At 47.8% G+C, this 70,723-nt stretch overlaps 1 protein-coding gene across 1 annotated transcript; it reads left to right on the plus strand.

Annotated features, from left to right (window-relative positions):
- The first annotated feature begins 2,407 nt into the window (after positions 1-2,407).
- Positions 2,408-50,353, plus strand: NOTCH1 (notch receptor 1). The gene is made up of 34 exons (XM_066580247.1): positions 2,408-2,642; positions 9,780-9,852; positions 29,503-29,768; positions 30,380-30,712; positions 33,899-34,021; positions 34,111-34,344; positions 34,464-34,619; positions 34,702-34,887; positions 35,000-35,113; positions 36,210-36,323; positions 37,365-37,598; positions 37,813-37,923; positions 38,398-38,590; positions 38,702-38,847; positions 38,931-39,044; positions 40,236-40,355; positions 40,813-40,965; positions 41,076-41,304; positions 41,426-41,627; positions 41,719-41,872; positions 41,975-42,159; positions 42,251-42,383; positions 42,507-42,764; positions 42,845-42,957; positions 43,361-43,929; positions 44,622-45,041; positions 45,131-45,279; positions 45,821-46,040; positions 46,244-46,334; positions 46,471-46,636; positions 46,723-47,021; positions 47,225-47,372; positions 47,462-47,559; positions 47,688-50,353. Exons 1-34 carry the CDS (start codon positions 2,582-2,584, stop codon positions 49,098-49,100), a joined length of 7,578 nt encoding a protein of 2,525 aa, XP_066436344.1. The 5' UTR covers positions 2,408-2,581; the 3' UTR covers positions 49,101-50,353.
- The last annotated feature ends 20,370 nt before the right edge of the window (positions 50,354-70,723 follow it).

Here is a 70,723-nt window from a genome sequence, read left to right on the forward strand (position 1 = left end):
CCGAGAAAGTCACGCAAGTTCTGTGCGTTTGTGCGCCCCCAGATCTCCTTCACTTCATTAACCTTATGTTGCCAATGGGTTCATTTACATTGTAGCGATGGTGCCAGACGGAAACACTGAAGCAGGTCCTGTTTCGTGTGATTTACGCACAAGAATAGGACTTGCAGTGTGCGGTGTCTCACATAGACGGGGCGTCCGTGTACCAAGCGATAAAAGTTGCGCCCAAAATCCTCAATTCACTGTCCCCTGTGTGAATCCGTGCGCAGACCGTACGTACACGGCCAATTTTCCCATTCAAATTTTGTGCCTTGTGACACGCACAAAAGTCGCAGATAAACCGAACGCATTGTTTTTGATGGGTCTTTTTACATGTGCGCTGCTTCTCACAGCGCTGCTGCGAGGTGGAAAGAAGTGCAACATGTCCCATTTTTCTTTGAGATTGTGGAAAATTCGACCGATATTTGCTATGGGGGAGTTAAAAATATCACTTTATGTAAATGCGATTCTTTAGGTTTTCCTATCTTTGAGTGATTATTGCTGTTCCTTTGGGCCATTTTCTTGCAAACTGCATCGCTCTTAAAATATAAATTGCATCTTTACAAGTGGACAACACTCCGGGTTTCTTGGACAAATGCCTTGTTTGCCCGCTGGCTGCAGAGCCAGTTCTAGGTCTGTTCACTGGCGGTTCTTCTTCATCCCGGCCCTTCTACATGATGCGCTCCCGCTCTTCACATCTGCAGATCTCCAGTTCTGCATTTTGAGTTTCCGAGATCATCTAGAATTTTGGGTAATTCGTTAGTAAATGAGGCTTGTGGGCTTTTTGGGGGGTTGTTACCAGATAAAGGAAAGCCTTGGAACAAACAGTCTATGGGAGCAGGACAAGCTTAGCAAGGGGTTTCATTTACTGACAGCAAGCAATGATCTTGAAAATTGTGAGAAATTGAATCAAAGTCTATGTGAAGGTTGCAGAACTCGTCCTGAATGACGATGATCTGACGGCGGCTCCTACCATCACTGTTGCTTTTCTTATTGAGCAGCAGCCGGCGGTTCTGGTGGCGGCCCCTGATCATCGTGTCCAGATGACTCCCAGTGAAGCTGAGGGGGAGGAGATGCAGTGCAGTATTTGACAGATGGTTGTATCTGGTCCCCGTTCACTACGTGTCGTCCTTAACAAATAGGCCGAAGTGTGGCGGCCTCCGCGTAATCCAAGCTGTGTCCAATAGAGCATCAGGTGCTGTGGGGTTGGGGGTCTGAGCTGTGACTGGGGGGCTCTGTGCTTCAGAAGATGAATAAGGTGGAAAATTGTACCTATTACGGCAAAAATCTGCATTATTAGCGGGATTGTCGGCGATTCCCAACCGCGTATCCTATAGGGCAGATGTGGAGGTCTGCATTGCGGACCCCCGCTAGTAGCCAGCATTACGTAATGCTGCAGGGGGGGTGGAAGTAGTAAGAGCCTGGTGATGGCAGCTCGGCATCCCCGGAACAGGACATAGCGCCATTTCTTCACTGCCGGACAACTACTTTAGTCCTGGGTTTCGCCGTAGCGCACAAGTTGTCGGTCGCACTGGATGTACAGCTCCACGGTGACTTTGCTCGCAGTATTGCACTGTGATGTTGCATCTAATGATTGCCACTGGAGTCACGGTGCGAACGTAACATGGCGATCACAAGAATGGCGCAGGCCGCATGCAAGTGTCCCATCCCAGTCTGCAGTGCAAGTCGCATGCAAAACAGACTTTTAATTTTACCTGTTTCCCCAGACCGCTGTCACGCCTGCAAAGATGCAAGTTTTCTGCGAGCGCCATGCGGTTTTCACATGTTTTAAAAATTGCATGTTATTCCAGGACTTGTAAAAAAAATGGCAGCACACGGCGTGCGAGCCCGGTGCGATCTTTGCCTTGAAACCCCATTCATGTCCATCGCGCCATTCTGACCTGCGACTATCACATGTGCGCGGAAAGAAATCCAAAACGTCCTAGCTTGGTGCGTCTTAACCAGCTTGTGTGAGTGAACCCATAGGACTGCGCGTTATGGGAGGACTACAAGTACCAGCAGTATCTGCACGCCATGTGATGGAGGACTACAAGTACCAGCAGTATCTGCACACCATGTGATGGAGGACTACAAGTACCAGCAGTATCTGCACGCCATGTGATGGAGGACTGACAATGTTATGGGAGTACTAAAAGTGACAGCATGCCTTGCCATTATGTAGCTGCACACTGCTGGGAGTTCTGGTCCCCTGACAGTGCTTCCTGTCAGCAGTCCCCAAAGCCCTTACCCCAGCCCCTCCCCCTCCCTGCGCTGCGCCCTCCACACTCCCATTCACATGCTAATGAGCAGCATCAGCCGGATCCCTCCGCGGCACAAGTCACAACTTTTGAAGTTTGGAGACAAGTAGTCCGTCCTGTGCCGGCGGAAGCACACTGCAGAGCAGCACCGCGCTCCGCCGCCCGAACAGGCATTTCCCTGCAGAGACTGGAGGAGTCTGGGGGCTCCGGGGAGACGGCCGACGGACACCGCGTGTGGAGCCGCGCACCCGACACCGATGTGCGATCTGTAGCCGCAACCAGGAGGAATGGAGCGGAGCCTAGCCGCCGCCGTACTGCTGCTGCTGGCCATCACCGCCGCCGTGCAAGGTACAGGCTGAGCCCAAGAGCTGGCGATCCACTCACTGACACATTGTAACGGCCGGGAAGAGCTGCGTGTGCAGTGTAACATGTCTTGTGTGTGGACTGAGCCCAAGAGCTGGCGATCTACTCACTGATACATTGTAACGGCCGGGAGGAGCTGTGTGTGCGGTGTAACATGTCTTGTGTGTGGTGGACTGAGCCCAAGAGCTGGCGATCCATTCACTGATACATTGTAACGGCCGGGAGGAGCTGTGTGTGCAGTGTAACATGTCTTGTGTGTGGACTGAGCCCAAGAGCTGGCGATCCACTCACTGACACATTGTAACGGCCGGGAAGAGCTGTGTGTGCGGTGTAACATGTCTTGTGTGTGGTGGACTGAGCCCAAGAGCTGGCGATCCATTCACTGATACATTGTAACGGCCGGGAGGAGCTGTGTGTGCAGTGTAACATGTCTTGTGTGTGGACTGAGCCCAAGAGCTGGCGATCCACTCACTGACACATTGTAACGGCCGGGAAGAGCTGTGTGTGCAGTGTAACATGTCTTGTGTGTGGTGGACTGAACCCAAGAGCTGGCGATCTACTCACTGACACATTGTAACGGCCGGGAGGCCCTGTGTGTGTAGTGTAACATGTCTTGTGTGTGGACTGAGCCCAAGAGCTGGCGATCCACTCACTGATACATTGTAACGGCCGGGAGGAGCTGTGTGTGCAGTGTAACATGTCTTGTGTGTGGACTGAGCCCAAGAGCTGGCGATCTACTCACTGACACATTGTAACGGCCGGGAGGCCCTGTGTGTGTAGTGTAACATGTCTTGTGTGTGGACTGAGCCCAAGAGCTGGCGATCCGCTCACTGATACATTGTAACGGCCGGGTAGAGCTGTGTGTGCAGTGTAACATGTCTTGTGTGTGGACTGAACCCAAGAGCTGGCGATCTACTCACTGACACATTGTAACGGCCGGGAGGCCCTGTGTGTGTAGTGTAACATGTCTTGTGTGTGGACTGAGCCCAAGAGCTGGCGATCCGCTCACTGATACATTGTAACGGCCGGGTAGAGCTGTGTGTGCAGTGTAACATGTCTTGTGTGTGGACTGAGCCCAAGAGCTGGCGATCCATTCACTGATACATTGTAACGGCCGGGAAGAGCTGTGTGTGCAGTGTAACATGTCTTGTGTGTGGATTGAGCCCAAGAGCTGGCGATCCACTTCCTGCAGGCTATTTATGTTCTGTGTGTAGACTGATACATTGTAACGTGTCCTGCGTCTGGACTGATAGAATGTAACCTCCAATGTATAAGCTGAGCCCAAGAGCTGGCACTCCACTGTACCATGTCCTATATAGACTGATCCCACTTGTTCAGGAGCTGTACATGTATGCACTGAGCCCAAGAGCTTGCAGTCTACTCACTGCCGTGTAACATGTCGTGTGTACACAGTGATACAACGTAACGGCCCGGAGCTGTATATAAAGTGTAACGCATTCTGTAGACTAATCTTATGGCTGGGCTATATTGTCTCCTGTGTGTAGACTGAGCCTAAGAGCTGACGCTCCACTCACTGCTGTCTATACACACAGGACGCACCGCACCAGAGGACCCAAGCGCGTCGCGTTCTGCGTGTGGGTCCGCTAGCACGGCGCGTTCTGCGTGTGGGTCCGCTGGTACAGGGGGATGTATAGCTTTAGCTGCCAGTCATGGTGCCACTGATTGCTCATCATCAGGCTTCTGTCCCGCAGAGCTGACACTCTAGCTGGTCTGGATGACACTTTCTATCTTTAGAGGGGGTACTTGTTCAGGGGGAACTGGTTCTCAGGATCCCTGCTGTGTGATGCTGGTTATAAGGTTGTGTAGATGAGTGCCTCCTTGTCAGCGGGGGGCGCTGCTGATGCCCCGCTTGTTTACCCCGGACCTGTACATTATTGGGGTCTGTGATTGGACTTCTACTGCACACTACACCTCCCAGTAGGGTTCCAGGAGCCGGCTGGGCCTTGGGGTTCCTGGAGCCGGCTGGGCCTTGGGGTTCCAGGAGACGGCTGGGCCTTGGGGGTTCCAGGAGACGGCTGGGCCTTGGGGGTTCCAGGAGCCGGCTGGGCCTTTGGGGTTCCAGGAGCCGGCTGGGCCTTGGGGGTTCCAGGAGCCGGCTGGGCCTTGGGGGTTCCAGGAGCCGGCTGGGCCTTGGGGTTCCAGGAGCCGGCTGGGCCTTGGGGTTCCTGGAGCCGGCTGGGCCTTGGGGTTTCTGGAGCCGGCTGGGCCTTGGGGTTCCTGGAGCCGGCTGGGCCTTGGGGTTCCTGGAGCCGGCTGGGCCTTGGGGTTCCAGGAGCCGGCTGGGCCTTGGGGTTCCTGGAGCCTCGGCTTCTCCTCGTTATCTCTTTTCTCTTCAATGTTTTGGTAACAACAAAATAGACAAAAAGTATCAGAATCCGGAGACTTGTGGCAAATGTAGCGCCTCTGCCTGGGGCCGTGCTCCATAATATAATGTATATCCCTGATGGGGTCCGATGTCACTGTACAAGTGAACCAGAGCTGAGCTGCAATACCAGATACATCCTACGAACAAGAGTGGCGCTGTGTTTGGAAGAAAGCAGCCATGTTTTTCTAACCCTAGACAACCCCTTTAATAGCTGCCCGGCTCCTGGAGTCCTGGGACTGTCGCCTGCTATCAGTCCTGTAAAGCAATGAGCTGCAGTTACTGGCTGACTTGTCCCATGAGCTTGCAATTCATTGTTAGTGGTTTCACTGTCTCCCCAGACTGAGACACAGGAAACCCTCGAGATGGAGCACAGTCATTCTTCTGCTTTCTGTTGAGCGGCGGAAGCCGGCTCCCGCACGCAGAGGTGTCCGTTCTACCATCTCTTCTACATGATGGGAGACAGGTGGAAGCTGCCACCACTGTGGATGAGCCTTAACTGCCGTCAGTGGGTTGGGACAGAAAGGGTTAAATCGTAAAAAGGAAGAGAACTCAATTTTGGTAATTTATTACTAGAGTTCTGGAACTTTCTGAGACGCGGCGCCCCCGGTGGGCAGATGATGATGAAGCAGACAAGACTTCTTTACTAGTAAAGTTTAGAGCTTTCTTGATTGGGCAGATGGGTTTCTAGTGATTCTGCCCAGCACTGAGGGGGTTAACCTGTAGGGATTAGTGGTTGATGTCACAGAGGTATGGCGGGGCCGGTAGTGACAGGCGCTGTTCTGGGGCGACACTGGAGGGTATATTATGTCTAACGCTGGCTGGAAGGCTTGTATTTGAGGATCCTCTCACGCCCCATCAGGGTGGAGTAGGACATCTGTGTGCCTCTCCACGCGCTTCATAGAAGCAGTTGTCCTCCTCTGCCCAGAAGCTGGAGGCGCAGACTTTCCCCGTCTGGTTTCGGGGTTCAGATCATTCATTTCCTATAGCGGAATGACTGTCAGCAGCCTCGTCTGACTGTAAGCGGGGCTGTCATCCTTTCCGCTCTGACCTAGTTGTATCCAAGCCGGGGAAGGCTGATGTAACGGACGATCACCCGCCACTTGTTTTCATTGTGCCCCTCATACGTGTTGAACTGGGGCGCTCAGCAAGTCAGGTGAGCCTGCTGGGCTTTGTAGTGTCCCGGCAGCTATGGCCTCCCCACAGGTGGAGCGCTGCTCCTGCTCTGAGGAGTTAATCGGCCCTCTCTTTGATGCCCCCTCTCCGGGCGGGCAGACACAGGCTGCAGTGTGCTCTCATGGCGGGGGGCTGCAGGTATTAAGTGACAGGGGGAGCGGGACATGGATTCCTGCCCTGTGCTGAACAATATGCCGAGAGGTGTGTGCAGCTCCCCACAATGGCCGGCTCTGATTTCCCCCTTTGTTGGGGATGAAGAATAGACCCTGCTCTGCAGCTGTTGTGTTTTCCCAGGAGCAGGCTGGAGGGGCAGGGAGGGGGTGTCATTTATGTCGCACGTCCCCTCCCCCCCACTGGCCACTTCAGGACAGTTACGGGTGTGAGGCAGAGGAATGGCCCTTTAGATGCACCACTGCCCACTCTTCACACTCCTAAACTTGACTTTGTTTGGGGAGAAGAGGTATATTTGGAGTTTATTGGGGGTGCGGGGAAGTTTCAGTAGGATTGGTAAGGTGTTAAGGGGCATGAGTGCAGTGAGGGCAAGAGCGTTGTGGGGCATTGGGAGGGCAGGAGCGGAGCGTTGTGGGGCATTGGGAGGGCAGGAGCGGAGCGTTGTGGGGCATTGGGTGGGCAGGAGCGGAGCGTTGTGGGGCATTGGGTGGGCAGGAGCGGAGCGTTGTGGGGCATTGGGTGGGCAGGAGCGGAGCGTTGTGGGGCATTGGGGGGGCAGGAGCGGAGCGTTGTGGGGCATTGGGGGGGCAGGAGCGGAGCGTTGTGGGGGAGAAACTCCATGTGAAACAAACTCGTCCCCTAAGCCTGGGTTCCCACACAGCGGAATCCCGGCGGAAATCTCGCAGTTTGGCCACAGCGAAAAACCGCAAGATTTCCGCCGAGAGAAGCGCTGCTTTAAAACCCGCGGCACTTAGCTGCAGGTTTTGAAGCGGCCTGGCCGCTGTGGAGGTAGGAAAAGAATGAGCATGCTGCGGCAGAAATCTCGTCCACATGGTTTGCTAATCCCGGGATTAGCGGCCACAGGTGGATTTGCCGCAGCGAAATTCCGTGCGGCAAATCTGCCCTGTGTGAACCCAGCCTAAGGGCTCACACACACTTGCGTTTTTTTAACGCGAATGTCAATGGGGCTTTCTAATGTTAACGCATCGCACAACATTAGAAAGTCCCGTTGACATTCGCGTTAAAAAACCGCAAGTGGGTAAAGAGCCCTTATGATTCCACAACAATGAATGCATAAGAATCTCCTGTTCTGAGTGTAAAAGAGCTTATGACAACTAAACCAGGCTCCAACGATAAATCCCTGGTCACTACAACTCCCAGCATGTCCTATCCTGACGGCTCTGCTGATTCCGTGTTATAATTCAGACTCCAGTGTGGAAAATAACAGAAACATGTCGGCTGCCTGCAGGGAGGACACACAGGTGACCAGAGGCCTGCAGTGTAATGCCCGCCGTGTGGGGTGCCCAGCGGTGCGGTGTAGTGCCTGCCGTGTATGGTGCCCAGCGGTGCGGTGTAGTGCCTGCCATGTATGGTGCCCAGCGGTGCAGTGTAGTGCCCGTCGTGTATGGTGCCCAGGGGTGCAGTGTAGTGCCTGCCATGTATGGTGCCCAGCGGTGCGGTGTAGTGCCTGCCATGTATGGTGCCCAGCGGTGCGGTGTAGTGCCTGCCGTGTATGGTGCCCAGCGGTGCGGTGTAGTGCCTGCCATGTATGGTGCCCAGCGGTGCAGTGTAGTGCCCGTCGTGTATGGTGCCCAGGGGTGCAGTGTAGTGCCTGCCATGTATGGTGCCCAGCGGTGCGGTGTAGTGCCTGCCATGTATGGTGCCCAGCGGTGCGGTGTAGTGCCTGCCGTGTATGGTGCCCAGCGGTGCGGTGTAGTGCCTGCCGTGTATGGTGCCCAGCGGTGCGGTGTAGTGCCCGCCGTGTATGGTGCCCAGCGGTGCGGTGTAGTGCCCGTTGTGTATGGTGCCCAGCGGTGCGGTGTAGTGCCCGCCGTGTATGGTGCCCAGCGGTGCGGTGTAGTGCCCGCCGTGTATGGTGCCCAGCGGTGCGGTGTAGTGCCCGCCGTGTATGGTGCCCAGCGGTGCGGTGTAGTGCCTGCCGTGTATGGTGCCCAGCGGTGCGGTGTAGTGCCTGCCGTGTATGGTGCCCAGCGGTGCGGTGTAGTGCCCGTCGTGTATGGTGCCCAGCGGTGCGGTGTAGTGCCCGCCGTGTATGGTGCCCAGCGGTGCGGTGTAGTGCCTGCCGTGTATGGTGCCCAGCGGTGCGGTGTAGTGCCTGCCGTGTATGGTGCCCAGCGGTGCGGTGTAGTGCCTGCCGTGTATGGTGCCCAGCGGTGCGGTGTAGTGCCTGCCGTGTATGGTGCCCAGCGGTGCGGTGTAGTGCCTGCCGTGTATGGTGCCCAGCGGTGCGGTGTAGTGCCTGCCGTGTATGGTGCCCAGCGGTGCGGTGTAGTGCCTGCCGTGTATGGTGCCCAGCGGTGCGGTGTAGTGCCTGCCGTGTATGGTGCCCAGCGGTGCGGTGTAGTGCCTGCCGTGTATGGTGCCCAGCGGTGCGGTGTAGTGCCTGCCGTGTATGGTGCCCAGCGGTGCGGTGTAGTGCCTGCCGTGTATGGTGCCCAGCGGTGCGGTGTAGTGCCCGCCGTGTATGGTGCCCAGCGGTGCGGTGTAGTGCCCGCCGTGTATGGTGCCCAGCGGTGCGGTGTAGTGCCCGCCGTGTATGGTGCCCAGCGGTGCGGTGTAGTGCCCGCCGTGTATGGTGCCCAGCGGTGCGGTGTAGTGCCCGCCGTGTATGGTGCCCAGCGGTGCGGTGTAGTGCCCGCCGTGTATGGTGCCCAGCGGTGCGGTGTAGTGCCCGCCGTGTATGGTGCCCAGCGGTGCGGTGTAGTGCCCGCCGTGTATGGTGCCCAGCGGTGCGGTGTAGTGCCCGCCGTGTATGGTGCCCAGCGGTGCGGTGTAGTGCCCGCCGTGTATGGTGCCCAGCGGTGCGGTGTAGTGCCCGCCGTGTATGGTGCCCAGCGGTGCGGTGTAGTCCCCGCCGTGTGGGGGTTCCCCACGGTGCGGTGTAGTCCCCGCCGTGTGGGGGTTCCCCACGGTGCGGTGTAGTCCCCGCCGTGTGGGGGTTCCCCACGGTGCGGTGTAGTCCCCGCCGTGTGGGGGTTCCCCACGGTGCGGTGTAGTCCCCGCCGTGTGGGGGTTCCCCACGGTGCGGTGTAGTCCCCGCCGTGTTAGGGTTCCCCACGGTGCGGTAAAGTGCCCAGTGGTGCGGTGTATCACTCAGTTACGGTAGATCTCCTTCCTCCCCTTCAGCTTGGTGTTGGCGTCCCGGACACATGGTGATGATGGTGATGCAGCTGTTCGGGCGTGGATCTGTGTCTGGGGGGCTCCAGTGGCCAGGGGTGTGGCAGCTGCCTTGTATTGACAACTTTCCTAATTACTGCTGTAACAGATGGGTGTCGTTTCTGTGTATCTGTATCCATCCACCTAAGTGTTGTTACACTGGTGAGAACTTCTGTCTTGTTGTTCATCCTCCTGACCCTTCTCACTTCTTGCAGGTTTACGGTGCACTCAGCCAGGAGAGACGTGCCTGAATAACGGAAGATGCGAAGCAAGCGGGACGGAGTGCAGGTAAGTGGTGGCCCACCATGGGTTACTGTTATCCCTCCCCGATGCCATAAATACCACTGCTATACTGTTCATGGTATAATTGAGTGTCTTCTAATCTTCCCTGTTATCAGCCATTTCTGGTTCGGCAGAGGTTGATTGTAATCACTTGTTCTACATATAGCTTTTCTTGGACCAGAAATGGCTGATCACAGGGAGGAAAAGATTGTATTCACCTGTCCTACAATCTACTGCTCCCTGTTATCAGCCATTTCTAGTTGGACAGAGGCTGACTGTAGGATTCTCTAATCGATGTGCGACAGTGCAGAAATCCCCTGATTTATATTGCCTATCTCCAACACGGGTACAACCTTTGGGGGCATTCACCTCTGTACATGTGACTATGGGGGTCCTGCTACCTGGGGGCTATAAATGTCTCATATTTGGTTGCTCAGGTAGTCGTGAACAGCGTTGAGGCTTTAGAAGCGTCCCGGCAATGTCAGCACTCACCCCCAGGATGATCCTGCTGAACAATAGCGAGTCACTGAGGCCTATTGACAGGCGGTGGTACAAAGCACGGCCCCTCTGTTGCGAGCCCCTAATGAATACAGACCACTTTTTTCCTCCTCCCCTCCCCGGCACTGAAGCCGCACGGACGCTTGACGCTGTAAATCTTGTTTTCTTTTCATTGTAAGAAGCGACAGCTGGGGTCCGCTCGAAATTTGGTCTCCATTATTCCGAGATGCAGATTATCATTGTGTGACTAATCACGCGCTGTCCCACAATGCATCGCTGCCACTTTTTTATTCTTGGGGGCTGCTATTATTCCCCACCCCAAGGACAAAGAATGAAAGGGGGGAAAATGATGAAACTTTAGAGGAAACTTGATGAGAAACTTGTGTCCAAGGAAATCTATTCTGGAATATTCTACCTGCGGCTTCGCGGGCCACAATCCGCTATCAGAGCAAGACGCATCCGTACAAACAAAAGCAGGACTTGTGTAATATCTCCTCATTGAGTTTTCTAATCTAAATTAATTGGATGGAGATTCTGTTTCTTCCCGTCAGTGTGACGCTCGCGAATCGCTGTAGTGCGGCGTTTGATTGCAAAATAGTCTCCAGGAGTTTCCCGGCAGCTGTACCCAAATGAGCAGGGTCCGCACTGCCCCCATCCGGGCTTTTTTTTTTGTGTGCTTCTGTGTGTAATTTGTCGCTAGGAGCCAGATAAAGCGAAGCTGGGGTGGCAAGCCGCGAAAACAGCGCTCTTAAATGAGCGTGGTGCCCGTAATCTGCAGGCAGATGGTTGCCCGCTCCCAGGGGCCCTCTGAATAACACAACTGTTCTGATGGATGCCTTCCAGTGACTCCTCCCGGTGTATCCGGCTGTGTAATGCTAAGTAGCTCAGTCATTTTAAGCCCGATCATCTCCTTAAATAAATTTCCCAAAGGGACGTCTTTAAAGAAAAGTGCAATTATCGCCCGATGTTCTTGCATCCCCTTCCCCTCCACAGCAACCCGGAACATTAATTGCACCAATTAAGCCACTGGTTATATCGGCGTTCGGAGTCTAATAAGTGGGATGTGAGTTGTTTAATGGGAAGTTTCTGGTATTCGCTGCCCCTCCCTCACTCCCTCCTGATTTTTAGAGCCTCTGTCATCTCAGCGCCAGGTCCAGATAAGCGTCAGGACTGATAGCGTGGCATCTGAGCCAAGCTAGGACACAATATGGCGCACTGGCTGGCAGCCACGTCTCCGTTTCACCTGTCACTTATCAGTTCTGCCCACAAAGGTTCCTTTATATTTCCCCCAAATCCAATTAGAAAGTCAAGTGAAATAAAAACCTTATTGGGAAAGAAAGGAGATTCCGTTTTTTCTGGGGCTGAGATGTAAAGAGAGCGAGACTCCTGAGTTTACAAAGTCTGGAACTCTCAGCCAGATGCCGGATTATATCAGAGCGCTCCAAGTGCCCAGGGGCTTCTTGGCATGAGTTCTTTAATTAAACTTCTCTCCGTAGTAAATATCCCGGCGTCACGTCTGTTTTCTGTTCCTTGAAAAGCTGGGTGATGGACATCTTGGAGGCTCCTCGTGGGGTTGACGCAGCTTTCCCAGGCTTCTGAATGGTTGGCGTACCAAGTTCTAATGTGATGCATCCTCACGCTCTCACATAAGGGTTCATTTATAGGGGTGAGTGCAATAACAGCCCGAGAAACCCAGATAAAGCACTTTGAAAACTGCAATTTTTCTATGCATGTGCGATTACATACTATTCACACGCATGAAAATCGCATGTTTCAGTAGGAAGATCTAAAAATCGCATCGTACTCACATGAAGCTCACTTGTGCATGCGAGGAAATAATGGGCGGGTTTTCTGCCAAAATAGGACAGCTTGCAAATTTTTCTATTTTGTGGCATCGCTGCGAGATAATGCAAATAATGGGTTGTATTTTCGGGCGAGTTTTCTGCGTCTCGTAACACAAACGCAAGTACTAAAATTGCGCGTATAAATGCACCCTAAGGTTGTAGTAAACTGGGCGACGCCTCCTGCGTGAGCTGTGATGATGGCCGCACTGCTGGCCACCCAGCTTTTCTTCAGAGTTTTTACCATCTTGACCAGGAGAAGATGAGAAGTATGAACAGGTCCCCCCCCCCCCCCCCCTGTATAATGACCTGTGAGAGGGGTCTCTGCCTGTCCATCTGCCAGCGCTGCAGCCAACAGATGTTTGCACAGACGGCCTCGGATCTTGCCCCTCTCTATGGTTTTACTGCTGTGGTATAATACCGCAGTAGAGCAGCACATGCCGCGCCACAGGCTGCTATAGCATGTGAATGCCGCTTACCCTTTATAACGAGCTATTTGCTTTGTTCACAATTTCCTATCAGACGGGCAACAAATTCCACTCAGGTTATTTTAGGTCTACAAAACTCGCACTTCCTCCTGCCTTTTCTTGCTGTGCACACGATGTGCCCGGGTACAAAAGGGTGGATGGGAAGGAAATGGCACTTTGTGTAGGTTGTGTGTGCTTGAGTATATAGGGGAGGTAGCTGCATGTGCCCAGATGCTTGCCATGCCTGACTTACCCTGGCTGCCATTTCTGGAGTTTAATGGTGCATCTCCTGCCCTCGGGTTCTCATGCCAGCGTGTTAATATTTCCCTCCTCGTGAGGGTAACGTCCCTACAGAGGTGGGAGATTCACAGCTCACTGCTTGTTAATAACTTTTTCAATGAGTTCAACTTGCAAATAACCCCAAGGCGGCGCAGCAGTTATAAGGAGAGTGGCGGAGGTCACCCTGCAAGGCGGCGCAGCAGTTATAAGGAGAGTGGCGGAGGTCACCCTGCAAGGCGGCGCAGCAGTTATAAGGAGAGCAGCAGAGGTCACCCTGCAAGGCGGCGCAGCAGTTATAAGGAAAGCGGCGGTCACTCTGCAAGGCGGCGCAGCAGTTATAAGGAGAGCGGCGCAGCAGTTATAAGGAAAGCGGCGGAGGTCACCCTGCAAGGCGGCGCAGCAGTTATAAGGAGAGCGGCGGCGGTCACCTGCAAGGTGGTTAATCTGCTGCCACATACATCTAAAGTGTTGAGATTAATGGTGCAGGGCGCTTATATAGTGCTGCCGACACTGCTGTAAATTAGCAGTTTATAGGAGGGTGGCTAATAATATTTGTGTGCCTGTGGATGATGGGGATTCTGGTTAACAATGTGCAAATTATAATACAGGGACCAGGCATTTTGTAGGTTGCGGACACACAAACCTGCAATAGCTTTAAATCATTCTCCTGGGGGCTGTTTTGAATATTCAGTGAGGTAACCCTATTTTCAGTCATCTATTTTTGTCTGGTCACCGCTATTACTTTCCATTCCGTTAGGGTCTCAGAAAAACTATCTTTATGTGGCGTCTGTCTTCATTATGTGCCCCACCTAGCACATAACTCGCGCCTTCTCTAGGACATGCCCCCACGTAGGACATAACTCGCGCCCTTTCTAGGACATGCCCCCACCTAGGAAATAACTCATGCCTTCTCTAGGACATGTCCCCACCTAGGACATAACTCGCGCCCTCTCTAGGACATGCCCCCACGTAGGACAAAACTCGCGCCCTCTCTAGGACATGCCCCCACGTAGGACAAAACTCGCGCCCTCTCTAGGACATGCCCCCACGTAGGACAAAACTCGCGCCCTCTCTAGGACATGCCCCCACGTAGGACAAAACTCGCGCCCTCTCTAGGACATGCCCCCACGTAGGACAAAACTCGCGCCCTCTCTAGGACATGCCCCCACGTAGGACAAAACTCGCGCCCTCTCTAGGACATGCCCCCACGTAGGACAAAACTCGCGCCCTCTCTAGGACATGCCCCCACGTAGGACAAAACTCGCGCCCTCTCTAGGACATGCCCCCACGTAGGACAAAACTCGCGCCCTCTCTAGGACATGCCCCCACGTAGGACAAAACTCGCGCCCTCTCTAGGACATGCCCCCACGTAGGACAAAACTCGCGCCCTCTCTAGGACATGCCCCCACGTAGGACAAAACTCGCGCCCTCTCTAGGACATGCCCCCACGTAGGACAAAACTCGCGCCCTCTCTAGGACATGCCCCCACGTAGGACAAAACTCGCGCCCTCTCTAGGACATGCCCCCACGTAGGACAAAACTCGCGCCCTCTCTAGGACATGCCCCCACGTAGGACAAAACTCGCGCCCTCTCTAGGACATGCCCCCACGTAGGACAAAACTCGCGCCCTCTCTAGGACATGCCCCCACGTAGGACAAAACTCGCGCCCTCTCTAGGACATGCCCCCACGTAGGACAAAACTCGCGCCCTCTCTAGGACATGCCCCCACGTAGGACAAAACTCGCGCCCTCTCTAGGACATGCCCCCACGTAGGACAAAACTCGCGCCCTCTCTAGGACATGCCCCCACGTAGGACAAAACTCGCGCCCTCTCTAGGACATGCCCCCACGTAGGACAAAACTCGCGCCCTCTCTAGGACATGCCCCCACGTAGGACAAAACTCGCGCCCTCTCTAGGACATGCCCCCACGTAGGACAAAACTCGCGCCCTCTCTAGGACATGCCCCCACGTAGGACAAAACTCGCGCCCTCTCTAGGACATGCCCCCACGTAGGACAAAACTCGCGCCCTCTCTAGGACATGCCCCCACGTAGGACAAAACTCGCGCCCTCTCTAGGACATGCCCCCACGTAGGACAAAACTCGCGCCCTCTCTAGGACATGCCCCCACGTAGGACAAAACTCGCGCCCTCTCTAGGACATGCCCCCACGTAGGACAAAACTCGCGCCCTCTCTAGGACATGCCCCCACGTAGGACAAAACTCGCGCCCTCTCTAGGACATGCCCCCACGTAGGACAAAACTCGCGCCCTCTCTAGGACATGCCCCCACGTAGGACAAAACTCGCGCCCTCTCTAGGACATGCCCCCACGTAGGACAAAACTCGCGCCCTCTCTAGGACATGCCCCCACGTAGGACAAAACTCGCGCCCTCTCTAGGACATGCCCCCACGTAGGACAAAACTCGCGCCCTCTCTAGGACATGCCCCCACGTAGGACAAAACTCGCGCCCTCTCTAGGACATGCCCCCACGTAGGACAAAACTCGCGCCCTCTCTAGGACATGCCCCCACGTAGGACAAAACTCGCGCCCTCTCTAGGACATGCCCCCACGTAGGACAAAACTCGCGCCCTCTCTAGGACATGCCCCCACGTAGGACAAAACTCGCGCCCTCTCTAGGACATGCCCCCACGTAGGACAAAACTCGCGCCCTCTCTAGGACATGCCCCCACGTAGGACAAAACTCGCGCCCTCTCTAGGACATGCCCCCACGTAGGACAAAACTCGCGCCCTCTCTAGGACATGCCCCCACGTAGGACAAAACTCGCGCCCTCTCTAGGACATGCCCCCACGTAGGACAAAACTCGCGCCCTCTCTAGGACATGCCCCCACCTAGGACATAACTCGCGCCCTCTCTAGGACATGCCCCCACCTAGGACATAACTCGCGCCATCCCTAGGACATGCCCCCACCTAGGACATAACTCGCGCCATCCCTAGGACATGCCCCCACCTAGGACATAACTCGCGCCCTCTCTAGGACATGCCCCCACCTAGGACCTAACTCTATTATTGCATGCCTATTTTGCTCAATATATATGTGATTGGCGACATGGGAGCCTATGGTTGACTGGTACAGCATATTCCGCGCACGGAACACGCTGTAACAATACAGCTGTGTTAAGGAGCCCTTAGACTCTTTATTTTGTGTGTGGGCACAGGTTGGAGAAAAGAATCAACATTTTTGATCACTGTGACTTGATCATGACTGATATTCGGTGCCGGTTGAATGTTGTTGGAGGCAGCCCAGCATCGGTGTGCACCATTGAACCTGGGCGCACCATACGACCAGTAATGGGAGGGAGGGAGTTTTGAGCTCTACTGTCAGGAACAACTTCCATATACCCATCAGCCTGCATTGCTGCCGTGTCCATAATCCCAAACACCCATATTTCGCGATTTGAGGATCAACCGCCATGGTACTTTTATTTTATCATTAAAAAAAAGACTTTTCGGCCCGAATATAATGACCGGCGCCACCGAGAAAAACGGGATTAGTATGAAAATAGACACTACATATACCTCACAATACAAGTTGTAAGCAATAACTGGTGCGTCGGCTATCCCAGTCGGTTGTGCAGCTTTCAGAGGTTTCGGCACTCCGGAGGGACGTCATGTGGAGACACTTTTTTTCAGAGAGATGCGCAACTTTTCAAATGCAGAACCTTCTGATGGATCCTCATGATGGCGCACCGTTCTTCTGAGGACACTTCTAGGAGTATCAGAACATCGGCGACAAGTGATCCAACGCAGAAGTTGATGGCAGTTTCTGTAATGCAGATTGTTTGCAAGTAAATAACGCTGTTTCATGAACTCGATGACGCCGCTGTTATTCGTACGAGCTAGAATAGGCTGGAGAGTCAATCTATATTAATTTGGGTTATAGTAAGCTTGTCCTTTTGTTGTTCTTAGCAGCCAATCAGAGCTCCGCTTTCATTTTACTAGGGCTCATTAATATATGAAAGCAAAGCTCTGATTGGCTGCTACGGGCAATAAAAGACATTCTTAGGGCGAATATCCACGGGTGTTTTTTTAACGCGTATTACACACGGGGAATGGAGGCAATGAAAGTCAATGGACTTTCATTCTTCCATGCGCCCAGCGTGTGGACATTGCGTGTCTATACAAGCATGCAAAAAATCCCAGCATGCTCTATTTTACCGCCTAATATGCGAGTACAGCCCCCATTGAACTCTATGGATGTGTTTGCATACGCAGAGCTTAGGCAACCCATTACATAAGCCTTGTGTGCAAAACACTAATTCATCACTCTATATGCGTATTTCCCAGCCTGCATTTGTTTTACACACGTATTGAAACGCCATACCCGCGCAAAAACCCCCCCAAAAAACATACGCATTTAGAAGCAGGAAAATGCGCAAGTAATATGCAGGTTTTGATACGCAACGTTTTATGCTTAGGCCCGTAGACAGGAGCTCTTACTATAAGACAGCTTGATAAATCTACCTAAATGTCGCTGAGGAAGCAGGGGGACATAATCGCTTATTCAATTACGGGGACATAATCTTGATCTGGTAAACTCACCCCCTTTGCCTATTCTTGGCCACTCGGAAGATGTTGACACTGCTCAGGGTCTTGCTAGGAATCGGGGGTCAGCCATGAACCCCATCACTGGGGTCACAGATCCTGAGGAACGTCACCAAGGGGGATGCCGGATGCCCTTCCTGCAGGTCTCCTGGCTTATGAAGAACTTCTTGTATGCAGTGTACTAACTTTTCCACATACCTACATGGCTGATTTCTGGATTAATGGATTGATTCGGACCCATTTCCTGGATTACTAGAGACAATTTGCCTTTCCGGGCTCTAGGAAAGCTGGATAGGTTATAATGACCACATGGACTGTGACTCAAGAGTCTGAATGTAAGCTATGAGTCTCTTCAGCGGGAGTTTCTCTACTTAGAGTATTATAAGCCCAGCGGTAAACAGTCTGATCTATGTTGTCGCTGTGGCGTCTCGTCTTTCATGGTTGAGGTGGATGCTGGGAGTTGTGGTGTAGACTTTTTATTGGACACATTGGTTGTACGAGCCGTCCAGCCATCCAGCGAGGTCTGCGGGGAGCGTTACGAGGTCTCCTGTGGGGACAGTTTGCTGGGGTTCCAGTTTCCCCTGCAGTGTGTTGTGGGTTATTAGCTGTGCTGCGCGGTCTCTTGGGCCGGTTATTACTACTTTGCAGGGTTAATAATCCGATCGTTTTACCTAAATTTGCAGCGACGTCTGTTTAGCAACGGGCCGCAGATTCCTGGAACAGATGTAGAAAAACCACATGAAAGTCCCATCCAGGTGGAGATCCATCTGCTGCGAGGGGGGCAGGACAGGGGCGGCTCAGCGGGTTAAACTGATCATTTGTGGTTTTTGGGGGCAGATGCTCCGAGAACTGTTCCATACTTCAGGCAGGGAATTGGTGGCATGTGCCAGGGCCGTACGTAGTATAGCGACCCCCTCGTATGGGGCATGGACTGGTCTGGTTGTAGAGCTCTACCTCACCGCTAGCAGATTAAAGAATTGAGACAAACCTCCTCCCCAACCCCGGTGGATCGGGACATAACCCAATATTGAGTTTTGCGCAGTCCGTTCATCTCATCGAAGCTTGTCAGGAAACTTATTTGATGATGTGGATTGTTAAAAAGCAATCCTTTCTGTAGATGTTTTTGGCTATTTTTTATCCTTTTTCTCGTTTTACCCCTTTGTACAATGGTGTTTTGCTGGCTGGTTGGTGTGGCGCGTTGTGAGGCGACGAGTTTCTCATCAAAACAATAGATTTCAACCAGAGAGGCTTATTTGATGAAATTTAAGAGTTGAATGATTATGGGCAACTAATGGCAGATAACCATCATCCAGACCAAAGCCAATGTATGAAAAGTTAAAGCGACCCTCCGGGCCTGGAGAAACAGAAATGGTCGCCGCAGCTTCCATTACTGCATTAGTTTCCACCATTAGTCTAAGCACTCATTTACACGGGTGTATTGTAACTGCGGGGGTTGGGAAGGCTATTGTTTCTCCTTAGGGAGAGCACCTAGAAGGTGTGAGGAGACTTAGAAGGCCATGCATGTTACTATGGGAAATATGCAAATAGGAAGATTACAGCGCCACCTATTGGAAGGCAGCATTTTTGCAAGTCAATGATAGGCCTTGTTACAATGACTAGGAATTATGAGCCAAAAACATTATCTTCTCCCAAAGCAAAAAATAACCATACACAGACGGGACTATTTTGGGGTGTCTGCCCCTCATCAGTGTGCAGCAGGTTTCTAGCTTGACTAGTAAGAGGCCTATAGACGTGGGTTAGGAAGGGTATCGTTTCTCCTTAGGGAGAGCACCTGGAAGGGGTGAGGAGACTTCTAAAGGCATCCATGCTCCTCTGGGAAATTTTCAAATGGCCCACGTCTCTAGGCCTCTCGCTAGCCAAGCCAGAAACCTGCTGCACACTGATGATGGGCAATCACCCCGAAACGGCTACCTGTGTATGGTTTGCTATTCCTTCTGGAAGTCGTGTTAAAAGTTCTGACCTTGACTTGCAGGAATGCTGCCTTCCAATAGGTGGCGCTGTAGAGGCATTGTTTCATCTCACCATTTGTCACTGCGTGTTTTGTGCATAATATGCAGTACACTGGAAACACGCATGTAACGTGTATTCGCTGCACGTGTTAAATCCCCATAGCCTATATAAATAAGTGCATATTACTCGCCAAAATATGACGTGATCCGTTTCTTGTCAAATGTTTAATATGCCATGAAAAAACCACAGGTGTGAGCGGTCCAAAAGAAATCAATGGGCTTTTAGAACTGCGTATTACATAGTGGCAATACCCCATGTACGTGAGCCCTAAGGCACTCCACCTGCTGTGATTAACCTGTGCTGCTCACATGATCAGTGCCGGCCAGTCAGGGCAGCACGTGGGGTCTTAGACTACCCACGCATAATATGCACAGTGTGCGTCAAGTAGGCGGAGAAGCTGTTCAGCCATCTTTGTTTCTCAAGGCCTGGAGGGTCACTAAGTAATATAAAATTCTCAGTAGTAAGTACTTCAGTGTATATGGTACAGTCGTTGAAAGAATGTTCCTCCTTTCGCCCAGTATCGGTAAACGTGTGCGGCCATTTGGAACAACCGTAATGGCCGAAATGGGCTAAAATGCGTATGGCTGCTCAATGAAACGGTCATTTAGTGATTGATCTACCTAATGTGTTTCTCTAAAATGGTTTTTCCATTAAAGGGGTTGTCTGGTTACCGGAAAACATTCCTTTAATAGAGCTGCCTGTAATAAAAAAAAAAAAAAAAGTAGTTACCTAGCCACCGCCACCAGTATCCAGCGCTGCAGCCCCGCTGTGGTCCCAGTGTTTGTTGTGACAGCTGACGTAACCAGAAGTCAGGTGACCAATGCAGCCAATCAGAGGCAACAGCATCACTACTCGCTTCCTAAGTGCCATGATGCCAGGAGTTCGGGAAAGTGATGTTGCAGCCTCTTAAGAGTAGCCACCGCTACTCTAACATTTGTCGCGAGGCGCCGGTCTGAGGATCGACGGAGATTGTAGAGATCAGGCATTTATCCGCTCTCCTGTGGATACTAAATGTCTTTACTGGGAAAACTCCTTTAGTCTGAGGCGATCGCATGGATATTGCATTTGGTCGATGGAGTAACAGACGTCTGCTGGAAAAGAAACCTTCCTGACGGCTGACAGTCGTCCATCCAAAAGTGGAGCGCGCGGTCTCCAGTAAGAGGCGCGCGGTCTCCAGTAAGAGGCGCGCGGTCTCCAGTAAGAGGCGCGCGGTCTCCAGTAAGAGGCGCGCGGTCTCCAGTAAGAGGCGCGCGGTCTCCAGTAAGAGGCGCGCGGTCTCCAGTAAGAGGCGCGCGGTCTCCAGTAAGAGGCGCGCGGTCTCCAGTAAGAGGCGCGCGGTCTCCAGTAAGAGGCGCGCGGTCTCCAGTAAGAGGCGCGCGGTCTCCAGTAAGAGGCGCGCGGTCTCCAGTAAGAGGCGCGCGGTCTCCAGTAAGAGGCGCGCGGTCTCCAGTAAGAGGCGCGCGGTCTCCAGTAAGAGGCGCGCGGTCTGCAGTAAGAGGCGCGCGGTCTGCAGTAAGAGGCGCGCGGTCTGCAGTAAGAGGCGCGCGGTCTGCAGTAAGAGGCGCGCGGTCTGCAGTAAGAGGCGCGCGGTCTGCAGTAAGAGGCGCGCGGTCTGCAGTAAGAGGCGCGCGGTCTGCAGTAAGAGGCGCGCGGTCTGCAGTAAGAGGCGCGCGGTCTGCAGTAAGAGGCGCGCGGTCTGCAGTAAGAGGCGCGCGGTCTGCAGTAAGAGGCGCGCGGTCTGCAGTAAGAGGCGCGCGGCCTGCAGTAAGAGGCGCGCGGCCTGCAGTAAGAGGCGCGCGGCCTGCAGTAAGAGGCGCGCGGCCTGCAGTAAGAGGCGCGCGGCCTGCAGTAAGAGGCGCGCGGCCTGCAGTAAGAGGCGCGCGGCCTGCAGTAAGAGGCGCGCGGCCTGCAGTAAGAGGCGCGCGGCCTGCAGTAAGAGGCGCGCGGTCTGCAGTAAGAGGCGCGCGCTTACTCCGTGACTTTCCCGGCACCTGGAAACATTTAGAGCTTCTCCAAGCACTCAGAAACTTGGTGATTACTCTGAGGCAGGGGCGGGGGATGGAGCTAATTAAAGTCATGACCCCTTTACATTTTAAGACTTCTTTCCCACGGTTACATTTATTTCTAGAAGAAGTCGAGAGGATGCAGAAGAGAAAAAAAAACTAAGTCTGGATCTGCCACGTAAGACCGCCAAGTGAAATGTGGATGACATGGCGCTGTGTCTGGTAACTGGCGCTGCCATCTCCGGGCACTGGAGAATTAACTCTTATCTAAAGGTAGTTGCTGCAACAATTTCTTAGATGGTAACAATCAATATGGCTGCCAGATATTTCCCAGCATTCCCTGACTCCTGAGTAATTGGATGTATTACCTGACTTTGCACTCTAGGAAAGCTGGGTGACAACCTACATGCAGCCATACTGACTGTTTCCCCAGTTTTTACAACTGGACAGAAGATGACGTCTGATACCGGGTAGCCGTGTAAGTGGTGATTTCTGTTCTACGTCAGTTTCCCACGCTGCTCTGCGGCCCGGTCTGGGGTATTTTACCCCTTGTTCTTGTTTTGTGCTTTGCCTCTGGCTCCATTGTTGCCATCGTCTTTCTTGGAAGGAGGTGGCAGATGGCTGCGCACACAATGGCTGCAATCCCTGAACTCCGAAAAAAGGCTGGGTTCAAAGGTCACGGGGAAACATCTGCCATCTTGAGAGTTTTGGCAGCAATGCAATCAGCACGAGGCACAAATACCAAGTTTTATTGAACTTCGCAAGTGCAGTAAATGTGCGGCAGGTGGTGGTAATGTAGATGAATGGAGCCCTACGAGAGGAGCGAGACGCTTCGGTCACTTCTCTGCTGCCGTTTTCTTAATTTTTTCATGGTTCCTTGCAATACAAGAAATCTAACTTTTTGGTTTCCTCATTTGCTGGGATTTTATTAAAGCTTGCAGGATGCGCGGCGCTGCGCTGCTTCCGGTCACCTCACATCCGGCAGAGCTGCCTGTCCCCACCGTCCTCCAGAGCTTACAATCTATTTGCCGCCGGCTATAAGTTTGTTGCTATGGGTTAAGGCTCCTTTACACGGCACGACTGTCGGGCGGACAGCCGACCCAGCGACTATCGCACGTGTGCTTTTGTGGAGTGCGCCAGAGATCGGTTGATGAGGCAACTATTGTAGTCGTACTAAAACCGAGAAGAATCTTGAAGAATGTCGGTCTTACACAAACGTGAGATTCTTGAACGTGGACTATAAAACAATGATTATAGTATTGGTAAATAGACTGAACCTGGTTATTCCCGACATATTATTCACCCGGACCAGTCAGGATTCATACCTGGAAAGCCAACATCGGATAATGGCAGACGGGTGCGGGTGGTAACACAGGTTAGATGCAACAGCAGAATTGGGCCCTGGCATCTTTAGATATCGCAGATTGGCCTCAGCTACTAGATCTACTGTTTTGGCAGTTTTTTCCATTAATTGAATTTCCACCATTTATAGGATGCCTAATGCTAGAATTCTCCTGAACGGGGCTACTCGCCCTCCCATAATCCTAGTGGAGTAACACGGCAAGGGTGCCCGATGCCACCTCTCCTGTTCACCAGTAATTGAACCCCTAACATTGCTTATTGGACAAGATCTAGGCTTTCAGTGACCAACAACTGGCCTCGGGAGGCTGTAGAGGCCTATATGCTGACGATATGGTAGGGGAGAGTGAGGGGGGGAGAGTGAGAGATGCTCGCTTGAGTAACTCACCTTACCGAGCGTGCTCGCTCATCTTTAATGTTAACCCCTTGGTGACTAAGCCGGTTTGCGCCTTAGTGACAGACAAATTTGGGGAATCTGACATGTGTCACTTTAATATAGAATAACTCCGTAAAGGTTTTGCATTTCCAAGTGATTCTGACATTGTTTTTTCACCACGTATTGTACTTCATTTAGGTGGTGAAAATAGACCGATAGAATTTGTGTTTACTTATTAAAAGTGTCAAAATTGGGAACATGCTCCTTTATGTTTGGGCCCCGTTGTGCATACGGACATAAGATTAGGGCCACAATGGGTATGTTTCTAAAAAGGGGTATCCATTTTGGAGTAAAAGTCTTCATTAATGTTTGTGTTGTACAAAAAAAAACTTTTACCCCAAAATGGATCCCCCCCGTTTGTTCTGTGTTCAGAAACACACCCATTGTGGCCCTAATCTTACGTCCGTATGCACAACGGGGCCCAAACAGAAAGGAGCATTGAAGCTCAACTGTGTTTAACTTTTACGTGATGTAAAAGTTAAAAACAATTGAACTTCAATGATAATGGATAACAACGATCACGTGACTGGGGACCGCTCACCGCGGCCCTTGGTCACTCCTCCGGGCTCTCGGCTACCTTTAGTAGTCAAGGAGATTTTAAATTTCCCGGGCACTTGCATCCGCCATTTTGCCAATGGGCGCATGCGCCGAAGTTGGGGAAAGGTTCTTGGATATCACCGGAGGCCTTAGGTAAGTAATTTCACCTCCGCTCATTGATCGGCTCTGTGACGGTAGGTGAAATTTTAACTTTTATTATACTTTTATGTGATCGCCGTTATCCATTGGATAGCGGCGATCACGTGACCAGGGACCGCGGCACCCCATGAAATCTCCAGGCTCTCTGCTACATTTGGTAGCCAGGAGCAGGGAGAATTTTAATTACCCGGGCAATCCACGGCCTTTGCGCATGCGTCCGCCATTTTGGCAATGGGCGCGTGTGCAGAAGACAAAGTAAGGTCCATGGATAAATCCAGGGGCCTTAGGTACCCGTAATTTCACCCTTCCGCACGGATATGATCCGTGAGGGGAGATGAAACTTAAACTTTTTAAGCTTTTTTTTTTTTCCCCCTTCTATTTTTTTTAAACTTTTTTAAGCTTTTTTTTTTTTTTTACTTTACGTGATCACGGATATCCATTGCATAAGAGTGATCATGTCACTGGGAACCGTTTAAAGCGGTCCCTGGTGATATCTCTCTGCTCCCGGCTACTCATGCTGGCCGAGATCAGAGGGATTTTAAATCTCCCGGGATATGAGCCCTTCTGTGGACGCACCCAACGTCGTCATCCGGCGCGCATGCAAAAACCCCCATCCCTGAGGGGAGGGGAAACTAATTTCATTCCCGCGACAGTCTGGTTTTCTGCACATTTCCTTTGGCGTGCATGCGCAGAAGACGGCCAAAGGTCCTTTTCGGACCATATCGTTGCGGAGGACGGGGGTGAGTAGTTTCAGTTGCGCTCTTGGATCCGATCTTTTTTTTCCACTTTTTATTTACTTTAATGCAATCGGCGCCGAGCGCATGACCGGGGGGGACTTCCTGCGTCCCCCATGACGGCTCCAGGTTGTCTGCTACCTCCTTGAACCGACAGCATGGAGCTGTCACGCACTCAGCCCAAATGGCTTTCATCCTCAGGGGAAGCATGTTTTTACGTCCCTGAGGATTAAAGCCCACTTGGCTAGGACTTAAAAAGGCAATGGGGCTGTCACTAGGGGGTTAAACAGTGGCAACATCATTAACGAATCTCACTGTGTAAAACCCTATTGCAGCCCGTAAGACAATAGCGATGAAATGCATAGACGCCCCCCGCCTGTGGCTCAGTGGCATAAAATGGTTAAATACAATTATTTCATATGAAAAAATTGTCTTAAAAATAAAGGAAATGTCCTGAAATATTCCACAAGGTTTAGGCTTTATGGCGTCATCCTTCACACTGTTTTTGCACAAATTGCCCCTCAGTACTTGCTGGACCAACTAGCAGCCTCGTCGTCTCGTCAGATGTGACCCGGCCTGTGTCAAATCTTGTGGTTAATTCTGGCATATCAATACTGTATATAGACGCCAGTGTTCTATCCCCGTCTGGTTACTCTTTTTACCCTTCATTATTCCCCTTTACTTCCTAGGATTTATTAGCATTCACACCCGAATGTTCTATAATAATGGAATAGTAATATTTGTAATCTTGTATATCACATTTTAACCTCTTGTGCTTATTTTATGCCTAAAGCCTTGTAACTATCTGTTTGTATTATTGGAATATTAGCGTTCTGTGTAAAACGGGTGTAAACAGAAGGTGCCGTTCCCCACATACACGGGTAGATTTCCATTAGTTACCATTAGTACTGACCAGTATGGATGTGCCGATCGGTACTGACCACAAGCCGAACCACTGCAGCTGTAATGTAGAATCGCTCCACAGAGACCGGCGGAGGTTTTTGTGTTTTTCCGTCACTAAATTTACTTACAAAATGAATTTTAAAAGTTGGAAGAATTATTTTGCAGCCGCCAGCGCCGGCCTCCTACTGACTGCCAGGTACACACCAGATCTCCTATGTATTTAGCATCTCCTTGATACATTAGCCGAGGCGTCTCCAGAATTCACACTAGCCACCCACGACCGGATCCCTTTCCATACTGGACCCGTCCCGCCCGCGGTCAGATCTCTGGAAACGTTGCAGCAATGACCTTTGCAGGTTACTTCGCGTCCCCCGGTCCGTCCTCCCTCTTCGCCGCCTCCTTATTTGTAGATATATTTTTTTGCTCTCGCGAAGATCCTCAGATCTGAGGCTTTTTGTCCGAGACGTGACGAGGCTTCATGAGACTCGTCATGTGCTTCTTGTAAATGACCTAAAGGAGAAGTGTCGCCTTGTGTCTCCACATCCTGAAACAGACGGCGCTGAAAATAATGCTGCTGTTTGGTTTTCCTGCGGAATGTTTGATATTGAATGCTACATAATATGTTACAACTGTGCAACCACTTTAACCCATTTATCTTCTACTGACAAACTCTACTTCCAGTGGGCCTTAAAGGAGTGTAAAAATGTAAATAGTCTCTACTGGTAAAACTGGGGCCCGCATAACCCTCCGTCGCAGGTAGACGCAAGCATTTTGTATGATGCGGTTGTATTCACCAAAATGTAGTCGTTCAGTTCAACAACAGATAGACATCGAGTGGAGGCACGCACGCACAGACGGACAAACGGATTCTCTGCCCCTTCACAATGTGTACAACTCGATGCGACAGCGACACCGGGCAGCAGAGTTACACTCCTATAATAGCTCTGCTACCGTAGCGTTACATAATTCTCACAGGCTTTTCACTCTTCGGTCAGGGTTGTGTTTCATTGTTGTCACTTTTTAAGGTTCTTCTCTGCTGTTAAGAAGTTGACATCGGCCTCCAGACTGTCATCCCATGCAGGTGCGTCCAGGAGAGATGGCTGCCGGCGTATTAATGTTAGCAGACATCTAAATGTCCTGAAAAAGCGCGCAGCGAGGTGGACTTTCCAGCTGAGTGCACGCTTCACACGGGCCGCATGCCTTCACTGGCCTCGGCGGCTGCAGGACAATGGCCTCTCTCATGAGCGCAGCTCGGGCCCGCTGCATTCTCCGGCTGGAAGCAGCCACCCACAATCCCCGGCTCATTCTTCATGTTGATTGGCCACCGCTCGTCAGAGGCAGCTGCCGCCTCTCATTAATATGCACACCTGTTCTTTGCAGCTTTTGTGCAGCCGGCAGATGCCCTAATTAATTTTGCTCCCATTCTCCGCGCTCTTTTTGGCCAGAATAATACTTTCTCATTAACTCAAAATGTCTCCGATTCCTAACAAATTCTCTCACAATTCCCTAACAAAGAGAATGTGAGCAGAGAAAACTGTGGGGGTCCTCTGTGGACTTAAGAAGGAGGTCCAGACTTCTCCCAAAGTTTTTTAGTTCAATTTTTTCCTGCACTGCTATACATGAGTTTGTCCGCAGGAGCTCACACTCTAATCTCCATATCTTGCTCAGTGCCATCATCACAGCTCACTCCGCATCTTTGATGGCTCCAAACTTTTGCCATTCAGGAGTTTGGGAAGGCCAAGTAACATCTTCAAGGCAAACTGTTAGCTCCTTCTGGGTAAAAACAATATGGCCACCATTACAAAGAAATAGATGAGGCCAGTCCAGACCTCCCTCAGATGGGGCAGAGATCAGCATGACTTTCTCCATAGTGGACATTTATGGTCAGACCTGTTGGTTTACAGTAGCAGGGAGTCTTGGTGTCGGTGAGAACAAGCCCATGTATTGGTTCCTGCAGCTCATAGATGACTTTGATCATTATAGCTGCTGGAGATGACAACGTCCTGTCCGTTTTGGGAAGTGGAAAGCGATTCACGTCTCTTTAGCGCAGCCATACACTTGTGTTCCTGCAAGCGCCATTGAAAGCGGCTGCTACGTGGATGAGGCTTCAGATGTGGATGGTAAATGATCGGTCCTGCTTTTGTAGTGGATCCCAGTTGATCGGTTCTTCCATGGCTCCTGTTATACGAGGGTCTAAATACCCACCCATACTGCGTATCCTATATATCTGGATATGTATGAGATATTAGCAGAGTGTTCTAGAAGATTCCTTATATACCTGTTCCTTCTATGTGGAAGGTCTACTATATTAACACTGTAATGGATGAATACGGTTTGTCCTTGTGGAGAGCGCACAGATTGTAGGGAGTCTTATAGGCTGTGCAATGCTCCCTGGGACTAAAGATATGCAAATGGTAATAGCAGATAGTGAAACACTCTCTGCAGCGCCACCTATTGGAAGGTAGCTTTCCTTTATGACCTTTTAACAGGTCTTGCATATTGTACATTGACTTAAGAATATTTTAGGCAATTACTATTGATATAGGTTATCAGTAGTTGATTGGCGGGGGTCTGCTGCTCACGATCCCTGCCTATCAGCTGATACTCGCTGGATATCAATGTGATAAGGCCAGACGTCAGCATTGGTGATCAGAGCCAAAGGTGTAATAATTGCTTTGCTGCCATTGATTTCAATGGAAGGGAAGTCATCTGTTAAACGTCCATCTCTGGCCACCAATACAGATGTCTACGGGGTCAGCTGATATCGGTGGGGATTCCAAGAGGCGGATCCCCTGCCAATCAACTATTGAGGATCTATCCTGAGAATAGGTCATCAATACTAAATGCCTGGAATATCCCATTCAAGGATAGCCACCTTCCATTAGGTGGCTGTCGAGGCATCTTAACTTCACCCATTTGTCACGCTGTGTCTAATTTCCCATCCTTGCTCCTTCTCCCTCTGATCTTCTGCCTGGGAGTTTGCCGCCTGATGTTTGTTCAGTTCTTGCTCTGTTGACTTTTGGTTTTTGGGAAGATTTGGAGTCGATGATCCCTGACTGCTGGGCCCGCACTCCCACAAATCTGCCTTTAATCTGCTTAGTTTATGAGGTGGCTCCGCTGGGCAGTGTGCTGGTAACAGGTGGTGATGTCGGGGTCACATCTGCTGCACCCCCTCTGTTCACCACGCTGCAGGCCCATTTCATGCTTGCTTTATGAGACACTAAAGTCATATTAAAGGCTTATCGCCTCGAGGTGGATGATATTCCCAAGGGCAATCCCAGATCCTGTTACCTCCAAAACCAGTCCTAACTGAGGGAGCTCAGAGCGTGCAACCAGTGAGAGAATAATACGGCTTCTGTACACAGGGGGGTCCTGCTGACCAAAAGTCATTGGGATAAAACAAGACCAACTTGAATGACCGCTCTGGAGGTTATATCAGTGCTGGAGCGTTATAAGAGGACTGACTGATATCACATATGACCTCCAGAGACATTTACATCATATCAGTACTGGAGCGTAGTAAGAGGAATTGCTGTTATCAGTCACATATGATGTCAATGTCTCTGGAGGTTATATCGATACTGGAGCGTTATTAGAGGAGAGGCTGATATCCGTCAGCACTGGAGATAGAATATAGTAGTGTTCATGGCGGACAGGAGGTTTCTACGCTTTTTGTCACTCATCCCATTGATGAATACTTCGGTCAGCATCAAACGGCTGATCTCAGCAAGCAATAGCTTCTCAGTCTAACATGGCTGATAGCGGATAGTATTGCTTTAAGTACAAGTGTGTGTAATGTGTTGTTGTAAGCAATTCTAAGCCCACTTTCGATCCTTCTCTTGCAGATGCCCAAGTCTGTATATTGGTGATCGTTGCCAGTTTACCAATCCCTGCACCAGTAATCCATGTTTAAATGGGGGATCGTGCCAATATGATATCAGAGGGAACACCGCTTACTTCACCTGCAGCTGCCCTCTGGGGTACCAAGACTCGCGATGTATCACCCGGAAAGACAATGCGTGTCTCAACAACCCTTGTCGTAACGGAGGAACCTGTGATCTGACCACCGATGAGTGGAGCTATAAATGCAGATGCCCCCCAGGATGGACAGGTAGGAAACAAGTGTAGAACAATGAAATGCTCGCTTATAAATGGCGCAGTGAGGAGTCATTAAAGGGGGTTGCACCAGAATTGACGTTTATCACTTATGTGTAGGATAAGTGATGTCTGATCAGCGGGGATCCCTTGTCACCCCCTCTTTCTCACTGCAGGCCTACTGCACCCTTTGCATTGAGGGTGAGGTTGGATGGGATGGCATTTGCGCATTAGCGGTGCACATCCATTTATCTTCAGTGGGACTGCAGGAGATATCCGAGCACTTGTACTCAGCTGTTTGTCAGACCCACTAAGATTGAATGGAGCTGCAGTTGCTCATGTTGGGTGCCACTCTATTCATTTCAATGGGGCTGATGGAAATCACAGAGTAAAAGCAATCAGCTTCTCCATCAGTCCCATTGGAAGATGATTAAAGCGGCACCACACCTGCCCGACCACTAATCCATTGAATTTCCATGTCTCTGGTGGGTGCACTGAGCCTGCTGTGACGAAAAGGGAGACATGAGACCCCTGTCATCTAGGGTTAGTGGAGGTCTTTGCAGGGAGACCCCCACCAATCAGACTTTTTATCCCCTTTTAATATCCTCTTTTCTAACATTTTTACAGGTGACACGTGCCAGAAAGCAGACCCTTGTGCCTCCAACCCATGTGCCAATGGCGGAAGCTGTGTCCCCTTTGATTCCCAATACATCTGTAGATGTCTGGATGGATTTCATGGAGAGACCTGCAAACTGGACATTAATGAATGCAAACAGAACCCCTGCAAGAACGGAGGGGTGTGCGTCAATGAGTTCGGATCTTTTTACTGCAGATGCAAGAGCAGATTTACAGGAAACCACTGCGAAATCCCTTATGTGCCATGCAACCCTTCTCCGTGCCAGAATGGTGGAACCTGCCGGCAGACGGATGACACGTCCTATGATTGCACGTGTCTGCCAGGTAAGTCCACTACGGAGTGTGTGAATGTGACTGTATGTGGAGCGCGGGATCTGGTGCTGTCATGTCTGGATAACGACAAGTGATGGATGATTATGGCAACCGCATATACTGAGGTGTGCGAGGAGCTGGGGCTCTGAAGCTGCGCACCCATGTTCTGTGTCGGCACCAGCGGCGGCTTCTCTTGTGACAGGAAGTATGTCGTTTGTTAAAATGACGACCACTTGGCGCTTCCTACCACAATACGAGGATGCGGCCATTCACGCTGAACTTTTGCCCTGTAACCATGAATTGGACATTTAGAGAAACGAAGAAAAAAAGACTGGTTTTCAGTAGTACAACGCATATCAGTCGCAGCCTTAAAGGTGACGCTAGGAAACAAATGGTGCAGATGTTATAGTAAGGCTTTAAGGAGAACATCTGCGTCCATACTCCAGTCACATCCAGAGCTGCATTTACAGCTACCTGCACCATTAAGCAAGCTCTGCAGATTCTGTAGCAGGAGGAAGCTGTGCAGTCCTGAGGAGCTGTGGGGGTGACCGGGGTGTAGGTAACCCATGATAACACGATAGATGAAGCAAAGGGTTGACTTCCCACAAAAATCAGATTTGTGCTGCTGCATGTTCAGGGTCTCGCTCCGCAGTTTTGGTTGCACTTTTCTGAGGGATTGTTTGCTGGTGTCACAACTAACTGTAACGTTGGGTCTGATTCTAAGACGGAAGACGATAACCCCGCGAACCACGCACCATTCTAGAACAGGAAGCATCAACCTCGCACAAAGCGGAAGTCAGTTCTTCCTCCTCGGCTCACAATAAGTAATAATGATTAAGAAATTCCTTCTGTTCACTCCAAGGCGAATGTAACGATCCATGTTCACCTCTGACAATGGCGGTAACCTCACCGGCACACTGAGGGTTGTGGCCTTGATTGTGTCATCGTGATCAAGAGAAGAAAGTGTATCCGTGGTCGCCTCATGCTTACGGTTTGCTCGGCTGCAGTTTGTTATACTTGGGCGAAGAGCCAGAATGCAACTGTATAAAACTGCTATCTGGTTGCAAAGAAAAAAAACTGTATTATGGGGAGCACTGATCCCTACGCTGATGGAGGGAAGATGGGAGTGCTGATCCCTATGCTAAAGGGGTTGTACCACAATTGACCTATCTGTCGAATAGGTGATAAAAGTCTGGTCCTGGGGGTCTCGCTGCTGACATCAGTTATCATTGTGGGCTTGCTGCACCCACCCGGTGCTGGCAGTTGTGCTTCGGAAGACCGTTTCCGCTGTCTCACGTTTAGTGTTTTCAAGACTTCTTGAGCGTTTTACAAGTTAAGCCGTGAATCATCAGCTATGTTCTCCTTCCTCTTAATTCTGCACCCAGGCATGTTAAAACTGGGCAAACATTAACCCGCTTGGTACTTTGAAGCCACAGATTTTATGGGCTTGTGGAGCAGGTGCCTTCAGCCGCACATGTGGCCCGGGATGGCCATAGATTGAGATCAAAGAGCAGATCACGTGATGTTGGGTGCGTGCGTGGCGGTGGGGCGCGCTGCATCCATCACACCTGGCTTATTACGCCCTTTATTGGGACCCATCACTTATGTTTGCTGGCTGCTGATATACTTTGACTTCGTTATTTCCTTGCAGCTTCAGTCATTTAAGGGTTGGTTCTAACCGGTTTGCTTGCAGGGAGTGCAGCCGCGGATTTAGAAACACTTTCGGAAAGACTTGTTTCTTGTTGTTGGATAAACATGTACAGATCGGATTACGCATGACGGCCTGGCGGAGCGCGGGCAGCCGAACGGCAATGTTGTCACTGTAAACACAACCTGGGATGGGGCAGACATTGTTAGCATTCAGTCCCTCCCGGCTGAAGTGAAGCATTTACATTCTCACCTTCAGGCTTCAGTAGAGATCCCGCTGTTATCAGGCGGTGCGGTAATTTACGTGGTCACCCTGCTTCACACCACTTGTATATGAATGGGCGCAGCGTTGTGATGGAACCGGTTCACACCTACCTGCACCGTGATTTATCGCTTCCACCGGCCCAGTTACCCCGCTGTGTGTACAGTAAACTTACGTTTATTGCTAAAGTCTGTAACATTCAATGAATGATATCGTCACGCAGCCATAAATGTATCATTGTAGCGGAAAATGTGTTACACTTGTATAATTGTATACAGCCTGGATAATTCTCTGAGCAGCACAAATCCCTCTCCCATTCAGATGCTTGTTACAATGTATCAGTCTGGAGTCCAGGATGTTTCATTTACAGAAGATTATCTAGGCTGAGTACATTGTAACAAACCCTCAGTTGTGAGGGAGTATCGTCAGACTCTGGGTGTACACAAAACTGTTTCTATTCACTGATGCCAAGCAGAGATCTGGACAATGGCTAGGAAGTGAAACCCAAAGTGTAGAAAACTTTGCAGAACTTTTCTTCTTCATAGAAGTAAGTCTGCTGAAGGATCGCTCCGCCCGTTGTATGTAATATGTAGGAGGAACACGTGCGCTCGGGGGAAGTTTCCATCACCCAGTCTTAAAGGGGTTGGTCACCTTATGTATAATCAGTACTGGGCAGTAGATATAAGCAAATTACTAATATGATCTAATTAGTTCTGTGCCGTTCTCTTGTTTCACAGAGCCATAGAAGTGGTCCTGTACAGCGCGACTGCTCCTTCCTGAAAATGGCCACTGATACGACCCCATCCATCAGCGTTCGCACCTTTGTGTGCTGCAGGCCCTGATAGGCGGCAGTAGCCTGTTTAATGAGTAACTCACCACATGTCGGTCTTGTGTATGAGCTTCTAACAATCAAGTTGGCGGCGGCCGGCTATCGCAAGTTTTACGACTGGTCCCAGCCGGCCCCTCCCTGGCACATTGATTGCTGCCGGAGACTCGCTCTAATCTCACTTGTTGCTCAGTTTTCTTTGCAAACAAAACAGATTCCATGTAACCATGTGAGAGTGAACCGTTTATTACAAACCCCAGAGGATAAACTCCTCGTATTGTGTACACAGCCACTGCAGCTTCCAAACAAGGCCAGGTTGTAGTAGAAGTAACTTAATCACTCATCAATGACTATTAGTGTGCGTCCCTTACACAAGGCAGCGGCTGCCATCTTGTTCCTTGACACCATGAAACCGTATAACACAAATTTTCTCACTTTTTACATGTTTTTGTGTCTTTTGTAGGGTTTTCTGGACAAAACTGTGAGGAAAATATTGACGACTGTCCTGGAAACCAGTGCAAGAACGGAGGGACCTGTGTGGATGGAGTGAACACCTACAACTGCCGCTGCTCTCCTGACTGGACAGGTAGGTGTTTGTCTATACACTGTGATCCAGCTCGATATAGATCTGGCTTTAGCGCTTCGGCCTTGTAACACCACGTTTTTGCCTCGCAGGCCAATACTGCACTGAAGATGTGGATGAGTGTCAGCTGATGCCAAATGCCTGCCAGAATGGAGGCACCTGCCACAATACCCACGGAGGGTACAATTGTGTCTGTGTCAACGGCTGGACTGGAGAGGACTGCAGCGAGAACATTGATGACTGTGCCAATGCTGCTTGTAACAACGGGGCCACCTGTCACGATCGAGTAGCATCTTTTTACTGCGAGTGTCCACATGGACGTACAGGTGAGAACATATTGTCTGGTATGACCCGTGGAGGCAGCCGGGCATATACTTTAGCCTTTTTCCTATCTGTGTGCATCAGGTAAATGACTAAAGCTGCATCGTCGCGTCTTACTTTACAGGTCTGCTTTGTCACCTGGATGACGCTTGTATCAGCAATCCGTGCAACGAGGGCTCCAACTGCGATACCAACCCCGTGAACGGCAAAGCTATCTGCACCTGCCCCTCCGGGTACACCGGACCTGCCTGCAACCATGATGTGGACGAGTGTTCTCTCGGTAAGAATCCCTTTAGATTGCCATCATTGAATAACACAGTTATACATTAATAGAAAGTTACATTAACCCTTTGTCTGTGCAGGTGCCAACCCCTGTGAGCATGGTGGAAAGTGCATCAACACCCAGGGCTCATTTCAGTGCAACTGCCTCCCGGGCTATACAGGCCCTCGCTGCGAGATTGACGTTAACGAGTGTCTCTCCAACCCCTGTCAGAATGACGCCACGTGTCTGGACCAGATTGGAGAGTTCCAGTGTATCTGTATGCCAGGTGCGTCCATCAGTGATTATAAGACCATTATAGGAGCATGCGCCTCCTCCCTCATTGGGTTCTGCGGCCTTTGAGACTTTATCATATGAACTGTTGCTCTTTAATTTGTTAGGTTATGAAGGGAAGTTCTGTGAAATCAATACAGACGAGTGCGCCAGCAGCCCCTGTCTACACAATGGCAGATGCATCGATAAAATCAACGAGTTTCACTGCGAATGCCCCACAGGTGAGAAAATGGATCAATAGGACAGCGCTGTCTGGCAAGGTTACAGCTAATCTGCACCTGCAGGCATCTTCATTCCATCACTGCAGGAAAATCACACTCATCGGCTGACATACGGCTCCGGATCTGGGCTGATCAGGGTGATGACAAATGTGATTCTCCGTGGGAATGAATGGGCTTCTAGCCGTCGCAGGATTTGGTTGCGCTTGTTTCTGCAACCGGCTCTGTCTAGATAACTGCTGTTCTTTTATGTTGTCAAGAATATACTTTGTAGTCCATCAATAGTCTGATCTGGATATAGTATTTGCCTTCTATGTACCAGTCAGTGCTGCTGCACATGGGCAGGGTATATGGGGGTTGTTTCGGCTCTAGAAATGAATGCCGTGTTCAGACCATAAGCGAAAGTCGTCTTCTAATCTCTGAAAAGAACGTTCTGTCCTGGCATGTAAATAAGACGATGTGAATGCGGCATTAGGGGCTCAGCTCCCTTTCATTCCCAGTGTGAACGATTTCATGGTAGCCTACGGGAGGCTCTCTAAGAGACTGAGGGAAGCACGAGGTTTGGCCCCCATTGTGTGCAAGGATCAGGAAAGCTGGAATCTGAAAGTCATTCTTTAAGACCACTCTGGTTTCTTTGGTCTCGTGTGACCAGGAGACCATTTAGAGCTGGACAAAGATTGTTAAACTGATCCGAGACGACTGTGAGGCTGAGCCGGCTTCATGCTGTGCAAAGACTTTTTTTCTGAATTCCAGCTAAGGCTGGACAGAAATGACTTGGTCTCCATATTGGGTCACTTAGGGCTAGATTGTGTCTGCTGGATGATACCGCAGCAAATCGTCTAACATGTTGACGGACTTGATCTTGCTAAAAAGCATCAGACCAGGCGCCTTGTTTGCTGCCTTTCTAATATGTAGGTGGATTGACTGGACAGACATACATTTCTCCTCATTGCCACGATACTCCTTATAGTCCATGCAGATTCCATAGCAAGGTGGTGAACCCTATTTACAGCTGTATGAAGCAGATCACCTTACAGCTATTGACATTTTAATTACTTGACAGCGTTGCTAATGTGAAGATGTTTTCCCTCCTCTTTAGGTTTTAATGGACACCTGTGTCAATACGACATTGACGAGTGTGCCAGTACGCCATGCAAGAATGGTGCCAAATGCGTGGACGGACCCAACACCTACACCTGTCAGTGCACAGAAGGTAACATACGTGGTGCTTTAGAAATGACCAAAGGGACAAATGTTTTATTTGTCTAGAGGATTAGAAAATCTCCATTCTGCACTGCAGAAACCAATAGAGAAATCATAAAAGGCCCTGGAAAGTGATCTCTGGTGCAGCAGATGTCTGCAGCTTTGGTGTCGCTCCCCATGTGGACAGCAGGGCAGAGGTGTTGTCAGCACACAGGGGCCCAGTCCTTTTATTTCTCCTTTGTGCTTTTATCCTCACTCCAGCCAGAAGTGGAGAAGGGGAAAAAACGCGGGAAAAGTTTGAGGCAGCTTTACAGAATGGGTTTTTTTTTTCCCTATTGCATTGAGCCTGCGAGGAGTGGCTTTGATGACGGGACGATGACATGAGCCCCGAGGGGAGACAATGCCACCATTGTTACAGCGGAGAGCTCACAGCTGAATAACTTCTAATCGCGCTGCTATGAATGGCAGCGAGCGATGAAAAGCGCTTATTTCCACCAAGTGCAGCTAGTGCCGTGCTCTGAATTCTTCTCTCCACGAGCAAATGGAAATGATGGAGACACTTCAGCTTTGCATAGTTAATCACTAAAGCATGTTTTCCCCATGTTACCTTAGTGACAAAGTATCGCAGTAAGACAGATTAGAGCTTTTCTGATATATTTGCTGTCTTCGCACTGATAAAATGTTTAGGAATTCGATCTGTTCTTACAGGACCTGCTGCCACCTATTTCTATATGTAATAAGCATCGGGCAGTGTCCAGCTGCTATAAGGCTATTAACTTGTGATATGGAAGCCGTCAGAGCCCTACAATGACCTTCAGGAGTCTCGGGCATATAGGAGTCCGGTTCTAGTAGTCATGTTACATGATACATGGGGATGGTTTTTGGTCTTTGCACAGCTCGGGGAGACCTAAAGACCCCTTTATGTTCATTTCACTGGGGTTAATATGCTTTAAGGTGTGCGATAGAGATTGCAGGGATCGGCACATAGTTTATGGTGTATGTTGATGACCTGTTTCTTGGGCATCGTGGGTAATAATTTTCTTGTTTGCAGGATTTACGGGTCCCCACTGTGAAGTGGATATAGATGACTGTAAGCCAGATCCCTGCCACCACGGAACCTGTATCGATAGTATTGCCACCTTTACCTGTGAATGCAAGCCCGGATTTACTGGAAGGCGATGCGACACCAACATTAATGAGTGCCTGAGTATGCCATGTCAAAATGGAGGAGAGTGCGTGGACAAGATAAATAGCTACATGTGCCAATGCCTCAAGGGGACCACAGGTAGGGAGGCGTCCATCGTCATCAGGTGGGGGCGACTTGTAGCGGTGACTGATGGCTGTAGATTCTCCTGACGTCTATTCCAAGTGGTTACTGTGCTATACACCTAGAACGAACGCAAACCGGCGGATGGTAGCGCGTTGCAGCGTAATACGTAGGACTTGATGGACTGTGAATTCGAAAATGTAACCTTTTTTTATCTTTTTCTTTTCTTTAGGCTCCAACTGTGAAATAAACTTGGATGACTGCGCCAGCAATCCCTGCGACTCTGGGAAGTGCATAGATAAGATCAACGGTTACGAGTGCGCCTGTGAGCTTGGCTATGCCGGTAAGAGGCCCAGATTGTGAACCAAAGATCCGCAATTGGAGCCTAGCTGCCTGATGTTGGGATAGAATAAGCTCCGAGGATGGAGATTAGGGATTCCACTCTCTTCAGGGTAGAGATCACGTTTCTGACGGCTGTTTGATTAGGGGAGGTTAATAAGATCCTTTGATTACGAGTCCACCCCTGTGGACGGCCCACTGCCCACCTGTGCAAAGCCTATTTTTATGGGACTTTCTAAGTTCCTCATCTGTTCTCTGATCAATAGAGCCTTTATTCCACTAAATAGCTGGTGTGCGCCCCATTAAAGGCCTCGCAGCCATGAGAAACGAGAGTAGGTAACTGGAGAAACGTGATCTGCCAGATGCAGCCGCTTTTAGGAGGCTCCTTTATTCATTTCATTGCGTCTAAATGATCCTCATTATAGGAATGCGAGCCGCCATCTTGAACTTATATTTCATTTTGTAACTTTGTATCCAGGAAAAATGTGTAATATCAACATTGACGAGTGCGCCAGCAATCCTTGCCACAACGGCGGAACCTGCGAAGATCTCATTAACGGCTTTAGGTGCACCTGTCCTGAAGGTTTCCAAGGACCAATGTGTCGGTCTGAAGTGGACGAGTGTAGGAGCAACCCTTGTATCCACGGACTCTGTCGCGATGGAGTCAACGGGTGAGAATTCACAAAGGGGGGAGGTTTCAAGCCAACGAATCCTGCCGGAGTGGCCATGAGTGCTCGCTGGTGAGTTTAGTCGGAAGATGACATTTAATGTCTGTTTTTTAGATACAAATGTGAATGCGATTCGGGCTGGAGTGGAACCAACTGTGACATTAATAACAACGAATGCGACTCCAATCCATGTATGAACGGGGGAACGTGTAAGGACATGACCAGCGGCTACATCTGTACCTGTAAGGAGGGCTTCAGTGGTGAGTGTCGCTGTTCCCATAACTCAATGCTGGTATTGAATAATTAGATTCGGGGCGAACGCTAAACTTCTGTTCTTTTGTAGGACTGAACTGTCAGACAAACATCAATGAATGTGCGTCCAACCCGTGTCTCAACGAGGGGACATGCATTGACGGTGTGGCTGGATACAAGTGTATCTGTATGTTACCCTACACAGGTAAGTCATCCCTAAAGGCAGTGCACTCCTGTAGAGGCTTCTAATAAAAGCAGCGCTGCTGCCGGGAGATTCATTCTGATGTTCGTTGTTATTTTCCAAGTAAAGAGAAGAAAATATTTTGCTTGGAAAACCCCCCTCCGTAGCCCCCTCGTCCCCCTCATCGCCCTGCTCTCTCCAAAAACAATATTGTTTTGCCGCAAACAAGTTAAGACTACGCGATGAGTCTCTTCCAATGATCCTGTCAGAGGTGCTGGGTGGAAAAATTCTCAGTGTTGGAGTATTTGGTGCCTATTTTTTTGACAGTTCTCGGGCGACCAGCCCACAGTATGTGAATCAAGGCCCGGTGGGCGTGTAAGGAATTATTTTGACAGATTTGCAGTAGATGGGAATTGCTGTCCAAGTCAAATCCTGCTTACCGGCTTCCTGCTTCCCTTGCCATTAAAATGGCAATGTGCACAATTGCAGGAAACCCTATTGAATTTCCTGCCTGGCCCCGGTCGCCACAGTAACCTGATGAGGATCGTGAAGGCTTTGGAAAAAGGCCACAGCCTATCTGCGAGATGGCAGTTTATGAAGAAAATAAGTTTCCTACAGTTTTTTTTTTTTTTTCCTATTGATTAGCTGGAAATAAATCTGCCATCTTTAACGGGGTTGTCGAATTGTAATACCCAGCCTTGCCACTTTAGTGAGAACGAAGCTGTTTGCTTCCTGCAGAAATCATCTTGATGCACAAGCTGATCAGAGGGGGTCCTGGGTGACAGACCTCCAGCGATCTTCTATTGATGACCTATCTTGAGGATTTGCCATCAATAGTTTACAACTGGACAAGTCTTTTAAAGGTGTTTTCCGGGACCTGGATATTGAGGACCTATCCTTAGGCCATGTCATAGGTGGAGGTCTGATTCCCATCGATCAACTATTTGAAGGCTGACAAGCACTGTGGGCCACTTCATTGTATACCAGCACTGTATGTTTTGTAGTGGAAGTGCCTGGTATTGCAGCTCAATTCCACTTGTTTGACTGAACCCTGCAGCTTCTTAGAAAACCCCTTTAATTATAGAATGTATGTTTTTAGCTGCTTGTTTTTGTGTTGTAATTCATAAAGCTATAAAACGTGGATATGGAGGGGGCTTATATTAAAAGTGCTCTCTGCGCCTTGCTTTGCTAATGCTGCTCGTGTCTTGTCCCCAGGGGCCACATGTGAGGATGTTTTAGCTCCCTGTGCTAACAGCCCATGTAAAAATGATGGGAAATGTCAAGAATCAGAAAACTTTGAGAGTTTCTCATGTGTCTGTCCGACTGGATGGCAAGGTAAATCTAGACCTGAAATCTCCTGTTTGATCTTCTCTCCTGACACCGTACCCTGATGAGGGAAACCTTACATGTCCTGGAATGCTATGCAGCAGAATCTGCAAATGCTTGGCATTACCTGCTACAGTGAAGCTACATGTACCTGTGTGGTGTTTTCTTCATATGTCACTGCTGCAATCATGGCTGAGCTTTTGTAATGGATACTATGGTGTAACAAAAGACTGATGGACGGCGAGCTGCCTTGTTTGTTCTCGCAGTATTAAGGCCGTCGTAACCTGATACTTAGAAATCCTTTGCCATAGAAACTCCTGCAGCCGCCGCCGTACAATGTGTGATGGTTCAGCTGAGTGATTTGCAGATATTTTCCGTAGACTTTGCTGACCAGTGACCTGAGACCAGCCTCCTATCCATACAATCTTATCACTGTTTTGTTGTTTTTTTTTTTAAACTATTAAAGGACAAACATGTGAGATCGATATCAACGAGTGCGTGAAGAACCCCTGCCGAAACGGTGCCCTATGTCAGAACACGAACGGCAGCTACAAGTGTGTCTGTAAAAAGGGATACACTGGCAGGAACTGTGAAACTGATATTAACGACTGCCAGCCAAGTGAGTGCAATGCTCCGGCCCTGAGCCGCCCCGGGTTCTGCTTCTAGCTTGTGTAGTTTTGGGGGCGATTATGAGAAATTGACTTTCTTTTCTGACCCTTTAATTTTCAGACCCTTGCCACAATGGAGGTTCCTGCACTGACGGCATCGATATATTCTATTGCAACTGTTTACCTGGCTTCCGTGGACCAAAGTGCGAAGAGGATATCAATGAATGCGCTAGCAATCCCTGCAAGAACGGGGCCAACTGCACAGACTGCGTGAACAGCTACACTTGCACCTGCCCTTCAGGGTTTAGTGGCATCCACTGTGAAATCAACACTCCAGACTGTACAGAAAGGTACCGCAGACCCTCGGCTTCTCGTTTTATATGTATTGCAATGAGTGGAGGATCTTGTTGAGTCCTTCTTTACTTACAATTGAATATTCTCCTCCATTCTCATTGTTCGTCTCTTTTCCAGCTCTTGCTTCAATGGTGGCACCTGTGTGGACGGTATAAACACCTTTACCTGTAAGTGTCCGCCAGGATTCACTGGTAATTACTGTCAGTCTGATATCAACGAGTGCAACTCCAAACCTTGTCTGAACGGTGGCACATGCCAGGACAACTTCGGGGCCTACAAGTGCACCTGTCCGCAGGGCTACACCGGGCTGAACTGCCAGGTAGGTAGTGACACTTCTAAGCCACTGATTGGTGGCTCTTCTATAAGAGTGATTATCAGCACTGTGTAACTATATTGCTCTGTTTCTGCAGAACCTCGTACGTTGGTGCGACTCTTCTCCGTGCAAAAATGGGGGGAAATGCTGGCAGACCAACAACTTGTATCGCTGTGAGTGCAACAGCGGCTGGACAGGACTGTATTGTGACGTCCCCAATGTCTCGTGCGAGGTTGCGGCTTTACAGCGAGGTAAGGGAGGGCTCTTACAGACGGTTGCGCTCCACGATTACTTTACTGCTTCCTGCAGCCAAATTCCTTTCACATGCCACATTGTACCGCTTCTTTCACCAGGGGTGGACGTCAATGGTCTTTGCCGGAATTCGGGATCTTGCCGTGACACTGGGAACACCCACTATTGTTTGTGCCAGCCTGGGTATACAGGAAGCTACTGTGAGGAGCAGGTGGATGAATGTACGCCCAATCCATGTCAGAATGGAGCCACCTGTACAGACTACCTTGGAGGATACTCCTGCGAGGTGAGCGCCTCTAAACCAGGGGGCTAAAAATTACTGCCAGCAGAGTCCTCAGTTCACGTGACTCATGTATATGTTATATATGTTTTTGCAGTGTGTTGCTGGCTACCATGGAGTTAACTGTTCAGAAGAGATTAATGAGTGCCACTCTCACCCGTGCCAAAATGGAGGAACCTGCATCGATTTGATCAACACCTATAAATGCTCCTGTCCCAGAGGCACCCAAGGTAAGACTTACTGTAAATATGGATATAATGAGTATTATGGGGACTGTGTAGTTACTTGATATAAATATTTAGTTCCATTGATGTTCAGTTTTTTTTTTTCTTCCTTTTTTTTTCCCCCTTCAGGAGTTCACTGTGAAATTAACATCGATGACTGCAACCCGCTGTACGAAGGACCCAGCCAAGAACCTAAATGCTTCAATGGTGGCAAATGTGTAGACCGTGTAGGCGGATACCACTGCAACTGTCTGCCAGGTTTTGTTGGGGAGCGCTGTGAAGGTGATGTGAATGAATGCCTCTCAAACCCTTGTGACGCCCGTGGAACTCAGAACTGCGTCCAGCTTGTGAATGACTACCGCTGTGAATGCCGACAAGGATTTACAGGTAACAATACCCGGCCTGATCCTCTCCTCCTGTCCGTAGCGAATACCTAGAAAAGCTTATCTGCTGCTTCATTTTCCTAGGGAGACGCTGTGAGTCATTGCTTGATGGATGCAAAGGAAAACCATGCGGAAACGGTGGATCTTGTGCAATTGCAAGTAATACAGAGCGAGGCTTCATCTGCAAATGTCCCCCGGTAAGAAGAGATGAGCAGGATACACAATGTGGTGGATGTATTGCCCTTGTATAAGACTTATAGAAAGAATGGTGCAAAGTCATGGAAATGGAATGAAATGGTGGTTTATAATCAGAGGCTGAAACCCTGACCTAGTCCGGCTCACGCAGCAGCTGGACATGCTTAGGACTGGTTTTCACCCTCTACATGTGAATAGGATGGCTCCCTTTCACTGACAGTAAGCAGAGATCTTGGTGAAGATTTGAAATGCCATAGTGTATTCATTGCAGAGATGTGCATTATATGATGAATACGTGCTTACTATATCGGGGCTTCATGCCATCAGTGTGTTAACCTGTAGGCGATTAATGTCAACTCTTTGGTCTACTGAGGTTTTTTTTTGTTTGTTTGTTTTTTTTTGTAGGGATTTGATGGAGCCATGTGTGAATATGACACCCGTCTGTGTGGCAACCTTCTTTGTCACAATGGTGGCACCTGTATATCTGCCCTCAAGACCCCTAAATGCGTCTGTCCAGATGATTTCACCGGACCCTTGTGTCAGTATCCGGTCAACAGTCCCTGTAATTCACACCCTTGTTACAATGGCGGCACATGCAAATTTGTCACAGAGGAACCTTTCTATCAGTGCATCTGTCCTCGCAACTTTAATGGCCTCTATTGCCACATGTTGATCTATGGCTCTTCAGAGGGCCCAGGAATGGATATTGAGCCTCCCGATCTCAAAGAGGATTGTAAGATAGAGTTATGTGCGGAGCACGCTGGAAATAAGGTCTGCAACACCAACTGCAACACTAATGCCTGCGGCTGGGATGGAGGCGACTGCTCCCTTGATTTTAACGATCCTTGGAAAAATTGCACCAATGCCCTGCAGTGCTGGAAATACTTTAATGATGGCAAATGTGACTCCCAGTGTAACAACGCAGGATGCCTCTATGATGGTTTTGACTGTCAAAACATTGACAACCAGTGCAAGTAAGTTGAAAAAAAAAAAGGTGGTAGGTTGGTGCAAGCAGAGGAGGGCGTGCAGACAGATGTGGGAGTGAGCAGGGGAGGATGTGCTGACAAATGGGAGGGCTGAGTAGGAGCGGGCCTCCTGACGAATGGGAGGGCTGAGTAGGAGCGGGCCTCCTGACGAATGGGAGGGCTGAGTAGGAGCGGGCCTCCTGACGAATGGGAGGGCTGAGTAGAAGCGGGCCTCCTGACGAATGGGAGGGCTGAGTAGGAGCGGGCCTCCTGACGAATGGGAGGACTGAGTAGGAGCGGGCCTCCTGACGAATGGGAGGGGCTGAGTAGGAGCGGGCCTCCTGACAAATGGGAGGGGCTGAGTAGGAGCGGGCCTCCTGGCGAATGGGAGGGGCTGAGTAGGAGCGGGCCCCCTGGCGAATGGGAGGGGCTGAGTAGGAGCGGGCCTCCTGACAAATGGGAGGGGCTGAGTAGGAGCGGGCCCCCCTGGCGAATGGGAGGGGCTGAGTAGGAGCGGGCCCCCTGACGAATGGGAGGGGCTGAGTAGGAGCGGGCCCCCTGACGAATGGGAGGGGCTTGCTAACAAATTGGGTGGAACAGTTAACATGCTGATACAGACATTGTACTTTGCTGCTATATTTTAGCAGATCAGTGTATTTCTAGCTGCTATTACTGACTCTTTATTTTTCAACTTTTTCCAGTCCCCTCTATGATCAGTATTGCAAGGACCACTTCCAGGATGGTCACTGTGACCAAGGCTGCAACAATGCCGAGTGTGAGTGGGATGGTCTGGACTGCGCTAATAATATGCCTGAGAAATTGGCTGATGGCACCCTGGTATTAGTAGTCCTGGTGCCCCCAGAAAAGCTGAAGAATATTTCCGTTGACTTCCTCCGTGAGTTGAGCAGGATCCTCCATACCAATGTTGTGTTCAAGAAGAATGAGCATGGCGACTACATGATTATCCCCTACTACGGCAATAAGGAGGAGTTGAAGAAACATCACATTAAAAGGTCCACAGGGGAATGGTCTGATGCCCCAAGTGCCATCTTCAGTAGCATGAAGGATTCCCTCATCCCTGCCCGATATCGCAGAGAACTCGACCAGCTGGAGGTGAAGGGGTAGGTAGAACATTTCCTTCCAACACAAAGCGGTAAAGACTCAGGATTTACTAGCGACTAACCTCTAAACTCCCCCCCCCTCCCCACAGGTCAATCGTCTACCTGGAAATAGATAATCGTCAGTGTTTCCAGACCACTTCTCAGTGCTTCCACAGTGCCACAGACGTCGCAGCTTTTCTCGGGGCTCTGGCTTCTCTTGGCAATCTAGACCTCCCATACAAGATAGAAGCTGTTAGAAGTAAGTTCCTAAACTTCAGGAGTCCGTGCAATAAAGAATCTCAAAATCATTTTTTTTTTCTCCATGAAGCTTAGTAAATAAAACGCCTTTCAACTTTTTTTTTTTTTTTTTTATCGTTTGACTGGATTTACGTCAAGATCATTAATTCTTTAAGAAGGGGGAAAAGAGAGGGAGAGAAACTGATCAATAGCGTACACGAGGTGGTAGAACCGTTATCTCGAAAATCCCATATAAATCCTCTGTCTTAACAGCTCAATGAGAGCGCAGTGATGTGAAGTTGATTAATCCGTTTTCTTAAAGGAGTAAAGAAAACCAGTCTCTTGATAACGCCTTTTGGGTCAAGAGAGAATTTTAAGGGTAATTTGCAATTCTGATGAGGAAAGGAAAATAATCTTATTTTTGGAATGATTTTCTTTTTTCTGACTATCAGAATTTTTTTTTTTTTTTGTTTTAAAGAAAATTCAGTTCATTCTCACCGTGTCGGCGCTTTGAAATGCAGCTTTAATGTCTGTCTCACCGAGCTTCTCCTGGTTATCTTCAGGTGAAACTGCAACTCCACCGCCCAGCTCTCCGCTCTATCCCAGCTTGGGTGTCAGCCTGTGTGTCTTCCTCGTCATCTTCGCTGCCATTGGAGTTATCATCCTCAACAAGAAGAGGCGCCGGGAGCACGGCCGGTTGTGGTCCCCAGAAGGCTTCAATACAAAAGAGTCAACCAAGAAGAAGAGGAGGGAGCCCCTCGGGGAGGACTCTGTGGGATTAAAGTAAGTGTGGAATGTCTGGACTCTGCTGTATGTGTGCAGACCGTCACGCTTTTCTATTGACCTGAGCGATTTTAGTTTTCATATCACTTGTGTGTTCTGTGCCATGGTAACCATTTCCATTGTCGGGTTTATTGCTATGAATCATCTTGTTGAATTTTGATGTTTTATACTACCTTTTGTGTTTTACCTTTTCTTTATTAAAGGCCCCTAAAAAATGCTGCAGATGGTTCTCTGATGGATGATAATCAGAATGAGTGGGGAGATGAAGAAACCTCAGAAAACAAGAGATTCCGGGTGAGATGACGACCACTTTTGAGTAGTTCATCTTTTTGCATAAGGCAAACCATAGGGATATTTGTGCTGCAGTACTAGTTCTTACATGGTTCATGAGCCGTCGGCATCCTGTGCTGAATCTTGTCTTCTCCCTTAGTTTGATGATCATGTTATACTTCCTGATCTCGGGGATCAGACTGACCACAGACAGTGGACTCAGCAGCATCTGGATGCAGCTGATCTCAGAGCTCCCTCTATGGCTCCAACTCCACCGCAAGGAGAGATTGATACGGACTGCATGGATGTTAATGTGCGAGGACCTGGTAAGGGGGAATATTGTATCAGTGTTGGGAGTATCCATGGGTACCTAAACGAAAATGTCATCTAATGGTCTCTTGTCGTCTTGCAGATGGCTTCACCCCACTAATGATTGCAGCATGCAGCGGTGGGGGACTAGAGACCGGGAACAGCGAGGAAGAGGAGGATGCATCAGCCAACATGATCTCTGACTTTATTGGTCAAGGTGCAAATCTGCACAACCAAACTGACCGCACCGGAGAGACAGCCCTTCACCTGGCTGCTCGATATGCCCGTGCTGATGCTGCCAAACGGCTGCTGGAGTCTAGTGCAGATGCCAATGTGCAGGACAACATGGGGCGCACTCCCCTTCATGCTGCAGTTGCGGCTGATGCTCAAGGTGTTTTCCAGGTGAGTTGTCTTGTTTTTCTCAAGAAATTCCACTAAGATTCAGTGATAAAATGTTATGTTGCCATTTCTGTATAAATAATTAAAGAACGAACAATCTGTGACTGACCCCCTCCAGTCCTAAAGATTTCCACCAGTGATCTGCATGGGAAGCTTCTGACAGTCTGGCGTTGAGATTAATCTTTATCGTTTTTGTTGTTGAACAGATTCTTATTCGGAACAGAGCGACAGAGTTGGATGCCCGCATGTATGATGGCACGACCCCGCTAATCTTGGCGGCTCGTTTGGCTGTGGAGGGCATGGTAGAAGAATTAATCAACTCCCACGCAGATGTGAACGCAGTGGATGATCTTGGTAAAAACATGGACACGATTTCATTCATTAGACCTTATCCCTGTGCATCTTGGGAATTGTTCTAAAATCTGGTCCTTTTTGTTCCCTAGGGAAATCTGCTCTTCACTGGGCAGCCGCCGTGAATAATGTGGATGCCGCAACAGTTCTCCTGAAAAATGGCGCCAATAAAGACATGCAGAATAATAAGGTAAGGCGTTCTAATAACTTACGGCGTTGTCTTAGTCTGCAGTCTGTGACAAAGCGTTCTGCTCTGTGGATGAAGAATAGGGAGATGCATTGCTTCAGTTTTCTAACCTGCTTCATCTGTACCTGCAGGAAGAAACTCCTCTGTTCCTTGCTGCAAGAGAAGGAAGCTACGAAACGGCCAAAGTTCTTTTGGATCACTATGCAAACCGCGACATCACTGACCACATGGACCGGCTTCCACGTGACATTGCACAAGAGCGCATGCACCACGACATTGTTCGATTATTGGATGACTACAACCTTGTGAGGAGTCCACAGTTGCACAACGGTCCCATGGGGGCTCCAACTTTATCTCCAATCTGCTCCCCTAATGGTTACCTTGGAAACCTTAAGCCAGCAGTGCAAGGGAAGAAAGCTCGAAAGCCAAGTGCCAAGGGTCCTGGGTGCAAAGATTCAAAAGATGCTAAGGCCAGAAGGAAAAAGTCTCAAGAAAGCAAGGGTGGGTTGTTGGATAACAGCAGCTCTGGTGTCCTCTCTCCTGTCGACTCGCTGGAGTCTCCTCATGGATACTTGTCGGATGTGTCCTCTCCACCCTTGATGACCTCTCCATTCCAGCAGTCTCCATCGATGCCTCTTAACCACCTCGGCAATATACCAGATACCCACATCAGTATGAATCACATGAATATGGCTGCCAAGCAAGAAATGGTTGGCGGCACTAACAGGATGGGTTTTGAGTCCATGACACCCCGTCTTGCTCACCTTTCCGTATCGAGCCCCAGCACTGTACTTAACGGAGGCTCCATGCAGTTTACAGTGGGTGGCTCAGCAATGAATGGCCAGTGCGACTGGCTGAGGCTGCAGAATGGGATGGTCCCTAACCAGTACAATCCCATGAGAACTAACCTGCAGGGCGGACATCAGCAAACTGCAGCAGCTCTGCAGCACAGCCTGATGACCTCTTTGCATAGTGGTTTGCCAACCACCGCTCTTTCACCTATGATGACCTATCAGGCAATTCCCAACACACGAATGTCCAACCAAACTCACCTTCTGCAAATTCAGCAGATACAGCAACAAAACCTACAGCTTCAGCAACAAAGTATACAACAACAGCAGCAGCAACAACAACAACACAATGCAACCTCTGCATCCAGCACCCATATCGGTGCACCTTTCTGCGGAAACGACATGGCCCAATCAGACGTGCAGCAATTGACGAGCAGTGGCCTTCGTTCCATTATGCCTCAGGATACCCAGATCCTAACAGGCCCTTTGCCAACCACTCTTACACAAGCTATGTCAACCACCCAGTTCCTAACACCACCTTCACAGCACAGTTACTCTTCTCCCATGGACAATACCCCAAGCCACCAGTTACAGGTTCCGGACCACCCTTTCCTGACCCCATCCCCTGAGTCCCCAGACCAGTGGTCAAGCTCGTCCCCTCATTCCAATATATCAGATTGGTCGGAGGGTATATCAAGTCCTCCAACGAATATACAGACCCAACACAACCACATTCCTGAGGCTTTCAAATGAACTCGAGCAGAGTCGTAAAGCGAAGCCCCGTGGTGGCACACTGGCATCAAATAGACACACAAACCTTTTTATATTGGAGACTCGGGCATTCATTTTTTATTTATTTTCCGTATTTCAGCGATGGCCTGAACACTGCCCCTTTTATTTATGTTTTACACGTGAACTTGTCTCATTTTATTTTTTTTTTTATATTCCTGCCTTAAAGTATAAGATATAGATGTTTATTGTGTAACGGCAGAGTCTTTGTATTTATTCTGTCCAACTCCCTTCAGTTGCCAAGAACAAAACTATTCAGCCCCGGCAAGACATTGTATATTGTTAAAGGTGTAAAAAAGCTATATATATTATTAAGTGCAGCGTGCGGGCCCTCACTCCTCATCTGACACCTCCTCCAGTATTACTGTTGGTTTTTAGTTACAACTTTAAATGTACTTTGAACTCCATAAAAACTCACAACTTGTAGAATTATGCAAGACTCGGTCCGACTAGAGATGGCAAGGGAGAGCGGGCAGTACAACTGTCACGATGGACTGATATATTTGGTGCCCAAAACCTTTTTTTTAACTTGTGTTTTATACTTGTAGATATATGTTGTGCTCTTCGTGTTCCCTTCTTCCCTCCATATGTTATAATGGTTTAGGGTTGGTGTCTATACATTTGACATCTTTCCCCGGAGCCCTCGTCCCACCACCAGGGGATCGGCGCCTCGGCGAAACAAACACAAAAGTGATTTTTTTTTGGTACAAGCCTGTGGCATTTCTAAGCTTTGTATATAGAGATTTATTCCTGTACGGTGGATTTTGTTTAAAAAGTCTACGTGAATATTCCTGAGTTGTATCACATTTCAGGTTAAAGGCGCTGCCGCGCTTCTATGCCGCAAACTCTAATCTCACAAAGACATTTCAGCAACAGACGCTCTTACGAACAAATAACGTGGTGATTTACGGACGACGTTCCCCAACCTAAGAGTTTACGATAATATGTAAAAAGCGTATTGCGACTAACTTAGGAGGAAAGTTGAACTCTCTAGTCCCTTCATATGCAGCTCTAATATGTGGAGAAATACCAGAAGCGCCGGATGTCATTTTGTAAAGCGGAATGGAAAAAAAAATAACAGACTAGAATGTAGTGACAATATTGTATCTATCTACCGGCAGAGTCGTAGTTTGCGAATAACGATGTATTTTATTGTATTTTTTTATGGCTTTGTAAACAAAAAATTTTGTTATAATAAATCATATAAAAAAAAAAAAGTTGTCATTCGTTGAAATATTATTAGTGGGAGCGGTGGGGCTGCAGGGCTGAAATCTCCCAGCAAGTCCTGCTTGTTCAGTGTCTGCACAATGATTGTCATCTAAGGTATTGGGGGGTGCTGTGTGGAAAAATGTGGCAAAGTAAGAAAGGGTTAAAAAAAAGTTACAAAATTAGGTGTCAGAATACAAGGGTATTCTGCAGCAGGACAACAACCCCCAACATCCCACCAATGTCATTAAGACCTATCTTCAGTGCACGGAAGAACAAGGAGTCCCGGAAGTGACAATTTGGCCCCACAGAGCCCTGAGCTCACATCATCCGGTATGTCTGAGATCACATGAAGAGACAGAAGGACTGGGGCGAGCCGACATCCACAGAAGATCTGTGCTTCGTTCTCCAAGATGTCTGAAACAACTTATCTGCTAAGTTCCTTCAAAAACTGTGTGCAAGTGTCCCTTCAAGAACTGAGGCTATTTTGAAGGTAAAGGGCGATCACAACAAATATAGATGGGATTTACATTTTTTTTTTTGTTCAGTCAATTTCCATTTTGGTAACTGACAAACTATTAACACTTCTATTACTGAAAACATTCTTACTTTGTAGTTTTTTTCCACACCTGCCTAAGACATTTGCACAGTAGATTTTTGTTTTTTTTAAATAAACCATTCAGAATGCTTTAAAATGCCTGCCTTGACCAGAAGATCCGTGTCAACAGGAACAGACGTGTACAAGGAGCCTGGAACAGTGACAGAAAGGAAGGGGTGGATGATTGGTAGGGGCAGTATTGCTAAATAATATTAGGATAGGTTATTCTCCAATCAGTGGGGTCCGACTCCCTGCACCCCTGCTGATTAGCTGTTTGAAAGGGACCAGGGAACTCAGACAAGCACTGCAGCCTGTAAGGTTTTGGTCCGTCACATGACCTTTCTGCAGCTCTGTGCCATTGAAGTGAATAGAGTGGAGTTGCAATACCAGGTAACCACCACTAAGAGTGCTTTCACAACTGCGCTCGCTCAGGGTTCTGCTGTGTTCAGGGAGAAGGAAAGGGGAATCCCCACAGTCAAACAAATCTCTGAATGGCGTCGGGCGGACCTTCTTGACAATAATGGGTTCTGCCCGCTTTCCGCCCAGCTATTGGACGGAACAAGCGCTGCATGCAGCACGTTTTCTACCAGTATTTTCAGCCACATCCGTGAAGTAACATCTCGCCAGAGACTCCCGACAAAAGTGAAACCACCCTAAATAATGTTGGGATGCTGTACCTGGCATACAGTGAGCAGGGAACCTTCATAGAAACGAGTTACATTCGGGACCATTTCCGATTAAAGATTAAAGAGACGTTTTAAAATGGATTTGTAATCTTTAACTGGATGTAGCTTCTTCTGGGGGTCTTGCCTTCTACCTGCGACCCGGCCCACTGATGTATTTCCATGCATCAGCTTGCCAATCTCTCTCTGGATGGGCATCGACCCAAGTGAGGTGGGGAGCGGTACATTTTCTTTTGTACAATGAGGCCCCAGCGTCGCTGCCCCCTCGAATAGCTGATTGGTACGTGGGGGTCGGGTCGGCCTTTCTCTTATCTGATACTGATGAACTTCCTTCTGGATTGGTTATTAATATATAAGTGCTGGAAAACCCATAAAAAACTGTCCCTCTAATAACTGATCGTAGGGGAGGGGGTTTGTCCACAAGCTTGCTGACTGTTTACAATAACCAACACAATTGAGGTGATATAAGTTATAACTGAGGATCAGTACATGTTCTCTAGTGTAATGCTCAATGAATGCCCCTTTATTAGAGACCCCGGCATCTCCTGATGAAAGCTCCCCGGCATGGATATTCTCCCCGTGACCCCGGAGGGCAGCAGAAAATCACATGACAAGTTTTCTGTGGATCAGTTTCAGTATGAATCCACATTAGATGGGAAAATCCAGCGAGACCCGGCAGTGGTGCTAGACTAGCTGGGGCTGGGATATCACTGCCAAACTTGGTTTTCTTTTCGCTCATGTAACAATGTGGACAGTACACCAAGAATGGTGCGATCAAGGAAAAACATCCAGCGAAAGGCGTTCCACTGCATGGAAACAAGTCGCCACCAAAAGGAGTACGAGGAGGATGTCAGGAACTATTCTGTAGAACAGGCGCTGCTCAGTAAAGTATGTATTTAACATGTTTGAATGTGCAATTCGTCGTTCCTTAGCATGATTGGGCTATAACAGCAGATGATCAATTCCAGCGCAATTGTGTCACAGGAAGCGCAGCGTCCTTTCCCAAGAACTCCTACTTCTGATTGGTGGATCTGCCCAGTTTGTAGTGATACGTTATGGCGGCCGTCCTCGCACCTCTGAGTGTTCAGCATTTCTAGATTCCCGAGTATGAAAATAGAGGATTTGTCTAATTTAGGCAAAACTAGGTGTTAACTCCAGCAGTGTAAATGGTGTGGCCATATTGGTCGTCTCACAGAAGAAACAGGCGGGCAGGATGGGGCGATACGAGGACTTGGTGCTCCGTTCCGTGTTTGTTTGACCACCCGCTGCTCTCCAACCACTTCCTGCTCTCTGGCCGCTGCGTTGAGTGAGACACTCTGGTTCCTGCTTTTACAGCAGTCCTGAACTTTCTAAGCAGCGTTGTTTGGTAGCGGCATCTATATTTGTTTCTCTTGACGGAGACTGAGAATCCAGGCCTTTCGTTGTGTCCATTATTAGCGGATTCTGCTCTATTTTTTGCTTCCAGGATGTGACACCTGTTTGTGGGGTCATCATTAGTCTGGAGGGCTCGGCCCTAAATTTGCATCACATGACTCCCCTCTAAACAACTCACTCTGATGCTTCCTATTGGAATGTTACATATCCTCCTGGGGAAGTGAGTCACATCGTGGAGCAGAGAATGAGCAACTGCCGCCCAGTGCTGAAACACATCCCTGGAAAGGGGGAGACTCGCATGAAGCGGTCACCCCACTAGACACGAATGTAAGGGTATGTTCACGTGCAGCTTACACCCTGCAGAGATTAGCAGCAAACTCCCCAAAACAGCTTTGTGTATTGACCTGAGTTGACCTGTAGGTAATCTACAGCATGTCCAGTTATGCTGCGGAATGGTTGAACATTTTTTTTTCCGTTGACTTTAATAAGGAATTCAAAATCCATTTTGCTACAAATTATCCGCAGATAGGAACACAAAGTAAAAGGATTCTCTTCTTTTTCATCCTCTCCTCGCTCCATGAAGCGTCTTGCCTGCTCTCCCACGGTCAGTCCTGATGACATGTATAGACACATCAGGTGCAGGCAAGATTCTTCAGAAGATCGTCTGGATCCGCTGCGGAGAATGTGAACATGGCCCAAGGGGCGCAGTTTATCAAGGCACTTGTGCAAGTTTCCTGCAATAAAAGCTTTCAGATTTTGCTACATGAGCCTTTTTGTACAAAAATTGGTGAATTTTTTGAATTTAATGCCTGTGCACACCACGCTTCAGAACAGTGAGCAGGGCTTGGCACAGGGGTGACATCTACTATCATTTATACTGTGTATTATAGTACATATCTATGCCTGCTCACAGCTGCCAGAGATTTGCTCTTCTGGCTGGTGTGCAGGCCGGGAAGAAATGGATATTTGTGCCCCTTCATAGATGAGGCGCGTCTTACTCCAGTGGGCTTTACATTAAGACAGTCATATGAAATGTCAGGATTTGGGCCTATACCGTTATCAATTTAAAGACCCATAAACTACATTATTGACCTGAGGGCATTTTCTAAGTCACTCGTATAAACTATCAGTATAGTGTCTTTGGGTGCCTCACACCGATCTTTACAGAATATTGATAACTTGCGGAACCGTACAACCTCAACAGCGCCCCCTATGGCAATTCAAACACAATGTAGGCCTCTGTTCACAACTGCATGAAGGCTTCTTTTTCCGTCCTTCACAGATGGGGCTGCCAGCTCAGGACCCGCATATATTTGCATTACATGGTCTGCTAGCAGCATTTACACTGAGCGATCCAGCGAGAATCTGAATGATCGTTCCGTGTAAAAGGGCCCCAAGGCCTTCCCTACAAATCACTGCAGTTATTACACAGCTGCATATTTAATGATTCCAGGCGGTGTTAAACACTAATCCAGTTCTAGAAATCTGGGCTAAAGTTACTGGCCAGGAAGCATCAAGTTCTACATTTCCAGAGGGACGCTTTGTGCATTCTTGGTACTTTGTCGCCATCTAGGGGCATATGTGAGTACTGCAATACCACTGTGTAGTGGGTAACCCAACTGTGGTCTGATGGTTTATGACACCTGTAACAAAGAGACAGCACAGAGGATGCCCTGGGTAGAGTTGTAATATAGCGGCTCTTTAGATGCACAGAGTGTTTTAGGAGAGGAGTGTGCTAATCTTGTGGGAGATCACTGTCTACAAATTACATGGTGCAAGTTCCCTGGCTGCACAGAGTATTTCAGGAGAGGGGCGTGTTGATCTCGTGGGGAAGTAGACCAGTTCATTGACGTGATGCTGTTACTAAAGATGCTGCTGCACATGACCAAGTAGCGTTACGATGCCATTGTCATGCGCTCTGCCACAGCAGCACAGAGTATTTCAGATAATACAACTTTGAAAACACGGCATCGTGTAGAAAATTTCAGTCAGCCTTATCTCCCAGGGATCCAAAATACTAAGTGTTCCCTTACATCCTAACCAGCAGCACAATGACGGGGATTTAGCAAGAAGTCACCCCATGGGCAGGGCCATCTTGTATGGCGAAACTCACCACCAAAATCCGTTCTTGAGGATAATATTGCATCGCTGTCACCCGCGATAAAATCACGCAATTTTTTAATTGCAAAAGTCAATAGGACTTTCTTATGTTAAAAACGCACGGCACGGGTTCGCTTCCCTCAGCGACGTGTTCACGATGCTTGATGGCTAATGGGACCGTTACGCAAGTTTGTGCGTTGCGATGCGATAAAAAGGAGGCTCCATAGGGAAACATGGGAGATTTTTAAAAATCGCAGGATAGAACATTCCGCGTTTTTTCTTTTATCGCAACATTGCATCCGTGAAAACAGCGCAAATGTGAAGAAAACATTAAAAAAAAACATTGGTTTAATAATTCTGCGTTTTTACTCTCGCATCGCACGATTTTGTCGCTCATGTGAAATCGGCCCAGGGGAAAACAGAAAGGCACACTTAAAGGAGCTGGGCATGGCGAGAAATGTCCACTAGGTGGATCCTCTCTGGCGTTTCCCAGTTCGACTTGATTGACAGGTTTCTCCCTATTTATGTATAAAGCAGCAGGTTCCCTTTAAGGGCCCTTTCAGATATGTCAGGAGATTCCAAAAGTGTTCCATGCGGATTGGCTGCAGAATTGGTACAAATTTCACTCGTCGTAACTCATTAAATCCACATAAAAATCTGCAAGTAAGGCATAGGGATTTCTCCGTCACGTGTAAAAAACGTTAACCCCTTCCTGCTGCAGACCTTTTTTGTTTTTTCCTTTTTAACTCCTCAGTTTCAAAAAATCATAACTTTTTTTTGTTCTCCGATGATATAGCTACATGGGGGGTTGTTTTTTATTGTTCTATATCTCAATGGCACAATTTAAGGTTCAATATAATGCATTGGAAAATGCTTAAAAAGTTCTACATGGGGAAAATTTTAAAAAAAGGATGTTGCCATTTTTGATGGGGGGAGGGGGGGGGTTCTTTTATGTTGTGCATGGGGCAGTAAAAACAACATCTTTATTCTGTGGCTTAGTACAATTATGGTGATAAGAAATTTACATAGTCTTTTTTTATGTAGGACTGCCTAAAGAAAATAAAAAACTTTTGTTTAACCCCTTAGTGACGGAGCTTTTTTGCTTTTTTCCATTTTTGTTTTTTCCTACTCCCTTTTAAAAAATCGTAGCTCCTTTATTTATCCATCGAAATCGCTGTATGAGGGTTTGTTTTTTGTGGGATGAGTTGTATTTTTCAATGGCACTATTTATTGTACCATATAATTTACTGAAAAACTTTTTAAAAATTCTTAGCGGAGAGAAATGGAAAAAAAACGACATTCCACCATCTTTCGGTGCGTCCCGTTTCTACAGCACACAATTTGCAACAAAAACTACCTGATATTTTTATTCTATGGGTCAGTCCGATTGCTACGATACCAAACTTGTATAGTATTTTTTTTGCTGTAGTACTTAAATTTTTTTTTTTTTAAGATGTTTAATTTTTTTCAATTATTTTCTGCGGTCATCTTGTGCGCGCAATACCTTTTTTATTTTTCCGTCGACGTAGTTGAGCAAGGGCTCACTTTTTGCGGGATCTCATGAAGTTTCCGATAGTATCAATTTGGAATACATACGACTTTTTGATCGCTTTTTATTGCGTTTTTTCTGGGAGACAGGGTAACTAAAAAAGTGTATTTCTGGCGTTCTTTATTTTTTATAGATCAGACTTTTACGGAAGCGGCGATATCAAATACATATTTTTATTTTATGATTTTGATTTTTTAATAATGGATATGGCAAAAGGGGGGTGATTTAAACTTTTATAACTTTTTTTTTTTTTTACAATTAAAAAAACTTTATTGATTATTTTTTTTACATTGCTTTGAAGTCCCCCTGGGGGACTTTAACATGCGATGCTTTGATCGCTCCTGCAGTATGACGTAATGATATAGCATTACGTCATACTGCTTTTTTAGAGGCAGTCTTTCAAGCCACCCTGTGTGGATGGCTTGATAGGCAGTCTGCTAAGGCAGCCCTGGGGCCATTCATTAGGCCCCCGGCTGGCATGACACCTGCACGGATCCCCCGATCTCACCGCGGGGGGGGCGTGCGGGGGATTTAATGTTCCCCCCGTGCGGGGGAACGCTGTTCGGGGGATTTAAATGCCGCTGTCAGAATTGACAGCGGCATTTAAAGGGTTAATAGCCGCGAACGGCCGAGCGCAGCTATTGCCCGCGGGTGTCAGCTGTACTAAACAGCTGATGCCCACGCTGTATGGAGGGAGATAGCGGCGCTACCTCCCTCTATACATGTCCTGCAACAGCAGGACGTAGTTTTACGATAGGGCTGTCACTAAGGGGTTAAAACAATTACTGTCTGTCAGCATCTTTTGAGCCTCATAACTTTATTTTTCCATTGATGGGGTTGTGTGAGGGCTCATTCTTTGGTGGGGTGACATCTAGTTTTTATTGATAACATTTTGGGGTACACACAACTTTTTGATTTTTATCCAACTTTTTCTTGTACTTGGGGTGACCAAAAAAGCATTCTGGCATTGTGAATTGTTTTGGGTTTTTTTTTGGATGATGCTTGCCATGCAGGATTAATAATGTAATATTTTAATTTTACTAAAATGGCCTTTTATGGAAACTGTGATACTAATTTTTTTTAATTTTTTTTTTTAGCCCCCATAGGGATTCCCGAGCAGTAAATATGCCCAGTAAGGCCGCACTATGATAATGTGGGAAGTATGGCTGTGCCCTAAATACATCTTAAATACATGCAGTTCTAGGCAATCGCATATCACAGTCTTTACCTGCGGTTTTCAATTCCATGATTATGCTCAACTAACTGAATGAAGAAAACTTCAGCAAGTGCAGTAAGTACTAGGCCTAAAATGACAACAGAGGAGGGTTTGTGAATGGAAAGACGCATTGCGGAATACTTGATTCAAATAATCACCACTACAGATGTAAAAAAACAAAAAATAACAGCATTATATTAACATACAAAATAATTACTGTTCAGAGTCATAGAATGGTAGAGTTGGAAGGGACGTCCAGGGTCATCGGGTCCGACCCCCTGCTCAGTGCAGGATCACTAAATCATCCCAGACAGATATTTATCCAGCCCTTGTTTGAACACTTCCATTGAAGGAGAACTCCCCACCTCCTGTGGCAACCTGTTCCCCTCATTGATCACCCTCACTGTCTAATGTCTAATCTGTGTCTCCTCCTTTTCAGTTTCATCCCATTGCTTCTAGTCTTTCCTTGTACAGATGAGAATAGGGCTGATCCCTCTGCACTGTGACAGCCCTTCAGATATTTGTAGACCGCTATTAAGTCTCCTCTCAGCCTTCTCTTCTGCAAGCTAAACATTCCCAGATCCTTTAACCGTTCCTCATAGGACATGATTTGCAGACCGCTCACCATCTTGGTAACTCTTCTCTGAACTTGCTCCAGTTTGTCTATGTCTTTTTTAACCCCTTCCCGCTCCAGGGCGTAAGTTTACGTCCTGGGAGCGGGGTACTTCCCGCAACAGGGCGTAAACTTACATCCTGGGGATAGCGCAGGATCACATATGATCCCGCAGCGGGAGCCGGCTGTCAGTCACAGCCGGCGTCCCGCTGCAATAGCGGGGGAGCATCGGAGATGCGCCCCCCGCTGTTAACCCCTTCCCTGCCGCGATCTAAGTAGATTGTGGCATGGAAAGAGTTCACAGAGGGAGCGTGCTCCCTCTGTGTTTTCGGCCGCCTCTCTCGATGTTATCGCCCAGCCTGTCGCCGTAGCAACAGGACGCCAGACACTGGCGTCCTGTGTTGCCAGTGCGTGAGATGGCTGTATAAGCGATAACGCATGGCAGGGCCGTAGCCCTGCCATGCCTTATCACAGCGACCATCAGGGCTGTGGTAAAAGTCCCCCAGAGGGACACAAATGTTGTAAAAAAAAAAAAAAGATTAAAAAAATGAATAAAAAAGTCAAAAAATTCAAACCCCACATATTTGGTATTGTCGCGTCTGTAACGACGTGTACAATAAGTTGCACATGCTTTTGACTGTGCAGGGAAAAAAAGCGTTAAAAAAACGCAAAAAACTAATTTTTAGCATTTTGCCTCACTAAAAACGCAATAAAAGTGATCCAAAAATCCGTATGTACCCCAAAATGGTACCAATAAAAACTACAGCTCGTCTTGCAAAAAATAAGCCCTCATAGAGCTCCGTACATAAAAAGTAAAAAAGTTACATGACTTTGAATGCAGCGATTTAGAAAAAAAAAAAGATTTCCAAAAAAAGGGTTTTTATTGCAGAAAAGTGGAAAAACCTAAAAAAAATGTAAGAATTTTGGTATCGCTGTAACCGTACTGACCCACAGAAAAAATGGATTGTCTTATTTATGCTGCATGATTAACACTGTAAAAAAAAAATCTATGGCAGAATTGATGCGTTTTCTCTCCCTGTTATCATAAAAAAAATAATAAAAGTTTTACAATATAGTCTATGTATCCAAAAATGGCATCATCAAAAACTACAGTTCACCACGCAAAAAACAAGCCCTTATACGGCCGCGTCGACGGAAAAATAAAAAATAGATAGATATGTAGATAGATAGATATGAGGTAGATAGAATATATATGAGATAAAGAGCTAGATAGGAAATAGATAGATATAGAGATAGATATGAGACAGCAGATAGATAGGAGATATAGAGATAGATATGAGGTTAGATAGATATGTGATAGATGGATATAAGATATGAGATAGATAGCAGATAGATATCTCTGCTTTCTCTCATGCTGCCCACTCTGCCTGTGGCGTGATCACCTTGGTACTGCAAGCAGAGCGACGAGCCAGGAATACATTGAATGCGCATATGTATATGGCGGAGGGCGGCCTCTGGGCCCCCCTGAGTGCAGGGGCCAGGTTGCCACTGCGACCCCTGATGGTACGCCTATGCTTCTCTTAATACATCCCAGAATTGTGTTTGCCTTTTTGGCTGCTGCATCACATTGTTGACTCATGTTCAGTCTATGATCTATTAGTGTACCCAAGTCTTTTTCACATGTGCTGCTGCTTAGTCCAATTCCTCCCATTCTGGTTGTGATTTTTTTATTTTTCTTGCCCAGATACAGGACTTTGCATTTCTCCTTGTTAAATACCATTCTGTTAGTCAGCGACCACTGTGCAAGCTTTTCTAGATCTTTTTGAATCCTCCCTCTCTCTTCCTTAGTATTAGCTATCCCTCCTAGCTTTGTACAATCATGAAACTCACTGTACATATAATCTTAGTCAGCAATGTGACAATCAAAGTTTTGGCTCAATAACTGTTAATAACCATTTGTTTGTTATTAGAGATAAGCGAGCGTACTTGTTAAGGGAAATTACTTGAGCGAGTATGGGCATTTTCGAGTACATGCCTGCTCGTCCGAAAAGATTCGGGGGCTGGCGGGGGTGAGCGGTGAGTTGCAGGAGTGAGCATGGGGGAGCGGAGGGGAGAGAGAGATCTTCCCCGCCGCCCCTCGAATCTTTTCGGGCAAGCAGGCATGTACTCGAAAATGCCCATACTCGCTCAAGTAATTTCCTTTAACGAGTACGCTCGCTCATCTCTATTTGTTATCTAAATAATGTGAAAATACCCATGATTTCCCGGACACACAAAAATTTTTTTTGTTGTTGTCTAGTGAATCATCCTCCATGTGTAACCACCCCTTATCAGTAATGGTCCCGTGTGTAACTGTCCTACACGTATATAATCTTGCTGCGCTAAGATGCCTTTACATGGGACGAGCTATCGGCTGAATATTTGCTTGAAAGAGTAAGTTTAAACAATAGTCATTCCAAGTAAACACGGCCACCAAGGTGATGAGCGATAATACAGATGCTCCCCTACTTGCGAACAGGTTCCGTTCCAGGAACCTGTTCGCAAGTCCATTTGTTCGCAAGTCCGAACAAATGTTTGTATGGAGCGGGATCGCGGGTGGATCCCACTCCACTACGGGGAGCACTATTATTACTAGGGCTACTGGGAGAGCTGTTACTATTGTGGAAACTGTAATTATTGGGGTGGCTACTGGGGACACTATTACTATTGAGTGAACTATTACTTTTGGGGCCACTACCGGGGAAACTATTACTACTGGGGCCATTATTACTATAGGGGCCACTAGAATAACGAAAGTAAAAACATATGTCAATAAGCCATGGCCCGAACCACACCCCCATTTACCTTTGCCACTATTTTTTGTGAGAAAGGTGGCAACCCCATTTGTAAATAACCATCCTTTCTCGATAGCCATCCTCCATGCATATAACCGCCATATGTAAGTAACCGTCCTCCATTTATAAACTGTCCTCTGTAACTGGCCTAAAAGTAACAGCATATAAATAAATCTTGTTATTTATATAGCGCCAACTTATTCCACACATTTTCAGGTAATTTATTTATTACCCCCCACCATGCTGGGTACTCATTTTACCAACCCCGGAAGGATAGAAGGCTGAGTCAACTTTGAACCGGCTACCTGAACAACGCGGGGATTGAACTTCATATCGTGAGTGAGAGCTGTAAGTAACTGTCCTCTGTGTGTAACTGTCTCTATGACTAACTGTCCTCCGTGCGTAGAACTGCTGTAGGAGTGATCCATCTAAATTGTTTTATATACATTGTTCCTTTGGGTTATTGCAATATTCCCAAAGACTTATAAAAGTAAAATAAAGAGGAACGGCCACTTAAGACTTGTAAAAGCAAAAAAAAAAAGAGGAACAGCCTCTAGACAGAACTATATTTGACCTGTCTAAAGTCTAGTTGCTGGGCAAGGAAATCTCCAGGGTTAAACTACAAATAAAAGATCAGGACAACACTCCGAGAATATAAATTTATATTCTAGAAGGGGTGCAACAGAAAATATATTATGGAGTCACTGGTGTGAGCTGCCCGTCTTACGACAGGCCTCCACACTGCTGTTCCTAGTTCGCCTTCAAAATGGTGCTAATGCACTCTACCACCTAATCCCACAGGGAGAGTGTCAGAGGAAGGGCTCAGGGCACACCGGCACCTTGGTCGCAGATACAGGAAAAGAGAAGTTCTAAAAGATCCTCTGATCTTGGTGTATGAATAGATAAACATGTAAGAAAACTTTTCACTTACGTCTGAGAGGAGTCTAAATATGGTGTGGGGGAACCAGAGAATGAAGGTAAAGAGATTGGATTACAAGTGACAAAACAATGAACTGCTACTTTCCATGACACCCAAGAAGTTGTGGGTAGATTTTTGGTGTCAAAGGGGCAGACATACTTACAGCAATACAAGCAAAAATAGAGTATATCTCAAATGGTTTTAAGGTGACTAGCCCCCTAACTGACCAACAGTTAACTAACAGATTCTCAGGACAATGTGTCTCATTACATATAACAAGTTGTATCAGTACCAGAGATACCTTGCACCAAAAACAAAATGGATGTTGGACGACTGCATGTCCCTCCAAATAGGTGACCGGATGCCCTACCTGCCGGTCCAATTTCCTGTAGAAGGTTTCCCTGTCTTGGCACCGTTCAAAAGTGGGTTTCCTGACTGCTGTTATACAAGTCAGATGATGCTATCTCCCAGTGATGTGATGTAAGTTGTAACCATTATATTTAGACAATGATGTGATGTAAGTTGCCATCTTTATCCATTATATATACAGTAGATAATGATGCAATGTAATTTGTAACCTTTATCCTTTTTATATATAGGGAAGCATACCAAATCCCCTGACCTAGTCCCCTGCCCATCCCTAAGGCTCCCCACACCTTCCACCCTGCCAATCACATACAACCTCTACCCCTGCACCTCCTTACCGCCCCACCCAGTTTGCTTTCTAATAACTGATTTCCAAGTGAAATCCCCTACTGCCTGTGTTTCCCCATGCCTCGCTTCCCTCCCCCTTGTACCTCCTGTACCACCCGCACCCCATTTGTTTCAAACTGATTGTACCTCACATTGTAATTGTTGTTATGTTTTGCATTCATCCCATGCCTGAAAGTGCTGCGGAATAAGTTGGCGCTATACAAATAAAGATTATTATTATATATATAATTTACAAAAGAAGGACAATTATTTATCAGTATTTATCAGTATGCTCGATTAACACTTTACTTGAATAAATTATTATTATTAAACCTTCCGTATTGTCTTAGGCTCTTCAAAGCCGTATTGGAACCTAATTCTTGTTCCTTGTGGCAAAACAATAATTGGCATAGTCAGGCAGGATACACAGAGAGTAATGACTCATTTTAAAGTAAAATTCTGTTATTCCAGCATAGCATAAAAATGTTGTTCTTTAAGAAAAAAGAAGTGTCTGTTAAATCAACAGCTATTCCAGAGTGCGATAAGGCACCCTATAATTTATTGGCCACTGAGTGGTCGCAGTGTGTTGGACTAGGTGAGTCATTGGATGAGGTGTTGGAGAGTGGAGAGCCTGTGGATGTTGTGAGATGTTTGCAGAAAGTAAAGGTGGAGAACGGCAAATAATTTACTTCTGTATGCCGGAAAGGTTGGATATTGTTGAGTGTGTATCGAAGGATGCATGATAAATATCAGAGTGCATTACAGAAAGTGCAAGAACTGAAAAAAGAGGAGTGGGATGTACATGGTTCCCCAGTCATGGCACATAGTCAGAACAGATTACTTATGGATAAAGCAGATCAATATAGTACAATAGTGTAAAAATGCAGAGGGAGAGTAAATAAGAAAAAGATTCGTATTCTAGTAGTCAAAGTGGGTGTCAATTGGGATCCTAATAAGTGGAATGGAGATATTTGGGACTCTTCCTCGGCTGAATCTGAGCATTTCTTGGATCCTGCTGAGGAGAATGAACATTTTAATGAGTATAAAGAAACTGATCCACATTCTGTATAAGCAAATCCAATTATGAGGTGCAGAACGGTGAGTACTCCACAAGGACCGGTGAATAGGGATGTAGTGGAGGATTTTTCAATGCAGGAACAAAATGATATTCATGAGAGATTCGCTCAGAAACTGACAAAATCATTGATAACATGGATAGTGAGAACGTTTGATAGAGAAGCGGGTGGCATACTTTTGGATGGAGAAGATGGACCCAAATTTGTTAACTTGTCAACTGATCCAGTGGTAGCTGAGGCATTCAGGACTTAACAGGTTTATCAGGGTTGACCAACCCTACTAGATGTGATGGCGATGGGTATGAGGATATAAATATCCTACTGATTCTGATTGGCCACATACAGAGAAGCTCTGGTACACTTTACCTGATTGTATGCAGAGAATTAAGGCAGAAATGATTAAGGCATGCAATTGCAATTAATGCACAAAGTGATTTGATGAAAGTGTTAACCATGAGTGTAAGGAATAAAATGATCACATCGGCTCCTCTGGCGTATAAGGCAGTAATCATGACTATTGATTAATCCGACTGGTCGTCCGGTGGCTGAGGTTCTGGAAGCGGTAAGGCAGTCGGGAGACTGGGGTCTGGTCTGTAATAGGGATGGACCACCGCAAGATTCAAATTTGAATTGTAATAGAAGGACTCAAATGAATCAAAATAGAGTAAGCAGCAAAGATAAGTTCCTGGCTGTATTGAAAGATGGGATCCCAAGGAGAAAATAGATGGGATCAGTACAGATGAAATGTGGAGAATGTATAACAAAAGGGGCTAGATAACCCTAAGGGAAAATCAGGAAAACAAAGTAGAACTCCAAGTGCTCCAATGCGGGAAGACATTTCAGGAACATGATGTAGGGAAAGGCCCATTACCCAATTGTCTGAAAGAGATGTACCCACACCGGGGTATGAGGATTTGAATCAAAAAATAAAAACTTTGGTAGCAAATCTGAAGTAACAGGATCTATCTTCTGATTGGAGGCTTTTGATTCAGAGATCAGAAGGAGATCAGCAACAGTGACCTGTAGGCCAAGCCCTTACAAGGGATAATCGCTCCTATATAGATTTATCAATATTTTGGAATAATAGACCCCAATCATTAAGTGAGGCAGAGGCGGAGGCCACTTTAATGTATGGAAACCCAAAACAATATAGTTGGCGAAAATGTGTAATTATTGGATTAGGAGGAAAACAAGTTGAAGCAGTGCGAACCAAAATAAAATTGAAAATAGGGAACCTACCGATGCAATTTTGCAAAGTAATGATAGTGCCGATCCCAGGATATATAATTGGCATAGATATTCTTAAGGGATTAACACTAGAGCTGCTGGACGATAAATAGCAATTTGGGGTAAAGCCCTATATGACTGCTTGACCAGTGTTGGTGGGAAAGGTAAAAATACCCTCAGCGGAGATCCCACCAGCTTCTAAAGTGATTAAAATGAAACAGTATTGCATTCCTGGGGGAAATAAAGAGATCAGCTATAGAATCCAGGATTCATTAGATGCTTGGGTGCTTGTACCAACGAGCACTGGGTATAATAATCCTGTATGGCCGATGTACTAGAGTGATGGTAGTTGGAGAATGACTGTTGATTATCGAGCGTTGAATAAGCATACCCCTCCACTAACTGCTATATTACACTCATAGAATAGGTACAAAAGTATAAGGAAACATTGTATGCGGTTTTTCCAGATTCCAATTGCTGAAAAATATTGGCACCAGTTTGTATTGACTTGGAAAGATAGGCAATATGCCTTTATCAGGTTGCCACAAGGGTGGCTTCACAGTCCTACAATTTGTCATCCTTTAGTGGCTGAGCATTTGGATGACTCTAAAATATCGGCTGGTATTCAAGTCTCCAATTATATCAATGATATAATGCTGCAAGGAGAATCAGAGGAAGAGATTGCTTTGTATCTTGACAAACGGATGAGTCACATGAGAGCTGAGGGTTGGGAGAGCAACCCAGCAAAGATCTAGTGAAGTTTCTTGGTATACAATGTAACAAAGGACATAGGGGAGTCACACCTAAAGTTAGACAAAAGATTCTAGATTTTGCAACTCCAAAGGACAAACAGAGACACAGCCGTTCATCGGGTTCTGGAGACAGCATGTTCCACACTTGGGTCAGATTTTAGCACCGCTCTACAAAGTTACACATAAGAAATATAAGTTTGAGTGGACAGATGAGCAACAAACAACCTTTAAAAAGCTGAAGAAGTAGCGCAGCAGGCATCAGACTAGTGGCCAGTGCAGGAATATCAACCTGTAGAGTTAAATGTTTCAGTAAATGATCAGAGAATCCTAGACTGGTAGAGTTGGAAGGGACCTCCGGGGTCATCGGGTCCGACCCCCTGCTCAATGTGGGATCACTAAATCATCCCACTGACGTCTGTCCCAAGCCTATTCCCAATAATTGATTTAAAGAGTTGTTTAGGGCTCTTACCCACTTGTGTTTTTTTAATACTACGATATCGCAGCGTTTTTTTAATGGGACTTTCTATTGTTAAAAACGCATCGCACAAAAATCACAAACTTGCGATGCGTTTTTAACATTAGAAAGTCCCATTGACATTTATGTTAAAAAATGCAGCAATACCACAGCGTTAAAAAAAAAACGCAAGTGTGTGGGAGCCCTTAAGAGAGTCGTACATTGATTTGAAGGAATGCTGCCATCCAATAGGTGGCGCTGAAGAGGTATTGTTCCATCTTTCTTATTTGCATATATAACACAGGGGAGCATGCATGGCCTTATAAGTCTCCTCACTCACCTCCTAGGTGTCTTCACACACCTTCTGGGTGCTCTGCTTAAAAAGAGACGACACCCCTCCAGACCCAATTAATCACTTTGCAGGCACAATGGAGGCCATCATTAATCCTCCCTCAACGTCTCATGTTAGGTTATGATAAGGATGTATTGATGTTGTTCATTTTACATTAGGCCTTACAATATGATTTACTTAATAATGTGTTTGTATTAATTATACTCAATGTAGATTGCAATATATATATATACTGCATGAAGAAGATAAGGCACCATCTGACTTAATGACAAATAAGGAGTGATTATGTAATACCCAAAGATGTTTGGAGAGCTCCCCAGCCTCAAAGTGTACAATGCGAAGATACTTATTGTATGGAACAATTTCATTACTTCAAAGTAGAAACCTCTAATTTAGGCCTCATTCCCACGAGTGTGAAATGCACGCCGAATTATCCGCACAAAAAAATTGTGGCTAATAGAACCAATGGATCCCTATGAAAACGTTCAGACTGGAGAATTAAAAAAAAAAAAAAAACGCACCTAAAATAATAGGACATGCGCGACTGAAATCCCAAAATTGTAATTTCCAGCTGCGTGAAAAGATAAGACCTGACCTATCTTTGGTGCGCGATGCGCAGGAGTGTCCATAGACTCCTATGGGAGCTGGATAACAAGGGTGAGGGGAAGGTTGATTACTAGGGATGAGCGAGCGTACTCGGAAAAGCACTACTCGCTCGAGTAATTTGCTTTATCCGAGTATCGCTGTGCTCGTCCCTGAAGATTCGGGTGCCGGCACGGAGCGGGGAGCTGCAGGGGAGAGCGGGGAGGAACGGAGGTAAGATCTTTCTCTCCCTCTCTCCCGCCCGATCTCCCCTGCTCCCCACTGCGACTCACCTGTCAGCCGCAGCGGCACCCGAATCTTCAGGGACGAGCACAGCGATACTCGGATAAAGCAAATTACTCGAGCGAGCAGTGCTTTTCCGAGTACGCTCGCTCATCTCTATTGATTACGTAAACATTTCAATTGTTTAGTTTAAACTTCTAAACAATCGGAAACACATTTTAAATGTCCCGCTGTAAGCTTCTGCTTGTCCCCGCAGGGATGAGGGGACTAACAGGAGTTTACAGTGAGACATTTAAAATGTGCAGTTCAGCTGTTCCCAAACAAAGAATTTCCCGTAGGGAAAAGAGAAGGAATTCCTCTGCAGAGGAACCTCTTTCTCCCTGCAGCGGGGAGAGAGAAGTTAAGGAAAGCCCTGGAGGGAACGCCCTTACTTGCAGGGCTTCCCTTCATCTCAGCTAGGATAGAGGGATATTCCAGCTGCGGCGATGTCGGTGTTTGCCTGTAGGGGGAAATAAGGAAATCCCTGTAGCGGGAGAGGGGGCAGGGCTAGAGGGCTTCCTTCAGAGCGCTTGCAGAGGTTGCAGGGCTAGAGGAGACGGGCTCATTCTCTAGCCCCATCCCACCTATCTCCTTTCTATGGGAGAATACCAAAGAGCCGGGGTTCGCCAACAAGGGAAAATAAGGAAATCCCCAGCAGCGAGATGTCGGGGGTTTACCTGCAGGGGAATATAAGGAAATCCCCTATTGCTGAGGATTTTCTTATTCTCCCCTGCAGGCGAACCCCGACATCGCCGCAGCAGGGATATCCCTACAGCCCAGCTGAGATGAAAGGAAGCCACGCAGAGAAGAGGGTTCCCCCAGGGCTTTCCTTCATCTCTCTCTCACCTCTTGGAGCAGCAGCGCCCGTTTGCTGCGTTTTGCGCTTCTATGCTTTTAGCCATGCAAATTCCCTCGTGTGAATGGACGATCTTGACGTGAATGAAGCTCATGGAAAATCGTCCATGAACGCTATTTTTTGCATAGTTAGCCGCAATTTTTTTTTTTGCACGGGTAAGTTTGGCCTGAATTATATGTTTGTGTGAATGAGCCCTTAATGCATAGTTTTGTGGTACTTTCAGTTATTTTGGGGCCACCATTGCATCTGTATCAATAATTAATATTGGCTGCCCAGATTGGATGGTACACTGATTAATAGTTATAATCATACACATAACGACGTTAATTGTGATAAAACTTTAGATGGTCCAGTTTGTGCACCGGGTACAGCAGTGTATGGACCTTGCCTCTTGCAACATTCAGTAACTGTATGTGATTGGACAGTTTTGCCTCCCACATTTACTACATTTGATTAAATAAGTCCACAATATATTTGCACAATTTATGTATAATTTAACTACCACTTTTTCTGGTTGTTTGCATAATGTGTCACTATTACATTGGTTTAATGGAACTTACACTTTCTTGCCCGATGCGGAACAATCACTGGTTCTGTACTGCCATCCAGATGTTCTGCCTACGTCCGATCTTACAGAGTCTCTTGATATGATTATTATTCCTATGAATAATACAAAACATTTAAAGAAACATTTGGAAGTTACTAATTAATCATTTAAAGAACTTGAAAAGCAAACTATAGTGTGAAAAGGAATAATAATAGCGACAGAAGCAGGAGAGCACAGATATGATATATCTACTGGATGGTCTCCCACTGCTTCTCACAGGCTACATCAGATATTACATTCTGTGGTAATTGTATTTATTTTATGTATCTTACTTACATTATGGAATTGTTGTTTAGCAAAGCCGCAGGGCATCATAAATCATATATCAGGGGTAGATAATATCTCTCTCATATAACCCATACATGTAACAAAAATATATATCAAACAGAAGAAAAACACATTGGAGTGCAAGACTTGTAAAAATACACATATTTATTACATATGAGGAAGTCATATATCCAGAAAAAAGGACACGGAAATACACACAAATATGAAAACCATTAAATCAAAAAATTGCCACTGCTCCCCGCCTGATATTCACTCAGCGGCACTGCTAGCGGAGCTGATCCCAAGTGCCTACTGTGACGTCAGTGTGTACCCGGGATCCTCCTCCCCTGACGTCTCTTCCTTGAGTCCATAAGAGCAGAGGGAAGGAGACGTCCAGACACACACACTGATGTCCGCAGCAGCGCTGAGCAGAGGAGCAGCGGCGCTACGAGGAGGAGGTAAGTATATGGGTCTTAGGGGGGGCACTATTACTACTAGGGCTGATATAAGGAATACTACTAGTAATAGTGTCCCAGATATAGGCCCCAGTAGTAATAGCATTACTATTGGGGCTGCTGTGGGGGTCACTATTACTACTGCGACCGCTGTGGGGGTCACTATTACTACTGCGGCAGCTGTGGGGGTCACTATTACTACTGCGGCAGCTGTGGGGGTCACTATTACTACTGGGGCCGTTGTGGGTCACTTTTACTGCTGAGGCCACTTTGGGGGACACTATTACTACTGAAACCACTGTTGGGGTCACTATTACTACTGGGGCTACTGTGGGGGTCACTATTAGAGTTGAGACCACTGTGGAGGTGACTATTACTGTAGAGACCATTGTGGGGGTCCCTATTACTACGGAGACCACTGTGGGGGTCACTATTACTACGGAGACCACTGTGGGGGCCACTACTACTGCTAGGGTATGTTTACACGTGGCAGAAATGCTGCCGATTGTCCTCAGTGGAAATTTCCGGGGCAAATTCCTCAGTATTTCTGCATTCAAAATCTGTTCCCTGTATTTTGAAACAGCCCTGTCCTTTTTATAAAGACGGAAGTAAAATTATACGTTGTGATAACCCCCCGCCTCCCTGACCTGTTGGCACTTTGCCTTAATTAAGTGGGTTTTGGGTTGCAGTTTGGGCACTCAGTCTCTAAAAGGTCCGCCATCACTGCCCTAAACCAAACCCCTCTGTATCCCGCTTGATAACATGCTCCCTGACCTACTGACTGTAATCCCTGCTAGCCGCCATCAACTACCCCTGCAGTCATACCGATTCTGCCACTATACGGCCTGACCATAGTCTATGTGTGTAGCACTCCTCACTCTCCACCCCGCCATACATCCCCAGCCCCTTTACCTTCTGTATCACCCCATTA

The sequence above is a fragment of the Eleutherodactylus coqui genome, chromosome 10, assembly GCF_035609145.1.
Source record: "Eleutherodactylus coqui strain aEleCoq1 chromosome 10, aEleCoq1.hap1, whole genome shotgun sequence".
Taxonomy (NCBI): domain Eukaryota; kingdom Metazoa; phylum Chordata; class Amphibia; order Anura; family Eleutherodactylidae; genus Eleutherodactylus; species Eleutherodactylus coqui.

What these genes read in the sequence shown, in the direction of transcription:
- NOTCH1 (XM_066580247.1), top strand. Translation starts at nt 2,582, where the DNA reads ATGGAGCGGAGCCTAGCCGCCGCCGTACTGCTGCTGCTGGCCATCACC. An exon ending in TCATCTGCAAATGTCCCCCG is followed by an intron (nt 42,958 to 43,360) that starts GTAAGAAGAGAT and finishes TTTTTTTTGTAG; the next exon opens with GGATTTGATGGAGCCATGTG. An exon ending in ATGCTCAAGGTGTTTTCCAG is followed by an intron (nt 47,022 to 47,224) that starts GTGAGTTGTCTT and finishes GTTGTTGAACAG; the next exon opens with ATTCTTATTCGGAACAGAGC.